We start from the raw sequence: 72089 nt of genomic DNA, 5'->3' as shown, positions 1-72089 counted from the left end.
AGGAGGAAATTCTGGACTTGAAGAAGACTAATCCTTTAGAAGCTCTCTTTCGACTTCAGAAGCTGCGACCAAGTTCTTTTGAGATTCCTGCTCAATCGACCAATCCTGATGCTGAGATTGATGCTTCTCTTGTCGAAGCTATATGCCAGCTAAAAACCCATCTGAACGAACCTGAGTTTCTCGCTGTTCTTGAGAGTTCTGAACATCTTGGTGGAGAAATTCGTAAGATCCTAGACTTACTAATCAAAGCTTCTCTTCCAGCAGTTGTTGTTCAATTCTTCTTTGATTTTGAGGCGTACTTCGACCAGCTCTGGAGGGACCTTATGACGAAGAAGAACATTACTCGTCAGGTTAAGAACAAAGAGCGTGAAATGGAGAGGGAATGGGATGCCAGTGCATCTTCGACCAAAAAGGTTGAAGAATTTCAGGAGAAAACTTTAAAGTTTTCTGATAAGAAGGGAGAGATCGACAACAAGATTGCTGACTACAAAGCTCAAATTGATGCTCTCAACAAGAAGATTCAAGGTCTTGAACAAGAGAAAATCAATTTAGCCCGAACTGAAGAAATCCCTTCGCCTGAAATTATTAACCAAGAAGTCTTGAAAGGACTTGGTCATGGTGAAAATGCCCTTAAGTTGGAAAGCAACATTCGACAACTTAAGCAAAACTTGTCTCGACTTGATTCTAAGATTGACTTTGAGTCAGCCAAGCTAGCTTATTTTAGGAACAACTTTCCAACTTTGTAATTTTGTTTTCGACTAACTGGCTATATTTTGTAATGTCTGCCAATGCTCTTTATAAGGAACTTTTTGTAATGATTGGCCAAATTTTTAGCCATTTTAATATAATCTTTTGGTTTTATTCTATTATGCAAATTTCTTGAAGTATAGGTTTATATTTCTTCAAATATTTACCGTTTATCCTCAAGATTCGACCATCTGAATTTAGTTCTTCAATTTCATATGCATTGTTTGAAAATACTTGCAAAATTTTGAACGGTCCTTCCCAACTTGGGGACCATTTGCCCAATAACTTATTCCTTTGATCCATGGGTAAAATAACTTTCCATACATAATCACCTATCATGAATGTTTTTTCTTTGACTTTCTTGTTGTAAGCTTTCGCCACTTTTTTCTTTTGTTTTATCAACCTATCCAACGCTATTAGTCGTTCTTCGTCTAATTCTACTAATTCGTCTAACATCATACTCCAGTATTCATCAGACAAAAGACTGTTTTGTCGTTGAATTCTAGCTGACTGTAAATGAATTTCTGCAGGCAACACAACATCATGCCCAAAAGTCAAACGAAATGGGGTAGTATTTATTGCTTCCTTTGGTGACGTTCGACAAGCCCAAAGGATTTGGTCGAGCGTTTGATGCCAATTTTTTGGCTTTCTCCCCACATGCTTTTTTATCAAATTTATAATAACTTTGTTAGCAGCTTCGACCTGACCATTAGCCTGAGCGTAATATGGAGTGGATGTTAGCAATTTAAATCCTGTCTCTGCTGCAAAAGCTTGCATCTTTCGACCAACAAACACTGATCCTTGATTAGTAGTAATAGTTTCTGGAATCCCATATCTGTAAATAATGTGTTTTTGTATGAAACTAATCACTGCTTCTTGATCAGCATTGACTAGTGGAATTGCTTCTATCCATTTAGTAAAATAATCTATTCCCACTAAAATGAATCTTTGTTGCTTAGAAGATGCAGGTTTGATTTCTCCTATTAAATCCAAAGCCCATCCTCTAAAAGGCCAAGGTTTGACAATGGCATGCAATTCACTGGCTGGAACATGTTGAATGCCTGAAAATTTCTGGCACTCTTGGCATCCTCTTGCATATTCAATACAGTCTTTTAGCATTGTCGGCCAATATAAACCTTGTCTAAACAACAACCATTTCATCTTATGGCCTGACTGATGAGCTCCACAAACACCACTATGAACCTCTGACACAGCCAAATATGCTTCAGCTTCACTTAAGCATTTCAACAATATACCTTCAGCTGTTTTCTTGTATAAATCATTTCCTAATATCACATAGTTTAGAGCTCTGTATTTAATCTTTCGATCAGTTCCTCTAACTGGATTATTTAGGTATTGGACCAATGGGTTTCTCCAGTCAGAATCTGTCATATTGTCGATGGCAAAAATTTCTAAGGAATATAAATCTTTACTTTCAACTTTGTCATCTACCCCCCCAAATTTTGACGTCGACAATTGACCCAACTTGTCTAACACTTCATGAGTCTCTTTCTCTTTGATATCGACCATATCTTCTAACTTGTTTTTAGAAACTCTATAGCCAGAAGCAATCTGTGCCAATTCATTGGCAATGTAATTATTAGATCTTGGTACATGTAAGACCTCGACATGTTCGAATTTCTCTAACAAGCGTACCACTATTGCATAATACACTATTAGATTTTCTTTGATGCATTTATACTCTTTCTTGATTTGTCGAATTACCAGCTCAGAATCACCTCGAATTTCAACTCGCTTTGCCCCCAAGTCTATTAGGGCTTTCAAACCGGTTATCAAAGCTTCGTATTCGACTTCGTTATTAGAACATACATCCTTCATTCTATAGTGGAACTTGGTTGGAAGTCCTTCAGGAGAAATAATCAGGACTCCAATTCCTGATCCATTTTTATGACTAGAACCGTAAAAAAACAACTTCCAGTTAGTTTGATCGACTAGATTTACAGATAGCTCGACTAACCCATGGTCAACTATAAAATCAGCCACAACCTGTCCTTTCATAGCTTTTAAAGGAACATATGTTAAAGAGAACTCAGTTAACGCTAAAGCCCATTTACCAATTCGACTATGCAAAATTGGTTTAGACAACATATGTTTAATAACATCAAAATGAGAGGACACATGCACATCAACAGGCTTTATATATTGCTTAAGTTTGTTACATGAGAAATACAAGCATAAACATAACTTTTCAATATCATTATACCTAGTTTCAGCATCCACTAAGGTTCAACTTAGATAATATATAGCTCTTTCGACGCCATTATCATCCTCTTGGGCTAACATACTCCCAATTGTCGAACCTGATGCAGCTATGTACAATTTCATACTCTTTGTCCTATTGGGGGGTAACAAAATAGGAGGCTTAGTTAAATAAGCTTTTATTTGGTCGAACGCCTGTTGATGTTCTGGCTCCCATTTGAATTGATCTTGATTCTTGAGCTTCACAAGTGGTGAAAAAATCTTCGTTTTGCCACTTAGATTTGAAATAAATCTCCTCAAGAAATTAATTTTCCCCAACAATGACTGGAGTTGTTTCTTTGTTTCTGGCGCCTTTAGCTCCAAGATTGCTTTCGTCTTGTTCTGGTTTATCTCAATACCTTTCTTGTGAACCACGAAGCCCAAGAAATCCCCTGCATGGACACCAAAAGCACATTTTAAAGGATTCATTTTGAGTCCATATTTTCTCATTCGTTCAAAAGATTGTCGAAGATGGTCTAAGTGACCATTTTCAGAGTTAGATTTTATTACAATATCATCGATATAGACCTTCATAAACTTCTCAATAAAATCATGAAACATGGAATTCATAGCTCGTTGGTACGTAGCCCCAGCGTTTTTTAAACCAAAGGGCATTACAACCCATTCATAAGTTCCTAAAGCACCTCGGCATCGAAACTCCGTCTTAGGTACATCTTCGTCAGCTATAAAAATTTGGTTGTAACCTGAATATCTATCTAATAAACTGAGATATTCAAATCCGGCTGCGGAATCAACTAACATTTCAGCAACAGGCATGGGATATTCATCTTTAGGGGTAGCCTTATTTAAATCTCTGAAATCTATGCATATACGAAGGCTACCATTTTTCTTTATTACAGGCACTATATTAGCTAACCATTCGACATACCTCGCAGTTCGAATAAACTTGCTTTTCAGTAATCTTTCAATTTCTATTTTGATTTTTTCCATAACCTCTGGCGCAAATCTTCTAGGAAGCTGCTTGATAGGTTTCTTTCCTGAGTGTAAAGGTAATTGATGTTCGACCATACTTCGACTTAAACCAGGCATTTCATTGTAATCCCATGCAAAACAATCCTTATATTCTTCCAACAGTCGAACCAACTTAACCTTTAGATCACTTGTAAGTTTTGTACTTACATAAGTAGGTCTTTTAGTGACTCCGTCACCTAAGTCAACTTCCTCAAGAGGATCTTGAGCTTGCATTCTTTTTACCGATCCTAATGGATCTATTTCGAAGCCTAAAGGTTCGTCATCGTATATCCCATCAAACCTTTCGACCTGGTGATCGACTTCCTGATTGTTTGCATTTTTTACCATCATGGCCTCAATGGCCATATTTTTCTCTAGTTCGGCTTCTAAAGCCGTTTTTTCCTTGTTCTCGGCCAAATAAGCCGTTATTCTAGCCAGGTATTCTGACTCAGTGGTCATCATCTTTGACTGTTGTCCCCTGCTCAGGAGGACTTTCATGATTTAATGGTTCATTGGGATCTTCCTTATTCCAAATGAAACCATAATTTGGGTCTAAGTTCAAATACTTAGACACACTTTCATCAGAAGAATACACCTCTCCTGCTTTGTAGCAAGGGGCTACATTTGCCAGATGCTGGTCGAAATGCTTGCGACCACTCTCAGTTTTGTAATAGCTTTGGTCAGCTTCAACATTTTCCACTATACCATCTGGCCTCCAAATGGCCACACGCTGATGCAAAGTAGAGGGAACTGCCCCTATACCATGGATCCATTCTCGACCTAGAAGTAACTTGAAATTGGCTTGAGATGCAGTCACCATAAAGATGGTTGACCTGACAGTCGAACCAACAGCTAATTTCACCTGAATTACTCCAAGTATTCCACTTGTCTTACCCTCATAATTAGACAGCACCATATTATGGGGTCTTAAATCTTTGTCAGATTTTCCCACTTTCTGAAGTGAGGAATAAGGCATTAAGTTCACAGCAGCCCCACCATCGACAAACACTTTGTTTATTGGAACCCCATCCACTTTTGCCCTTATAAATAAAGGCTTCAAATGATACATCATTCCTCGATCTGGCTTCTTAAACACAGCCTTTTGTTCTTCCACTACTCCTTTTCCCATTACATAATAACAAACAGGCGTCTTTTCTACATTCTCGTCAGGGAGAAAATCATCTTCATTCTCAGACACCTCAGATAGTCTGTCGAACTCTGCTGGAAGCACAGATACAATTCCACAGTCAATTAACAACTCATCTGACTCTATGTCAAAGTTGTCGTCGACCTCTTCATCCGACAGTGGAGAATACTCAGGCTCTTTTTCTGTATTGAGAATCGGAGCATCATCATCAACTAATTCTTTGATGAGTTTCTTTCCCAGGATCATTCCTGTAGCCAACCTCTCATTTGCCACTTTGGCCTGCTCTTCAGTCAATCTCCTCTGAAAAGGTTTCGGCTGGTAGTGAGAAAAACCTGCCTGCATCATCTTTGAGTTTTCCTGGCCATTCTTATGGCTTCTTTGGTAACGCCTCCACTGCGTTCGAGTCATAGGATTCTTTCCTTTGTAATTTGGAGATATATAGTCTTTCCTCTTAGATCCACTATCAGTCCAAGAGCCTTTAGCATTTGCTCTAGTACCTTGGATCTGCCATTCTGGACGTTTACCTCCTCTGAAGTTAATGGGTTTCACCCACTTGTCTTCAGGGACATCCGTCTTGGGTCGAAAAGTCTTTGGCTTTTCAAACCTCTTCCTGTACTCTCCAGCCCTTCGACCACTGTTTTCTCCTGTATACATGAACTGACGATTCTTGCCTCGACGAGGGTCGAACCTCACTTTGTTTGCAGCATCAACATTGAAAACAGCATCACACCTTGGACATAATCCAACTTGAGAGTTGTTGTTGTGACACCTCTCAAGGAATTTCAAAAGGCTCTCGTTTGGTTCAGGATAGACCATGTTCAAGACTTTGCCATCAGTAGCACCATCTTGCTTTCCGCCGAAACCATCAGTAGTTTCGACCATCATCACATCAGCAAGCTCAGCATAGTGAGCCTCTTCGACTTGCAAGGGATCAGTATCCACTTGCATTGATGACTTTGGCTTTTCTCCAAACTGTAACCTTCCTTCTTTCAAAGCTTTCTGCACCAAATCCCTGAAAAGAACACATTGAGAAGTCTTATGACCCAGGAAATTATGAAATTTACAAAATCCTCTTTTATTCTTTTGTTCAAGAGGAGGATTCTTAAGTCTTGGGGGTACTATGATTTGCCCATCAGTTACTAACAAATCAAATATCTCATCACATTTTGTTATATCAAATGAATACGTTTTACTAGAAAATTTATCATTTTTATTTTCGATCGGATTTTTATCTTTTGAGGGCTTGAGTAATTTACAAATATATGGTGGTCCTGGCTTCAATTCAGCCACATTGACCTCTCCCTCTTCGTATTCACTATCACTATCAGAGTCGAACTCATTTGTAGTAACATAAGCTATCTTTTCTTTCTTATGATATTTACTAACTCTGGCTTTTTCAGCTTTTAGCCTTTCGACCTGGCGTACTCTGTTTGCCAGTTGTGCCATATCCCTTAAATGTTGGGTATCTAATTTCTTCCTTATGGAATAATCTAACCCACCCGCAGCCATTTCGACTAACTCATGTTCAGGAATTTGTGTAAAACATCTAGCTTTCAATAACCTGAAACGGTTGAGGTAGTCATCGACCGTTTCTGTACCCTTTCGCCTAACTCCAGCTAATTCTTTTAAACTAATCTTCGACTGTCCCATATAAAACTGTTCATGGAACAATCGTTCTAACTGACTCCATGAAAATACAGATTGTGGAGGTAAGGTCGTGAACCAAGTAAAGGCATTTTTTGTTAAAGAACTTGGGAAATATTTCACTTTTAAATTCTCATTGTTTGCTAATTCTCCAGCCTCTGTCTGGAACCTAGCAATATGTTCGACTGTCGATTCGCCAGTCTCACCAGCAAATTTGGTAAATTTTGGAATTTTCCAACCCCTAGGCAATTCTGTCTGCCTTACGTACTCTGACAATGGGGAAACAAAATTTGGTCTGTGCAAACCTACATTTATTCCATTCTGAACTAAGATTTGTTCGACTACATTAGAGATATTATTGTGTCCAACATTGACATCTTGCTGGATATTTCTAAGAACCTGATCAGCATCTTGATGCCTTTGTACTACTCTAGGGATTTCTTGTTCAATTTGTTCCCCATTTCTAGGAGTTTCAACTACTCTAACATTTGACCCTTGTGGAGTCGAAAGGTTTTGTTGTGGGGGTGCTCCAAAGAAATCTGCTATTCTGGCCACTTGTCTAGCCAATATTTCATAACTTTGGTTCGTGTTGTTTATCATGGGAGTAAAAATAGTTCCCATTTGTTGAGTAAGGGCATTCACCATTTCATGATTACTTTCGTCTATTTGTTGTCGAATTGACAACATTGACGTAGTACTTAACGATGGCAAAGCCTGGTTATTGTAACCTATGCCCATAGGTCGACCCCCTGGATTTGATGTGCTTGTTGCCATCATGCTGTCCGAATATAATGAAGGATTTGTGTGCAATTCTTGCATCATAGACGTAGGCATTCCAAACTGAGGATTAAAACCTGGTGGAGGTAGCATTCCATGAAACGGCGGTCGTAATGGGTTAAACGGTGACCGTACATTCATTGGTGATGATACCAATGTTGCTGCCGTCGATCCACCAATATTTGTTGTTCTAACTAGCGACGAATTTGCAGCATTTTGTGATGTTGTTCCGGTTAGAACAACTCCTTGGTTTCTAGAAAGGTCAGAATCATTTGCATTAACTTCAGACATGCTAGTTAATTTTCGACCACTTCTTAGTATCATGCATAACTATTACACTAACAAATATAAAACAAACAGCAATTGACGGGTCCCACTGGACGTGCCAATTTGTTTACCTAGAAAAATGGTAAACAAGCGCTAGTTTCCTTTTTAAAGGTTACTTTTACGGAATCAACTAGAATATTCCAGGACTAATTGCTTTAATTTGTTTATTACGTGTATCTGGTTTGTATTAAATGCAGCAATAACTTTAAAGTAAAAGTAAACACTGAAATTAAAGGCTTTAAAGTAAATAAAAGCAATAAAAGAGCAGTAAATGTGCACTGAAAATGAGATTTAACGTAAAATGATTGCATAAATCAAACTGGTACGCATACGTACATTCCAAAGTTGCACTCGTCACTCATTATTGCACAGAGATTTGAGTTTACTTGTGTTTTGTAGATAATGCGGACCCTAAACTGTTCCTATGGAACTTGCTTAAATAGTAAAAATAAAATAACTACTACTAACGGTCGATTGATTATCAGTCAACATGTGTCTTTGACATGCAATATCTTCAACTGTGAGCCCTCCACGCGTCCTGTGAAAACTGCCAGAAAACTGCTTGAAACTGCCTCTTAACTTCTGATGCCTTCCGACTTCAGGGCTATACTTAAACAAAACGTCTAACTTTTTTCTGTTTGTTCTAGTCGAACATGCATATTGACTAATTCTAGTCGAACCTTGGCCATGATGATTTATAGATAGTCGAACGTCAGCTTTGACTAAACAAGACCTTTTAGTCAGACTTTTCTCTTTAGATTCTTTAATAATCTCACCTGTTTCAGGGATTATTTACCATTATTTAATAAGTCGAAATCCTAGGGTAACACAAGGTTACAACAAGTATATTTGATTTTGTATAAGAGTTTGAAATGATATAGACAATGTATCAATCACTTGATTGATCTTCTCTTTCAAGCATACGACTTTCTCAATGGTATACAAGTGTTCAATGAATGAATGATATGAAACTTTGACAATTTTCAATGAAAATTAAGTGCAGAAAGTTTCAATAGGAAATTCTAATATGAAACACTTTGAATTTTGAAAGATGAAAAGATTTGAGATTGTTTTAAATTGTAGATGAAAAAGGTGGTCTTTTAAATCTGAAAAACTAGGTTTATATAGCCTTTATACAACCTTACAAAGGAGTATAATAAATGAAAAGATGCCATGTTTCAAAAGCAAGACCATAAAATTTTTTTGTTCAAAAAATAAAATATTTTCAAATACTGCTTCAGTGGTAATCGATTACCATAAGTGGATAACCGGATTCCACTCTTGCAACATTCAAAAAATTCAAAAAATACGTTGGATAACCGATTACGATAACCGGGTAACCGGGTTGTTCCCCTGTTGAGGACAGAATCCCAGGCGCAGAAAAACAATAGGGAAACCGGTTACCATAACAAGGTAACCGATTCCCAGTAGCCCAGAATGAGAAAATACATTTGAAAATGATGTAAACCTTAAAGTTTTGTGATCCAAAACATTTTAAAGATTATGGCGTGAATGAAACATTATCATGAACACTTGTATGCACATAGAGAGGTTGAATACTATATACCTTGACATTTGATTTAATCACATAAAGATTTCTTCAAGACTTGATATTTCTTTGAATTTGACTTTGCTTAGATGACTTGACTTGAAAGTTTGTCTGCATCAAAACACTTTAGAAAGCTTGACTTCACAATTTAGTGTCCATAAAACCCAAATAAACACATTACAACTATACAAATATGTTCTAGGATCAATCTAGTCGATCCGGAGAGTAACCAAAAATATTCATTTTGGAAGACTAGCGCTTGTTCAAGGGTAAACAAATTGGCATGCCCAGTGGACCCTTGTGTCTAGGGTAAAAATTTTAAATATTTTATTTTATCTTTGTTAGTTCTACAAATAACTTTATCTCAAACTTCGTTGTATGAGATTAAGAAGTGGTAGGGTATCCAGAAATCACGAACCTATACTAAAAAGGAAGTACGTTAGAAGTATGGTTAATCCACCAAATAATAATGTAAAACAACCTCCCCATTAGACAGGGGAATATAAGGTTGCAACAACTGTGTCCGAATCAACACCGTCCATATCGAGTACGACAGCGATACAGTCGAATACTCAAAGTGGACCAATTTTATCCCTCGTTGGAACAAAGGGTCAACCAGTGACGCCAAGACCGGTGGGAACTAATGTCTCTAGGCCGTTTGTTCATGCATTTACAATGCCAATGAATGGTCGCGAACAACCATATGGTATACCAACTTCCATGATGGCGAGTTTGCACAATAATGTGTCGACATTTATTGAATTAGTGACGACTACTTTTTCGCCATTACCTCGGGGGCAGGTTTTTCTGCCCAAATGCCTATTTTTATAAATAACTCTTCGACAGTGTTAAAACAACAAATGGATGGAAGTAATCATGAAATGGTTAACATGCTCACCCAACACACGGGTGCCATATTCAACCCTTTAATATAGAATACTATCCAAACAAATCAGCAATTGGCAGCACAGATGACGCGAATTATGAATTTCTTTGGCGCCCCACAAGTGCCAATTCGACAGCCTCGTCGAGAATGGATGGTAGAAAACTAAGAGGTCATTTTAGAAAAGGATCCAACTATTAATCAGACTCTACAATTCGTACCCGACGGGGGAGAAGTCAATCAAGGCCAACAGGGGGACCTTAGAGGGTCAAACAACAAATAAGCAGGGAGAGAGAGACACCCCAAGGGTAGTTATGGTCAATCGAAACCAAGAGGCTAACGAAGTCATTCATCGTGTTAGACATGATGGCGTTGCAGGAGAAAATAACCTAGAAGCCATGGTCGAAAGGATTATGGCACGAAATGGGGTAAATATAGGCCTTCACTGGCCAAATTATACGCCCCTTTGTCTGAAATAAGTGGGCTTCCCTAGAATTTAGGGCTCAGTGTTGTAGCACTTGCTGCATTGAGAAAGGGCCAGGTTTATTTGTTTCCCGTTTATCTACTATTTATGTATAATCTTGATTATTTGAAATTCATGATTTACTGGAATTTTACCAAAAAAAAAATCTTTCTAACTTTTATTTGTTTTGAGAGCTTCTGTTAACTCTCGCTTCTTTGAAACATCTTATAATGCTTTTAGATCCATACTTGATACTTTTAAACTACCGAATACTAAGAAACCTATTGACGCATCTTTGAATTTATCTTGGTTAGTTTGAGTGGAATAAAAGAAAGCGGATTTTCCAAAGCACAAGGATATTCATGATATCATTATTCTAATTAAAAGTAATTTTGTTTATAATTTTTCACAAATTTTCAATGCGCTTTATTTTGGGATATTTCTAACAGAACTTTCCACACCTCTTATGATATGTTAACGAACACTTTGATTCACATAACTTCTATATCTGACATTAAACCCACTGACAAAGTTGTAAATTTAAATGTAATTCTAGAGTTAAACCCTAAGCCTAATCACACATCTTTTAGTTTTTTTCAATATATTTAAAATTGTAGATCTATGTGTTTGCAGACATGAAGTATGTAGCAACTTATTGATTTAATTTTGATATTAACAATGCTTTAAAAAAGTCTTCATTTGTCTTGTTGTTCAAGGTTTGTTGGTTCAGATGATATCATTTGATATGTTGATCAAGTGATGATACTTGATATGTGAATCAAGTGACGGTGCTTGACATGTTGAACAAGTGATGGTGCTTGAAGATCAATATGTGTTGATCAAGATGAAGTCTGAAGATCATCTTATGCAGTGATTAAGTGGATGTGCTTGAACATCAAAGTCGTGATTGAGTTGTTGTGATCAAGATTGTTGTGCTTTAAGATAAAGTTATTTGTGCCTATATGTGGAGACAACACCTTATGTCAAGCGGCGTTCGGTGAACTCAGCAAAGATCTCTAATCAAGTGGTTTGTGTGATGATGGAGGTTATCATGAAGAGTTATATGAAGCCTCATCAGAACAAGATTCAAGGTTCTAGTTAAGTGCTAAAGTTAAAGATGACGTGGCAAGGAACCAAAGCTTCATAATTGTAAAAGAGAAGAAGTGTGAAAGCTCGTCATTCTGTGTCGAATGACCAGTGTTTGTAAATATATAAGACTAAATCTTGATTCTATTAAGGCAACAACTTGGAAACAAAACCTTACATTTTGGAGCGCCATATTATTTCCATCGTGAAACTCCGATCTAGTACTTTTCTTTTTCTTATTCATTTTGCTTCCACTTGCACATTCCATGTGAAAATTAATTGATATGCGGCTTTGTAAAGCCTGATTGTTATTTCATTAGAGTTTAATTTAAGAAATCTTGAAATAACAAAGAAGAAGATAGGTGGGCTTAAATCTTATAATAATAAAGAAGAAGAGAGGTAGGAAGAAGAGTGAGAAATAGGATGGATAAGAGAGGAGGGAGGAATAAACATCTGATTTTTTATTTTTTATTTTAATGTGATCTTTATTTTTTATTTTTTTGTCTTTTTAAAATAATTGTCCATGTTTTTGTCCTTTTGCCCATGTTTTCTTCTTATTGGCTGGAAGTTGAGTAATGGAAGGGATCCTACATAGAATCTCCATCATAACTACCATATGCATGAGTTTGATCATCCTTTGATATTAATCGAATGGCCACGATTGCACCTGACTTTTCCCCTTACGTTTTTTGTTTGTTAGGCCTCCTGTTTGGGCCCAGTGGGATTTCTGATTCAAACCCTTCTTCACTCTTTGTACCCCTTTTATTTTTATTGAGTTTATTTGTACTTGTTTTGTTTACTTATTTATTTTATCGTATTATAAATAAATACAATAAAATCAATGACTCTTGTTATTTGACCTTAAAAACCATAATCAACTTTCTTTTCTCTGATTTAATTTAATTGAATTTAAGTATTTTTCTCATATTAAACATGGATTAAAAAGAAACGAGTAAATCTAGATTCACTTGTTTGTTTCTTGAATAGTTGAAAGCTTAGGGTATGCTTTGCCTGAATTGATTGTTTGTACTCCATTTAAATCACAGTTTAATTAACTTGGACTAAAAAGGAAAGGGGTGAACGCACATTCACCCGTTTCTCGAGTAATCGAGGGCTCAGTGTATGCTTTGTTTGAACGATCATTCATCTTCCACACAAACGATTTTCAACAATAATCTTAAGATTACAAAAGAAATAGATGAATGTACATTCATTTGTTTCTAAAATAGTCGAAAGCTTAGCACACGCTTTGCTCGAGTCGGTTATTCGTTTTCCGCATCTAAAAATAACTTCAACTCATCAAATTAACTTTTTGCCATTGTGCAATCAAAACAAACTTTTTATAAAGGAATTGTGTTTTATTCATTCCGACGCGAAATACAAACAAATGCTTTAGCCTATATAGTGTGAATATACAAGCAAATGTTTAACCGCTTGAATGCAACCTAAACACTATTCTTAAAAAAATCCAACACAAATATTTTATACAAGAAACTATAAAGCTTTGAATTTTCCATTGCAATGATCATGTATGTAACTTGAGGATTGCACATACCACACACCAGTATCATATAAGATAACTATGTACTCTTATGTGATACTTAAAGTACTTAAAATGAATACCAAAAATGTTAATAACCATGCACATGATTTGGTTAAATGTTTTCAAAATAACAAGCTTGTATTTAGATAATCCAAATGAATAGTAAACAAGCTTCTATTTAGATAATCCAAAATTTTAAATATCCCTACTCATCTTTTTACACTGACTAGTGAAGGAACATTTGCGATACACGTATCATCCACATCTAAAACCCACACATCTTTATTAGTAGGAACAGATTAATCTTTATTAGTAGGAACATGAATATGAGATGTTGCATACAAAAATTTCATCTATGTTCATGTCAAGTTCGTATTGTCCACTAATCATGTAATTCTTAACATGTTTGTAGCAACGAAGTGGCTCCATATTCCACGGACACACACTATTATCTGATCACCATCATCTTTAGCTTTTGAGAAGGATGAGGATTTTGGTTCTGCCTCTGTAGCTTCAATAGTAGGTTGTCTTTCATTTTAGTTGATTCTGGATCCAAATCACAGGCATATGACATGAAGAGCAAAAAGCAGTATCTTTAGCAGATACTCTCCCTCTTCCATTTCATCACCATCTCAATTCCCATGTTGCATAATATTCAAAGAAAAGTTAGTTTGTATAAGCCAAAATTTTGTAGAATTGCAATGAGAAAATAGGACCTAAACCATCCCAATGGCAACAAATTAATTAAAAAACTAGTTAATTTGACCAGCAACCAAAGATATTCCTAAAACCATAATAGCAGCACAACCACCTTCACAAACACCTAAAATTAACATTGACATGATGCACAATTAGATGCACTAAAAACTCGAAAAGTCGATCGTATACATTTCCCAGTTCCAAATCTGACGCCGGTTCCGACACAGGTGAACTAACAGGCACAAGTAGCAGTAGTAGCAAAATCATCACCTTATGAAAGGAGGAGAATGTAATTGTGGCGTGAGCTGTGATACCCGAATTTTTCCCAAGAGTCACTCATTCATCGCATTTGTATTATTAGTCGGTCATTCATGCATTAGGTTGACCAAAAGTCAACCTTAGGTCAACATTTGCATCATTTAAAAGTCAAAAATACCTGAAAACGTACTTCATGCATTTTTAATTACTTACACCTCCTCATGCATTGTGTGAAAGTGATCAAAATTTAATCAGAATCAAATTTCGATTCTATCGGCCGATCGGTAAAAACGATTCGATACGGCGCGCAAAATTAGCGTGAAAAATATTTTGAGTTTTGACCTGTATCATAGTATTTTATGAAACTATGTTGCACGTAGGTTGTTTCGGCAGATACATTTTATTTTTCGACTTCGTTTTCAATCGATTCTTGAACAGTAAGAGTCTGTTTAACCGCATATTTTTATTTATGATTTTTATCATTTCCGTTCTGTTTTACTAAACTTTATTGCATGTAGACCATTTTAATGTGTTCGTTTTATATTAATGTTTTTGGTTTCTTAGCATTTTTGGGGATATTAGATTGAGAGGAATTTAACTTTGTTTTGTTTTTAGCAGTGGACTGAAATTTAAGGAACTTCATGCGGCATATAATGGAGGCTTGAATAGCCTGACACAAATTAGTGTTATGTTCTCTTTAAAGAAGTACTTGAATATGTTTGAATATTTTGGTGAGGTACATTCTATATGGAGAAAACTGATTTACGAGAATTACATTTATCATGAAATGGAAGATGACATAACCAAGGTTAAGAAGTCTTTTCGTAGTGACGTGAAATAGGTTTAATGTGTCACTGTGAGATACTTTTTCAAAACTACCACAACGAGGAAGTAATGAGTGTACAAAGGTTGTGGAACATATAGGCCATAGGTTTTAAGTTTGAAGCAACACGACCTTTGTTAGAGACGATGACAAGTTCATCTGAGATATTTTCCTCAAACACGAGACACAACAAATACCTGTCCTCAAAGCTATGGCACCACGATTGAAGGGAATTTATGGATCTAGTACACAAAACAACTATAGAAAATAGAAAGGCTATTCCAAATATCAAAGTTATCACGAACCAAATCCCTTTGAATGTATTGGTTTTCTCCTTCTGTGTGGATGAATCAACAATCAAAATTGGAAACACAGAGTAAGATAGGATTCCATTGATTCCATGAACTGAGTGGATTGAGGTAGAGTAAAGGTTTGGTATTATAATGGAAATAATGTTTAAAGTAAACCCAGACAAAGAAATGTTGGTTACTTTAATTAAACAATTAGGTAATAAAGTTCGTAAATAATTTTTGGATGGAAAAAGTAAGAGAGCTTGAAACGTTAGTCTCATCGATACAATGTGGAATAGAATTTAAAGAGGATATGTGGTCGTTACCTTAAGGTTAGCTTCCACAGGCAAAAACAATGTGATTGGTGTTTTAGTTTCAAAGACTGCTTCAATCAAGTCACTGGTTGTATTAATTTGTTTTTCCACTAAAAACTCGATCGAATACATTTCTCGGTTCCATAGTAGGCGTCGGTTCCGGTGTAGGTGAACTGAGAAGCACAAGTAGCATTAGCAGCAAAATCGTCACCTCTATAATTTTTTTCCATTTTTACGAAATTGGGTGAAACCGGTGAAAGAGACGGTGAGGGGAGGAGAATGTAATTGTGGGGTGAGCGGTGATACCTAAATTTTTCCCCAGCGTCACTCATTCATCGCATTTGTATCCTTAGTCGGTCATTCATGCATTAGGTTGACCAAAAGTCAACCCTAGGTTACCATTTGCATCATTTAAAAGTCAAAAATACTTGAAAACATACTTCATGCATTTTTTATTACTTACACCTCCTCATGCATTATGCGAAAATGATTAAAATTTATTTCGAATAAAATTTTGATTCTACAGGCAGATCGGTAAAAGTGATGCTATACTACGCTTAAAATTAGCGGGTAATATATTTTGATTTTTGACTTGTATTAGACTGTTTTATGAAACTACATTGCACGTAGGTTGTTTCGGCATGTAAATTTTATTTTTCGTCTTTGTTTTCAATCGCTTCTTTTAACGTCAGAGTCTGTTTAACCGCATATTTTTATTTGTGATTTATATCATTTCCGTTCTATTTTACTAAACTTTATTGCACTTGGACCATTTTAATGTGTTCATTTTATATTAATGTTTTTGGTTTCTTTACAGTTTTGGGGATATCCGATTGAGAGGAATTTAACTTTCTTTTGTTTTTAGGAGAGGACCAAAAATTAAGGAACTTCATGCGGCCTATGGTGGAGGCTTGAATAGCTTAAAACAAATAAGTGTTATGTTCTCTTTCAAGAAGTACTTGAAAATGTTTGAAGATTTTGGTAAAGTACATTCTATATGGAGTAAATTGATTTACGAGAATTGCATTTATGATGAAATGAAAGATGACATAACCAAGGTTAAGAAGTCTTTTCGTAGTAACTTGAAATAGGTTTAATGTGTCAATGTGAGATACTTTTTCCAAACTACCACAATGAGGTAGTAAGGAGTGTATACAAAGGTTGTGGAATAGATGTGCCATATGTTTTAAGTTTGAAGCAACACGACCTTTGTTAGAGACGATGAAACGTTCATCCGAGATATTTTTCTCAAACAGGAGACACAACAAATAACTGTCCTCACAGTTATGGCCCCATGATTGAAGGGAATTTATGGATCTGAAACAAAAAATAACTATAGAGAATTGAAAGGCTATTCCAAATATCAAAGTTATTACGAACCAAATCCCTTTGAATGTATTAATTTTATCCTTCAGTGTGGATGAATAAGCAATCAAAATTGGAAACATAGAGTAAGATAGGATTCCATCGATTCCATGAAATGAGTGGGTTGAGGTAGAGTAAAGTTTTGGTACTATAAGGAAAATAATGTTTAAAGTAAACCCTGACGAAGAAATGTGGGTTGCTCTAATGAAACAGTTAGGTAATAAAGTTGGTAAATAATTTTTGGCTAGAAAAAGTAAGAGAGCTTGAATCATTAGCTTCATTGACACAATCAGGTATAGAATTAAAAGAGGATTCATGATCTTTACCTTAGAGTTAGCTTCCACAAGCAAAATCAATGTCATTTATGTTTTTGTTTCAAAGACCACATCAATCCAGTCACTGGTTGCATTAATTTGTTTTTTTCACTAAAACTTGAAAATTCGGTCGAACACATTTCCTGATTCCATATCAGGCGTCAGTTCCGGTGTAGATGAACTAACAAACACAAGAAACAGTAGCAGCAAAATTGTCACCAATATGCTTTTTTTTCATTTTTACGAAATTGGGTGAAATCGGTGAAAGAGATGGTGAGAGGAGGAGAATGTAATTGTGGGGTGAGCTGCCATACCCGAATTTCTCCCAAAGTCACTCATTCATCGCATTTGTATTATTAGTCGGTCATTCATGCATTAGGTTGACCAAAACTCTACCTTAGGTCAGCATTTGGATCATTTAAAAGTAAAAAATACCTGAAAATGTACTTCATACTTTTTTTAATTACTTACACCTCCTCATGCATTATGCAAAAATGATCAAAATTGAATTAGAATAAAATTTTGATTGTATAGGCAGATTGGTAAAAGCGATTCGATACTGCAAGTAAAATTAACGGGAAAAATATTTTGAGTTTTGACCTGTATTAGACTGTTTTATGAAACTACGTTGCACGTAGGTTGTTTCGGCATGTACATTTTATTTTTCAACTTCGTTTTCAATCGTTTCTTGTATAGTCAAAGTCTGTTTAACCGCGTATTTCTATTTGTGATTTTTATCATTTCCGTTCTGTTTTACTAAACTATTTTACATGTAGACCATTTTAATGTTTTATTTTTATATTAATGTTTTTGGTTTCTTTGTAGTTTTGGTTTCTTTGTAGTCAATGTCACCGATTTTACATGTAGACCTTTTCTTTTGTTTTTAGGAAAGGACAAAAAATTAAGGAATTTCATGCGGCCTATGGTGCAGGCTTGAATAACTTGACACAAATCAGTGTTATGTTCTCTTTCAAGAAGTACTTGAAAATGTTTGAATATTTTGGTGAGGTACATTCTATATGGAGCAAACGGATTTTCGAGAATTGCATTTATGATGAAATGAAAGATGACATAACCAAGGTTAACAAGTCTTTTCGTAGTAACATGAAAAAGGTTCAATGTGTCACTGTGAGACACTTTTTCCAAACTACCACAACGAGGTAGTAAGGAGTGTATACAAAGGTTATGGAACAGATGTGCCATAGGTTTTAAGTTTGAAGCAACACGACCTTTGTTAGAGACGATGAAAAGTTCATCCAAGATCTTTTTCTCTAACACTAGACATAACAAATAACTGTCCTCACAGTTATGGGACAACAATTGAAGGAAATTTAGGGATCTGAAACAAAAAACAACTATAGTGAATAGAAAAGCTATTCCAAATATCAAAGTTATTACGAATCGAATCCCTTTGAATGTATTGGTTTTCTCCTTCGGTGTGGATAAATCAACAGTCAAAACTGGTAAAACAAAGTAAGATAGGATTCCATTGATTCCATGAACTGAGTGGGTTGAGGTAGAGTAAAGGTTTGATATTATAATGGAAATAATGTTTAAAATAAGCCCTGACAAAGAAATGTTGGCTGCTCTAATGAAACTGTTAGATAATAAAGTTGGTAAATAGTTTTTGGCTGAAAAAAGTAAGAGAGCTTGAAACTTTAGCTTCATCGACACAATGTGGTATAAAATTTATAGAGGATCCGTGATCGTTACCTTAGAGATAGCTTCCACAGGCAAAAACAATGTCATTGGTGTTTTTGTTTCAAAGACCGCTTCAATCAAGTCATTGGTCGTAGTAATTTGTTTTTCCTCAAAAAACTCGAAAACTCAATCATATACATTTCCTGGTTCCATATCAGGCGTCGGTTTCGGTTTCGGTGTACTGACAAGCACAAGTGGCAGTAGCAGCAAAATAGTAACCAATATGAAAACTTTTCCCGTTTTTACGAAACTGGGTGAAATCGGTGAAAGAGATGGTGAAAGGAGGAGAATGTAATTGTTGTGTGAGCTGTCATACCTGAATTTCTTCCTAGAGTCACTCCTTACTTGCATTTTTATCCTTAGTCGGTCATTCATGCATTAGGTTGACCAAAAGTCAATCTTAGGTCAACATTTGCATCATTTAAAAGTCAAAAATATGTGTAAACGTACTTCATGCATTTTTAATTACTTACACATCCTCATGCATTATGCGTAATTGATCAAAATTTAAACAAAATAAAATTTCGATTCTACAGGAAGTTCGGTAAAAGCGATTCGATACTGCACGTAAAATTAGCGGGAAAAATATTTTGAGTTTTTGACATGTATCCGACTGTTTTATGAAATTACGTTACACGTAGGTTGTTTCGGCATGTACATTTTATTTTTCGACTTCGTTTTTAATCGCTTCTTGTACATTCAGAGTCTGTTTAACCGCATATTTTTATTTGAGATTTTGATCATTTACGTTCTGTTTTACTAAACTTTATTGCATGTAGACCATTTTAATGTGTTCATTTTATATTAATGTTTTTGGTTTCTTTGCAGTTTTTGGGTTATCTGATTGAGAAGAGTTTATCTTTCTTTTGTTTTTAGGAGAGGACCAAAAATTAATGAATTTCATGCGGCCTATGGTTGAGGCTTGAAAAGCATGACACAAATCAGCGTTATGTTCTCTTTCAAGAAGTACTTGAAAATGTTTGAATATTTTGGTGAGGTACATTTTATATGGAGCAAAATGATTTACGAGAATTGCATTTATCATGATATGAAAGATGACATAACCAAGGTTAAAAAGTCTTTTCGTAGTGACGTGAAATAGGTTCAATGTGTCACTGTGAGATACTTTTTTTTTCCAAACTACCACTACGAGGTAGTAAGGAGTGTATACAAAGGTTGTGGATCAGATGTGCCATAGGTTTGAAGTTTGAAGCAACACGACATTTGTTAGAGACAATGAAATGTTCATCCGAGATCTTTAACTCAAACATCAGACAGAACAAATACTTGTCCTCATAGTTATGGCACCACGATTGAAGGGATTTATGGATCTGAAACAAAAAAACAACTATAGCGAATAAAAAGGATATTCCAAATATCAAAGTTATTACGAACCAAATCCCTTTGAATGTATTGGTTTTCTCCTTCTGTGTGGATGAATCAGCAATCAAAATTGGAAACGCAGAGTAAGATAAGGTCCATCGATTCCAGGAATCAGCAATCAAAATAATAAGTAATTGTTTTCTCTCTCCACTTTTAATTACTTATTATTTTTAACTATTGGATTGAAAAGAATTAATGGTGAGGATGTTAAGTAAATTTGTAATAAGTTATTCAGATTTAAAAGGAAAAGTTGAGATTAAATTGTGATTTTCACTTAATCATGTACCAAAAATCGGACGCTTTTAAGAGCAAAGAGAAACTATTAATCAAATTTTAAAAATATTTTTTATCTCAACCATTAATTTAAATCCAATAGTAATTATTAAATTTTTACGTTCTCATATAACTTACTCATTCTCATATATATATATATATATATATATATATATATATATATATATATATATATATATATATATATATATATATATATATATATATATATATATATATATATATATATATATACAAAATACCCTTTTTGGTCCCTTATGTTAACCTCGGGGTTCATTTTGGTCCCTTAACTTCAAAAAGTGTTATATTAGTCCCTTAACTCTTCAAAAGGTGTCATTTGAGTCCTTTTTGTCATATTAGCGACTGATTTAACTACCAATTTTTGAGTATTTCCGTCGCTAATGTGACAAAAAGGACTAAAATGACACCTTTTGAAGAGTTAAGGGACCAATATGACATTTTTTGGAATTAAAGGACCAAAACGAACCCCGAGATTAACATAAGGGACCAAAAAGAGTATTTTGCATATATATATATATATATATATATATATATATATATATATATATATATATATATATATATATATATATATATATATATATATATATATAAAGAGGGATATTCTTACTCCAATAAGTATAGAAGAGTTACTCTAAATCTTAACCTTTGATTTTTATTAATCTAACAGCTTTAATTAATTTTTTATAGAAAAATATTTTCAAAAATAATTAGATTAAATGATCAATCAAAAGTGTTAGATTAACAAAAAGATTAGCATATATATATATATATATATATATATATATATATATATATATATATATATATATATATATATATATATATATATATATATATACACGCGCGCTAATCTTTTTGTTCTAATTATAAATTTTTATGTGATTGAATTTTAGAGAATGTTTGATAAATTATCTCTAATTTTAATGAGTATGATTGAAAATAAATGCTAAGCAAGCTGCTTATGTGTAAGGTGGCAAAATCGATCAGGCCCGCCGGATCGGCCCGTTTGACCCACCATTTTAGATGAACTGGACTGAGGTTTTTGGCTTGGTATCTTATGTTCTCCCGTCCCGCCTAACCCGTTTAATAAATCGGGCCGAGGCGGGGTTGGTTTTGCTCGCGGGCTTTTTGTTTAATTTTTTTTATTATTTATAATTAAAACAACTTTAACTATAAAAACAACACTCTTCTCTTAGGATTATGTTGATTGAATTGTATTCTAAATTATTATACAAGCAAATTGAATTATAATTGTAATGTTCTTTCTATAACTTTCTAATACATGTGTTAATTGGAAAAATTTGAAATAAAAGAACAATTGTATGACATACATAATTATTAAGTTCTCAATACATTAGTTTATATGTTTTCTTTAGAAACAAATGTTGATTTTAAGAAAATGAAGATTTTGATTAGTGTATACGTGTGACAAATTTAGAATTTAACTATTAGGAAATCAGTCAATATAAGAGTCTATATGATATAAATAGTGAAAAATTTAGGTGTTGATATTTTATGCACTACTATTTTATGTATTGTGATCATGTGATGTATTATGCAATATTGCTATCACTGTTTGTCTTGTGTAAATTATTAATTGGGTTCATTTAGTAATTGGTTTTTAAATAGGATTACGATGATATGTATTGTTTGTTTATTTATTTATTTTGATACCTTTTTTATCGTGCCTAAGTTTATTTCATTTTTTTTTGCTGTAATTGATCTTTAAGACATGTTGCAGTTCTATTGTGCGTTGTTAAAATTTTTTTTTTATCGACCTAGTAATTAAAAATTTTATAAATTATATAGTAAATCAAATTGTAAAATAAAAATAAAAATTGACTGGCCGACCCGCCAACTCATTCTTAAACAGGACGGACTTAACTTTTGAACTCGGACAGTTAAGTTAATCCGCTCCACCCCGTCCTATTTTTGAACGGACTTAAATGGAGTGGGCCTAAACGAGATGGGCCGCCGTTTTGCCACCCCTTCCCATATGCAGAAGTAGTATCTTCCAATAATGGTTTCGGGCATGCAATTCATGTTTTTATCGTGCATCCATATCATATACTACTTCTTATTAATTATTTATTATAATTGTAGGAAGTAGATGTGCATTGTTGTGAAATCCAAATTGTTTAACTTAAGTGATCAGCCATTGAAATTGCTATAAGTGTATTAAACTATAAAGCAAGACATGTTCTCCACTAATTAGGTATGGGCCCAGTCGTATATTGTGGTGCTTAAGCATATCTTGAAAGGAAACACTATGCAAATTATGAAATACGATGCAAACACGTTCTATAGACCCAAAAAATTGTGAGTTATAAGCCACAACGTGCAACCAATTATCTTGATCATCCAATTATTCAAATACTTCATAATTCATTAGGTATTTTTGTTAGACAAACATTATTCTCTATAAATAGCTATGGTATTAGGTTTAGTACTACATCGTCACTACTTTGAAGCATTTGTGATGGCTTATCATAAACTGATTTTCACCACCTCTATCTTTGTTTTTACGTTGCTGGCTATTGCCTCCGCAACAGATTATGAGTATGGTTCAACCCAAAACACTGAGAAGTCCAAACCCGAAACTGAAGTTGATAATAAACCATACTCTACATATACCAAACCAAACTATGAAGCTTATAAATCCAAAATAGATTTTGAGTATAGTTTAACTTCAGAAATTGGGAAACCCAAACCTGATACAGATTACGAACCACATTTCACAAAACCAAACTATAGAGTTCCCAAACCCAAAGTAAACTATAGGTATAGTCCGGTTCCAAATATAGAGAAACCGAAACCTGAATCATATTACAAACACTCCACAAAACCGGACTATGAAACTCCCAAACCTGAAACAAATTATGGATATGGTCCAACCCCAAAGGTTGAGAATCACAAATCTGAAGAAGCTTACACACCAAATCCTACAAAACCATACAATGAAGTTTCCAAATCCAACACTGATTATGGATATGGTCCAACCCCAAAGGTAGAGAATCACAAATCTGAAGAAGCTTACAAGCCAAATCCTACAAAACCATACAATGAAGTTTCCAAATCCAACACTGATTATGGATATGGTCCAACTCCTAAGGTTGAGAAACCTAAATCTACAACACCTTACACACAAAATCCAACAAAACCAGACTACAAAGTTTCTAAACCCAAAACAGACTATGGATATAGTCCAATCCCAAAGGTTGCAAAACCAAAGTCTGAAGAAACTTACAAACCAAACCCTACCAAACTACCAGAATATGAAACTCCCAAACCCAAAACAAATTATGAGTATGTTCCGACACCAAAAGCCGAGAAACCCAAACTCGATACAGATTATATACCACTCCCAACAAAGCCATATTATGAAGCTCCAAAACCAAAAGAAAGCTACCAAGTGCAATTGCCTACGGTCGTTGGCGTCCAAGGAACAGTTTTATGCAAATCGGGGTCCAACTATTACCCAATTCAAGGTAACTCTATTTTGCTATATTTCTTACCATATTTATTTTGGTCTCCATGTAAGAAATTGAACTAATCATTTATATATATTTAACATTTTTGAGTGATGCAGGGGCTGTTGCACGAGTTAAATGTGAATGTGTGAATGAGCTTGGATACGAGACAGGTCCTATAACAGTGTTCAGTCATGTAACAGATAGTAAAGGTTATTTCTATGTTACGCTGTCATTACCTGGGCTAGGATCAAAGTTGAAGATTAATGAATGCAAAGCATACCTAGAGAGTTCTCCATTAGAGACATGTAAAGTTCCCACAGACGTGAATCATGGAATCAGTGGTGCTCCTCTTTCATCTTATCGCCTTCTTGACAACAAATTCAAGTTGTACTCTGTGGCACCTTTCTTCTGCACCTCACAAGCTAAATCAGTCCCTGGTTATTAAGGCATATAGTTTGTTTGCCAAAGAAAGTGAGATAAACATGGCTGCAAAGTTCTAAGATGATGATTTCTTGTCTTTTATTTATTATTTGTTAATTTGTGGGGTTTTCTATTCTAATGTTTTGTTAATTGTTCAATTTTCACAATTTGTTGGTTATTGATTTTGATATATATAAAGAAAACATGGTTCATTTATGAGCCAAACTTCATTTATATCTTCATATTTGTGTACTGTATATACTATTTCCTCTATTTTTTTTACAAGACTTTTCTCTATTTTTGGTTCAGCTAACAACTGTTTCTATGAATTAGTTGTTTAACTTAGTTTAAAAAAAATTAGTAATTTTATTCGATAATTTTGAAATTACAACCTCTTAGTGTGTGAAGGTTACTGAGTAAGAGTCTTGTGTTGTATAAAAACTAAAAAACGGAGCAACATATAAATGAATAACCTGTATCTATGATAAGAGTTTTAAAAAAAAAACCTCAAACTCCTAAAATCTACTTACAAATCCCTCTACTAAACCATTTAATTACAACATTATATTGAAAGACAGATTTTTTTGACAGTCCATTTTATCTTTTTAATATGGGCTCCGATAAGAGGCTTCGTGACTCCATTTTTATTTTAAAATCTGTAATGTTTTGAAGTTAATGGATAGAAAATTAATTGTAAAATAAATGGATCGAGTCTAAAAATCGTGAACGAATCATTTTCTTTATAGGATTTTAAACACTTTCAAGTTGTCTTAGAGTTGACGAGCAGAAATATTCACGATAATTTAGCCTAATTCGAATTTGCATTAGACCTGGAAAAACTCGAATATAGGAAAGATGAAATATATAATTTTTGTGAAGAAAATGTACTTTTGCTATTATTTTTTTCTAAATTCTGAATTATGAATTTATAGTAGTGTCGTTTCATAAAATTGCGATCATCAATGAAATACACCATTTCAGCAACACTTTTTATTAAGTGTTGTAATTTTTTGTTTACCGCTAAACTTCAAAAACATTGTCTATTTATGACCGTATTTGCAGCACTTCATGGACTATTGCCTATTTTTGAATTCAAAAACAAACTCTCCAATGTAACATTTCCCGAAGCATTGTTTATTTCAAATTCAAAAAACAACATTCACTTGCATATTTTTTTTGTCATTTTAGAACACATCCATAGTTATTAATTATTATTAATTACAACAATCCCCACCTATTCTAATAACCACTAGATCAACTCTAAAAAAAGAGAAACAAATAATGTTAATACAAATGAGTATTTTTAGGTTTGAACTTAACCTTAGTAAGGACAACACAAAGCTTGATCAGAATTTTAGGTAGCAATGCATTAAGACATTATCCCTTGTGATTAGACCGACGTTACCTTCCACACACTCTTTTATGGTTATTCGCCTACATCTCTTCCCTAACACTATTTAAGATCACGTGCTTTTCTTATTTCGTGAATTTTTCGAGAGAGAAATTCCAATTCTCACTTTGAGACAACACCATCTTGAAATCCACATAGGCGAAGTTCATATTGTATCTATATTTCTTGAGATGTGCATTCTCGATATTGAAATTCATTAAGAGTTTGAAAAACTGAACCCTCAATATGCAATAGTCAACATTATAATGTCGCACAAACATCCAAATCAATGGCTTGTTGCCTATTGAAAATCTTAAGGCTGATGTTTTATTAATGTTAGGTTAGGTTGTCACCACTGTTGGAACTCTTCTTCAAGAAGTTGCAGTCTCATAGCTCACTTTGAGACGACACCATCTTGAAATTCACATAGGTGAAATTCATATTGTATGAAAAAAGAATGAAACAATACTTAAATAACAAATGAAGATAAATAAACAACATTCTACTATTCGTGTACATTAATCCTTTAATATTTTGTTGAATGACAATGTTATTCTTATACCTCCATTGTATTCGCTGTTTATAAATACGGTGAATATTGAACATTGATATGAACAGAACCGTGAATAGTGATATGAATGTGAACAGTAACCATGAATAGTGACATCAATAGTGCATGAACAAAGTTGGTTAATGATATGTAAAATATTGGTTAATATTGTTCATTATTTGGTTAATAATTGCTCAGAATTAGAAATAATTCACTACAACACGGAACAGCTACAAGAGCGCTTTTTTTGGGCTTTAACAGCGCTTTAAAGCGCTGCTAAAGCCAGCGCTGGCATAGGCTACGAAAGCGCTTTTAAAAGCGTTCTGGTAGGCCCCCCTATAAGAGCGCTTTTCTGGAAAAAGCGCTCTTGTAGGCCCCCCTTTAAGAGCGCTTTTCAGGAAAAAGCGCTCTGGTAGGCCCCCCTTTAAGTGCGCTTTTTCCAGAAAAGCGCTGTGATAGGCCCACCTGTGAGAGTAAAAAATAAAAAAAAACGCAACATACTAAAGCGCTTTTGTAAAAGCGCTCTTATAGGGTGGGCTTTAAGAGCGCTTTTTCCAGAAAAAGCGCTCTGATAGCCCCCCCTATAAGAGCGCTTTTACAAAAGCGCTTTAGTATGTTGTTTTTTTTTTTGCTTTTTTAGTAATCTTTGGCAGCGCTTTTAAAAAGAAGCGCTTTAGTATGTGGGCCTTTAAGAGCGCTTTTTTAAAAAGCGCTTTAGTAGCTAAATGAGGTATTTTAATGTGCAGCCTGTAATTTAATCCTCCCAGTCGACCTGTAATATTTTCGACCTGTAATATGTTTTCAGCCTGTAATATTTTCGACCTGTAATTTATTTTCGACGATATTATTTCAGCCATCAGTAAGACAATATATATATACACTAATATAATACCATTATAATATCCAAAATTATATATATACATCATTACAACATCAATAATATTATAGTACTTCAATTCGACACAAATCCTACATGAAAAAGCGCTTAATATAAAAATGACACAAATCCTCTTTTATTTCTTCCAACTTAAGTCTCGGGTATCCAGCGGCACGGAATTCGTCAAGGTACTACAAAACAAAAACAAAATATGAATGATACATTTAGTTAAATGTAATAAATTATATGAAATTATCTTAAGTTATAAATTCATACCGTGAGCGGAATCTCTAATTGATTTGCCTGAAGGATTTCTTTCATAAACCTCAATACAAAGTATCCGCAATCGTAACTGTTTTTCTGTTGCGGACACTACATAGAAAAACAAATAAGATTCTATAGTTGTGCATTGTTTTATCAAGTAGCATAAATATATTATAAGCAACATTGTGAAAAATAATGTACCTGCACTTGGATCCAAGTAATGTTGCTAGATTTAGTTCGGGATACCTGTGCGTCCCGTTGACTTCGGAACACTTGTATTGATCTAATTAACAAATATATAAAAGCATATGTTTAGATCAATCCCACAAATAAGTAAATATATATATAAATATACACGAATATATATTTAGAACGATCCCACTTACAAATCAACGATGTCCTTCATGGCCGGATAATTGGTCCATTCACCATTTACCGAATTCAGATAATACACGACTTCCCTTATAGGGTTGATAGCAAGCAGCAACCAGTGTGCTCTATAAATAAAAACAATAGGTTATATGAAAATTTTGCTATACACAAAAGAAAAAGAGATTAGATGAACAAAGAATGAGAAACTAACCCTACTGGTCGGGTATTATACGCCCAAAGATGCAGACATTCTGTATTGCCGGTGGACATGAATCTATCTACTAAGCGCTGTCTAACTGATTCCGGTTCCGAATCAATTGCCATTCCGCTGCAGTGGGCGGAAGACACGAAACGGAATCTGTTAGACAACGGAGTCCCGCGCAACACTCTGTCATACAACAACCTTAAATAAAAACATAATAAACATTAGATTATTTTCATTGAAATGTGTAAATAAATTATATTGTGGGACTAATTAAATAATATATCGGATGAGGGAATATTACCGAATGTATGAGTGCATGTTATTGACGCCTAGTTGATCATGCTTAAAAATCTCCTCCAAGTCATCAAGTGTAATAAGTGACTTGAATTCAATACCGAAGACACTCTCATCCATAACGATTTCACGTAAAGCACCATCCTTCAAATCGGACATATCAACCATTGTTGCGAGCGTCGACCGGTACCGAGGCACAAAAGCACCGCCTTTTTTTCCCGCTGGCTTCGGAGGACCAGTGGGTGGTACGGTACGAACTTGCTGCGTCACTTGTTGTGACTCTCGAGCGGATGCCTAAAAATCATATAAGTTATGTAAAATATAAAATCATGCAGATTTAGATTCAGATTAATTATTAACACTTTAAATGTACCTCTTTTAGTGATGCAACGGACTCCTCCTCCTGTAAAATCCCTTTACCCTTAACTGTGGGTTTTATAGGAGCAGTCTAAAATTAAAATGTAAAAAATAATTAATAAACGGTTTAGAATTGACATTCGAAAACTAAATGATTCATAATCATTTTCAATATACCTCATCACTAATGGTAATGAGCTCCGAGGGCCATGCAACAAATGATCCTATTGCATCTCGCAGCAATGTCGTCTCTGAGACCATGTCAGGTACCGGTAGCATCGCATCATGATCTACTACAACATCCACCGATACTTTCAGGTGTCCATCCGGGAGCGGTCTATGGTGAAGTAAATCTCCCAAAGTGTTGTGCACTTTTCCCTTGCCAACTAGTCGATAACTCGGTTCCGATAAGTATAGTTGGCAAGATGAAATGCCCTAAACCAATAGTAAATATAAAGTCATTATCATTAATAAAATAGAACAATTTAAAAGGAAAAAAAATTATAATTACCTCGGGAAATTTCCTTTGATAGTTGATACTAGCCTTATCACTAGTTTCTTTCACCGATGAAGTGTTGCACTTTTCTCTCATATACGCCTCTTTATCTCTTTGCAATTCAGAGACTTGTGCTTGCAATTCCGCCAACTTTTGCAACACTTCTTCATTTGAAGGATTTCTTCTCCTAGGACTCTTGTAAATAGAGGTTGGAGTCACACCATGACCCTTACCCCTCACCCGACCGGGATACTCAGGAGCATCTAGTGCTCTACTAAGTACGCTCCCCTCACCGGTGGATGCCGATTGCGACAAGGTCTCCTGTAATTCATTTACATTAAAAAATCATTTATATATTAAAAAACATTTGATTTAATTAAAGACACAGTATTATACTTACACATTCAGTAAAAACTCTCTGAACTTCGGGATCGACAGCATGATCCTTGCCCACACGAGCTTCCCTCCACAACACATGTTCAGGAAGTGAGGTTTCCTCACTTTTAGTCTCCTCTAACTATGCATTGACACAAAAGATAAAATCGTCAAATAAAACACATTTAGACAATTAATTAAAACGCATTTCTATTTACTTACAATTTTATCCTCCAAGCGTGCATATCCCAAACGCCCTTTTTTGTATGGATATGCGGGTTTGGATGCTCTCGCACTATTCTTGGCACTCCTTTTCCGAAAATCTTCATCTCTTTGCTCAACAAACTTAGCCCAATCTTCTTCACCAATGAAGATCTCATACTTTTTTGGCCGTCCCGGTGCCTCTTCAAGAAAGTTTCCATCTTTATCCTTAAGATAAGTGTTTGTCAAAAAAGCTTTCCACCCTCTATATCTTTTGCCGGCCAAACCAAGTATGTAGCGTCTACGATCATCTGGTATCTCAAAAGTCCTCTGCAAAAAAACATACTCATAGTGTGTTAGTATAAGTAATTTAAACAATTTATCATCAAGATAATAACAACAATTAACCATATATGATATATACCTGAAGCTCGTCCCAAATCGCTTTTTTTTCGCATCCAAGTCTTCGCTTTTCATATTCCATCTAGTTACGGAGACCGGAATATGCATACGAACAAGTGTACCAATATAACTTGTCAACTTTGCAGAATTAGGACCAATTGCTTGTTTATCAGAATTCCATTCCAATCGGTATACTAATCCTTGGTCTCTATGTCGAACGATTCCCTTCATGATAGTGATGCCTCGTGCAACTTCTTTTGCTTCAGTATCAGGTGGAGCATTTGTATCCGTGGCATCTCTTTCTTGAGCATCTCTTTCTTGTGAGTTTTCAGGTGGAGCATCTCTATCCGGAGCCATTTAACCTGTATCAAACAAACTAAAGCACATTAGTACACTATTAATAAGCTAACAATCTATACAAGTAAAATGGAAGTCAAACCATGCATGTACAAGTAAATCGGAAACGAAATCGGTACAAATCAAAATAAGCGTCAAAAAATAAAGTTGTCGGAATTGAACGAAATTTACATGGCTATGGTAAAACATCCCCACGGACTCAAAAATAAAGTCGGTTTTCCGAAATTCAGACCCTAAGCCCGACTTTTGATTACGGGCAGAAGCAAAACCGATAAAAAAACAGTCCCGAAATGAACATATAAGTGCATGAGCAGCTCCGGAATCGTCAAAATAGTATAGTTACATGTAAAGAAGTCGACAAACGGATACATGGTTCAAAAGTTATGTACAAAACGAGAATATGCACCAAAATTGAATAAGTACTATACTATTGATTAAAACAATCGGTACAAATTGAATAAAACAAATTAGTCGGAATATGTATACTATTACCTTTATCACTAACGTCTCTTTCTTTTCTTTGTAGGATTGTGTTCTACGCGTCTCTTAACAACGCGGACGGTTGGATTGATCCAAATACCCTCATTATGATCATTTCTAGTACAAGATTCATTCTCATTATGATCGTTTCTTGTACAAGATTCAATGCCAACACCAATATCACCTTGATCTTCAATGTTTTCATATACTATTTTGTTAGATAAAAGCACTATAGACCATTTCGTACTTGTCGGATCATTGACATAGAACACTTGTTTAGCTTGAGAGGCTAAAATGAAAGGCTCATCTTTGTACCCTACCCTATTGAGATCCACTTGCAAAAATCCTGACTTATCCATTCGTATGCCACTATTATTTTCAACCCACTTGCAACCAAATACAGGAATCTGAAACTTCGCGTAATCAAACACCAAAATGCGCTCGATAACCCCAAAATATGACAAATTTGCAAATTTCGGATTTAAGTCATTCGCACTTGATATGTGCATTGCTTCAGCTACCAAGGTAACACCACTATTTTGCATAGTACTTTTATCATCCTGTTCTTTGGTATAAAATGTGTATCCATTAATTGCGTATGCGCTATAAGAAAGCACAATTACACTTGGACCATAGGCTAAACATCTCAACCTTTCTGTTACTGAAGCAGGATCTGAACGATACTTTGAATAAATATGATCCCTAAACCATGGTATGAAACTTCGATTGTGCTCTCGTACTATCCAGTTCTCATTTCTATTTGGATTTAAATCTCGGAGAACAACCTTGTGCATTTCAACATACGGCTCAACCTCAATCTCATTGTGCAGAACATACAAGTGCGCTTGATCCCGTTCGACCATTGATACTGTCACAACTTTATTTCCAATTAGCCTTTTTCCTTCTTTTTTTCGACAATATGAGATTTGGGGAGTCCAATTGATTGAACATTTGACAGATATTCAGTACAAAATTCAACCGCTTCTTCAACAACGTATCGTTCGGCAATACAACCCTCCGGTCGACTTCTGTTTTTCACGTACCCTTTTAATATTTTCATATAACGTTCAGCAGGGTACATCCATCTCATATAAGCTGGTCCGCACAATTGTGTCTCTTTCACAAGATGAACGACTAGATGAACCATTATGTCAAAAAACGAGGGAGGAAAATACATTTCAAGATCACATAAAGTAACAACTATCTCTTTTTGCAATGTTGGTAAGATCGCGGGATCGACCACCTTACTGCAAATTGACCTGAAGAAGAAACACAGCTTAGTTATTGCGCTTCTTACTTTTTCTGGCAGAATAGAACGTATACCTATTGGTAAAAAATGTTCCATTATAACATGACAATCATGCGTCTTCAAACTCTTTAACTTGAGGTCTTTCATGGACACAAGTCTTCCAATATCTGAAGAGTAGCCTTCTGGAACTTTAACTTCACTGAGGAACTTACACAATGTTTTCTTCTCCTTTCTAGATAGAGTGTAAACAGCAGGTGGCAGATATGTTCGTCTTCCTTTCGTCACGGGTCTCAATTCAGTTCTCATCCCCATGTTTACCATGTCATTCCTTATGTTAACGCCATCCTTAGACTTTCCTGGTATATTGAGTAACGTACCTATAACGCTGTCAAATACATTTTTTTCAATATGCATAACATCCAGGAAATGTCTTACGTACAACGACTTCCAATATGGAAGTTCAAAAAAAATGGACTTCTTCTTCCACCCACCCTTGACAAGTGAATGTGCAAAAGGCTTGCCAAACTGAGTGCTCACATCTTTCACCTTTTCAAAAATTTGATCACCTGACAAAAAAGGCGGGGCTGTACCATGTTCGGCCTTTCCGTTGAATGCTTTTCTCCACCCACGGTAGTGATGATTAGAATTTAAGAATCTACGATGATCGAGAAAGACATTCTTCTGACAAAGATCCAATCGTGTCGTATCGGTTTCATCTTCACAAACGGGACACGCCTTTTGACCTTTATTGCTGTACCCGGATAAATTTCCGTATGCTGGAAAATCATTAATTGTTCCAAACAACATCGCCCTCAAGTTGAAACTTTCCTTCCTATACCCATCGTAAACCTCCACACCGTTGTCCCACAAAAACTTTAAATCTTCGATTAACGGTGCCAAGTATACATCTATGTCATTCCCTGGTTGTTTAGGCCCAGAAATTAGCATTGATAACATCATGTACTTACGCTTCATACATAGCCACGGAGGTAGGTTATAGATCATAAGAATCACAGGCCATGTGCTATGCGAGATACTTTGAATACCATGCGGGTTCATTCCATCAGTAGACAATGACAACCGAAGGTTTCTTGCTTCTTTTCCAAATTCAGGATAATCAGTATCAACTTTCATCCATTGTGGTGAGTCTGCCGGATGTCGCAACTTTCCATCAATAATTCTTTCATCTGCATGCCAAGTCAAGTGTCTTGAATCGGTCTCACTACGATACATGCGTCTAAATCTCGAAATTATAGGAAAATACCATAAGACTTTAGCAGGAGACAACTTTTTCTTATATCGAGGGGCACCACATTTAGGACACTCATTCAACGCTGCATACTCGTTTCGAAACAAAACGCAATCGTTTGGACATGCATGTATCTTATCATAGCTCATGCCAATAGAGGACAACATCTTTTTGGCTTCATACGTTCGATTGGGAAGAACATTATCCTCTGGTAGCATATCTTTCATAAGGGCTAATAACTCTGTGAAACTTTTATCCGACCATCCATTGTCCGCCTTTAAGTTGTACAACTTTAACACCGCAGACAATCTTGTGAATTTTGAACAACCATCATACAACGGTTTCTCTGCATCGCTTACCAACCTCTCAAACATTTTGGGACAATCCGCAAGATCTTCTTCAAGCGCTTCTGCAATCTCTTCGACTCGATCGCAATCGTATGTGTCTGTGCAATCGTCGTTTGAAGCATACTTCCTATTACAACTCGACCCAGCATTCCCGTTACTTTTCTCACCATGCATTGTCCAACATGTATAACTTCTATCAATTCCAAACCGTAGCAAATGGGATCCCAACTGTTTCCCGTCAACCTTATCCCCATAACAGCAACCCAAGCAAGGACACGGCATTCGAAGCGGGTCTTCGGAGTGCTTAACCGCAAACTCAACGAATTCCCATACCCCTTTCTCGTACTCTTTCGACAATCGGTTTGATCTCATCCATGTCTTATCCATGACTTAATTAAGCTAAACAAATGCTACTTGGTTTCTCTATCAGGTACTAAGGAATTCTGTCAAGATAATAAATAGCTATCATCATAATAGAATACCTAATCAGAATACCCGATTTCTTAAAGAAGACATTACCTTATTTCAAGGTAATATAAGTCCACAAACCAAAAAACTGGTTGAAAATGAAATCACTAGTAAAAATTTGAAAGAGAATAATGTAAAATTTGAAAGAGAATAATGTGAATGTTTCCCATCTCACTTCATTTCAGAAATAAATATAGATATTTCCTTCTTATCTCTTAAAGTCAATTTAATATATGAGCATGTTTTAATATAGTTCAATCCATTTCAAAACTTGTAGAATTCCATAAACCAAGTTACAAAATAGCAAGAGGAAGAGTTGAAATGTTTGTATTACATTCAAACATGCTCATAGTGCACAACGATCATGGTTTAGAATAAAGATAGCATTTTCATTCTCAATCCCACAAATAAGTAAATATATAAATATACCTCACGAAATAGTATGCCAAAGTTTTCATGTAATCAAAATAACAGTAGAACTTCAAAACTTATACTTTTATATAAAACCTCACGAAACATTGTTCCAATAAGTCAACAAAACCTGAAGCATAACAACCTAACTTAAGTATACTTAAGTATAGTTAAGAGCACAAACCTGAACTAAGGAGAAAGAAGAGTGGTGATATATTGGGAACAAGGTTAAGCAATTTTCTTTTAGAGATTCAGATTCTGCAGATACAAAGAGGCAATCATAAGTCATCGTATAATAGAATACATTACTACTACCTTAGATACTTAATACAATTGAATAATATATGAATCTTGCTAATATGACCAATTCAAAGATTCAAAGATTCATGAATCAACAAGTCCTTAATTCAGAAGCAAACACAAGAAAAATAATTAGCACATATACATAGCATAGCATAGCATCAATGGAAGACATGAACATGAGTACTAAAAAAAATAACACTAACTTTTGTGTTCCTCTTCTCAAACACAAGAAAAATAATTAGCACCATATACATAGCATAACATCATTTAGTGAGAACATTAACTATTATCCAGTATCTTACCTTAGCAAGTCTTATTCTAGCTCTAGACCAACGTGAAATGACACTATCGTGTTTCTAACTGTCAAAGAAAGACGCAAAGCCTGCACCTAAAAAAAACAAATTAGAAATCAAATTAGCTGCACCTTAAAGAATAGGAGATAAAGAGCAGTTTCACAACTGGAGATAAAAAGCACCATTTTTAATTCATAGGTTAATTTTTCTTCCTTCCATGTTTATTCATAAAGTCACCTCACCTCTACAAACTACATACTACTAAGTGAGTTATTGTCTCTACCTTTTCAAATAAGTATCTTTAAGAGATTATATTGGATGAAAATGATTAATTAATGAAATGGCTACTAAACTAGTCATTTGCAAAAACAAAATTTTATCAAAGAAATTTGGGTAAAGGATGGTGGTGTTTCTTATTAATAATATCTATTTCTCTATATTTTATCAAACACAAACAATATTCATTTCTCTATATTTTTGTTAAAGGATTAAAAACCAGACTAAAAAAATTCATTATGAGTTGATTCAGTTCATGCAACAGAAATTTCTAAAATCATCCATATGTGTACCTTAGCAAAGTATCCGTAGCAAAGTATCATACAAATTTCTAAAATATCAAACCCAAATCAGTTGATTCATATAATCAATTGCAAATAAAATCATTCATATATGTACCTTAATAATGGGTTGGATGAAGCAAGAAGTGTTGATTTTGACCAAGAAAACCCTAAAATCCCACAGACCGGCGGCGGCAGCGGCGGCGGCGGTGGCGTGAGAGTGAGACGACGACGGAGGGACGGGGAGTGGTTGAGAACGGCGGAGGGAGTGAGAGGAGGAGTACTGGTTGAGAACTTGCGAGGAAGAAGAAGACTGTTTCTGAAAAAATAGCGTGTTTCTGGAAAAAATTAGCGTGTCTGTGTTTTATGAAAAATTTAATCAGGGCTACAAGAGCGCTTTTCAGAAGCGCTTTCATACCCAGCCCTACAAGAGCGCTTTTCAAAAGCGCTGTCATACCCCATCCTATAAGAGCGCCTTTAGAAAGCGCTTTCATACCTACCCCCTATAAGAGCGCTTTTAAAAAGCGCTTTCATTCCCCCCCTATAAGAGCGCTTTTGAAAAGCGCTTTCATTACCCCCCCCTATAAGAGCGCTTTTCTAGCGTGATTTTTTATTTTGTTTTTAGACAAACCTACCAAAGCGCTTTTGGGCATAAGCGCTGTCGTAGGTGTGCTGTTAAAAGCCAATTTTGGCGTAGTGATTTTTTGTAGATTAAAAAAATTGATTAATGAAATATAAAATGTTGGTTAATGAAATATAAAATATTGGTTAATGAAGTGATAAAGTTGGATAATCATAGCCTAGATATTAAAAATAATTTTTAATAATAAAACAAAATTGATTAATGAAATGTAAAATATTAGTTAATAAAATGATGATGTTAGTTAATCACACAATTTTATATGGGTCTTCCTTAATTCCAAATAAAAATTAAAAAAAAAATTGTATATTTTTTAAATAATAGAAATATGAATATGGTGTAGTGTATCTTTTGGTGGAAGAACGCCATTATTGTTTGTCTAATGATTGAAAATATATGTTAACCTAGCTGCCATGTAGTTGAAGATACAAATCAATAATTGTTTTGTTTACGACATGCAATAGTCGTGCACCCATGTCATATCCTACTTCCTATAATATTATTTATTATTATCGTTCTACGTACATATGCATTGTTCAAGAAAATTCCCCGCATTAGCTCATGTGTATAAATTAGTCATCTCTAATTCATTCTCTTTAATATTTTGTGAACTCAACTTGTTTTCAACGTTTCTTGAAATATAATAATGGCTTTTACAAATATCTATTTTCTGGCTTTCATGCTTCTGATCATATCCATGTTAATCCCATGTAGTTCTGGTTATGTTAGTGGCAATGACTATGGCACCAAAAAACAAGTTGTGACCAAGAAACCAAATTTCACAGAAAAACTTTTCTCCAACAATATTGGCATTCAAGGTCTTGTTTATTGCAAATCTGACTCTAAACTCATTCCACTGGAAGGTAATTTACATTCTTTTTATCTTATCATAAAAAATTTAACATTTAAAATAGTTTTCACTCTGAATTACTAGATTGGACGTCATCATCAAAATTCAAACTCTGATACTTTTAATTGTGTGTATGACTTTCTAGTGATTATTACTGATTCGCTTATGGACCCAAAAAAAATTAACAATGATTAAACTATTTGATTCCTTGTTTCTGTAGGAGCCGTTGTAAGGATAACATGTGAAGCTGTTGATGAATATGGATTTGAAACAACACCGTTCACTTTCTTAAGTGATGCAACCGATGTAAAAGGCTTTTTCCTTGCAACATTGTTTCAACTAGAGCTCGTTGCAGAAAAACGGGTACTGAAAGAGTGCAGAGCTTTCCTTGACGCATCTCCTTCGAACAACTGCAATTATCCCACTGACGTTAACAAAGGGATTAGTGGTGCCGAGCTTCATTCTTATCCTTTCCTTCTTGTAGTGATCTCATATCCATGTGCGCGTAGTATTTCCATTTGAAAGCGATCGAGTACCTCTCGCTAAAATCAACCAACAAACCTTTCATGGTTCTTACTCCGAACTACGATTGCTCTGACTTTCCCATTGCACTAGGGAATACGTAGGCACAAGATACAAACGTCTTGGCGAGCATAATAATAAAAAATATTTTCTTTTTTCCTCTTAATAATAAAAAACCTAAAAACTCTTTCTTTTATCTTTTTCTCGATTAATAAGCTAAAGAACACAAACATTACGCTAACACTCAAACACAAAACTAACTAAATGGGTCCCATCGAGTACGATGGAGGTGAGGGGTGCTAATACCTTCCCCTTGCTTAACCGACTCCCGAACCCTAATTTGGTTGCGATGACCATCTTATCCTTTTATTTTCTCTTTGTGGGTTTTATCTAAGTATTTTCCAGATTTAAAATACTACAAACTACATAAAACTAATAAAATTAATTTGTATTTATACATTTGATTATTTATTCTTATCAGTATTTTGAACAAATTAAAATTTTTATTTTTTTAAATTTAAACTAGTTTTAAGTCGACTGAGGTTCAATAAAAAAATCTATATATAATATGAAATACTCAACTAAACTATCATGCATAAAGGACACAAAATAAAGAAGAGACATGATTCAAACTTACACTCATATATTATTTATAATTTTTTTATTAGATTGGACGTTGAGGTGCTAATTTTGCAAGCCAATTCCCTTTCCATCGTACTTGAAACTCAAGTCCATTGTAATAAAACATTACATCATCGTCTCTCTAATTAATCATCTCTCATTCTGATCAAGAACAATAACACCGTCCATGAGAATCAACTCATGATTTCTACAATTTTAACAATCAGATCTACTGGTTCAAGTCACAATTGTTGAAACATTCACACTAAGATGAAGAAACAACTCTCAATCTTGCTTTCTAGAGTATTTTTTGTCCTTCTAATGTTGACACATCTCCAATCCTTTTCGTTGATTCAGTTGGCCAGAGGCTACCTGTAATACCCCAATTCTACCCCGGTAATTATTAAGAAAATCAGAGTTATAAAGTTCTATTTCGACAAACAATTGGAGTATTACGATACAACTTAACAACAATATCATGCTATCATAGATACATAACACAAATGCTCGGATGAACTAAAACCACATGAATTCACTTTATTAACATTAAGCAGCGAAACTACATTAATCAACTTTGATGACATAATATGTTTTTAACTTAAAACCATATTAACATCAACAATTATTCTTCATGTATCAACATAGTTATTCAACAATAAAACCAAACAACTAAACAACTAGCTCATTTCCCATGGTAGGGGAAATATCAGCAGAATGGTGAGAATTCAAATCATAATAAGTAAACATAATATAGAAAATGTAATACACAACAATGATACATTCCAAGAATTCATCACTCTTCATATAAATACGCATCATGTATAATATATCAAGATTCACATGTTTAACTCATTCGAAAAAGCTCCACAATTCCAAGAAATCAAACATAATTACCAAACAATGTACATAATCATATTTCACCAACATATAGATTCTAAGTACGTAACCCTTCTAACACATTCACAAAGTAATAATTGTATATAAGTATAATCATATTTCAAGTATACAAGTAATCACATCTCTTACCACATGTATTCATCATCAACCAACGTGGTTCACATATTCCACATATACACATATATCATTAATACATATATATTCACATTCTCATCATTTATGTTTTCAATCACATATATCATAAATACTTATATATTCACATTCTCATCATTTACGTTTTCAATCACATATATCATTAATACTTATATATTCACATTCTCATCATTTATGTTTTCAATCACATATATCACATCCACAACGCATCAACAATTCATATCAAATGAATTCAACTTCGCAATATGCATTCACACATCATAGCAACCACTTCATCATCACAATGACTCGAATGCAACTCAATATGCGACTCAATACTATGCATATGCATGTGGTACTATTTGGAGTAAAACTCCCATCTCAAACATTTGCCACTTGGGCCGTCTCAAACATTTTCCACTTGGGCCGTCTCAAACATTTGCCATTAAGGCTGTCTCAAACATTTGCCACTTGGGGCGTCTCAAACATTTGCCATTTGGGCCGTCTCAAACAATGCAATGGATGCGACTCAAATGATGCACACCCACAAATACAACATAAACAACACATCACAACATCATCTAAACAACATCAACATAATGCCAAGGTTCCATGGCAACAACCATATCATTACTATTATAGTAACTTATCACATCTCAATCACATCTTTATGTCGTATCAACATACAAAAATATTCACTTCATAATTAACACAATACAACTTATCAACATTGACCATAGGGTCAACAACAACAACAACAACAAATTCATCATATTAACAACAAACATCATAGTTCACAATCAAGTAACGACAGGACACAGTTAATTCAACTTCTTAATGAAAGCATACATGTCACGAATATCATATCCATAACATATCCACTAATGCTATCCACAATTTATCAATCATAATGCACACAAACTTAATTACTTGTTATCCATAATTCATCACATAACTTGTATTGCACCGTCATTCACCAAATCACAAAACGCATAAGAATAATCATAAGTTATTCACACAACAACATCATAATTAATTCATCAAATGCTAGCATACTCTATCCTATCATATAGATAATTACATTAGCTTCCTAACGCTTCGAACGACACATAAAAAGAGTTACAGATCAAAAGTTATGACATTTTGAAGTTTCATAAAATAGGGCATTTTCGCCCGACAAAAGAAATCCTTCGCCCGACGCTCCAAGTCAGTAGCGTGACCACAAAAAAAGCTCACTTGCCCAACGCTCGCCCGACGGATGACACCAGATAGCAAACATCATCAAACATGATTAACATACAAACATCATCAAACATGATTAATAGCATAAATCCCTTGAATTCAACATAAACTCTAACATGTGAAAATCTATGAAATCGAGAGAATAGGAGATCATACACATAGCATATCTTTACACACAATCATTACCCAATTACATAAGCCTACAATAATTTGGATTCTAACCCTTACCTTGAATCTCTAGTCCACCCTCTTCAAGAATCTACTTCCCTCTGCTCTTTCTCTTCTTTCTTCTATTCTTCTCTCTATCTCCTCTTTTTCCAAATGAAAGTTATGAAACAATTCTCTAAAACTCCAACTCTCTTACTATCCCTCTTTTCTTAATTGGGCTTAACCCATAATCTTTCTAGTATCATAATTATAACACTTAGGCCCAATTAGTTATATCTCTCTAATAACTCAATTAACATAAATAGCACAATTAAACACATAATCAAATAATTATTATATCACATAGTAACTAAATAATTAATTATTAAAAACACCAAATAATATAATTACTAATATAATTAATAAAAAATACTAATAAAATCGGGATGTTACACTACCCGATGAGAAAAAGCCTAGGGATGACAATAGGTCGGGTCGGGTGCGAGTTTCACGCTACCCAAACTCGCATTCGAAATCGGCACCCAAACCCGTACTCGAACCCAATAATACTACAAACTAAATAAAACTAATAAAACTAATTTGTATTTATACATTTTATTATTTATTCTTATCAGTATTTTGAACAAATTAAAATTTTTATTTTTTTTTCAATTTAAATTTGTTTTAAGTCGACAGAGGTTCAATAAAAAAAATCTATACATAATTTGAAATACTCAACTAAACTATCATGCATAAAGGACACAACATAAAGAAGAGACATGATTCGAACTTACACTCGTATATTATTTTTTATTTTTTATTAGATTGGACGTTGAGGTGCTAATTTTGCAAGCCAATTCCTTCATGCTGTTTATATCCTGAGCTTCTTCAATAACAGTGACCTTCATGTCAAAGCTTTTAGGAAGAGATTTGAGAATTTTTCAGACCATCTTGGCATCTGACATCTTTTCCCTAAGTGCATCAGAGGCATTGGCTATTTCAATAATATTCATGTGAAAGTCATGAATACTCTCATCTTCTTTCATTCTTAAGTTCTCAAACTTAGTGGTAAGAAGTTGAAGTATTGACATCTTTACCTTAGAGGTTCCTTCATGAGCAATCTTCAAAATTTTCCAAGCATCTTTGGCAACAGTACAACCACTTATTAGCTTGAAGATGTTCTTGTCCATTCCAGTCTTCCTCTGGTAGGTCAGTAAACTTACCATCCTTGTCTTTAGCGAGTGGGGGACTCCATCCTTTGACCATAACTCTCCATGCCTTTTTGTCCATGGACTTAATAAAAGCCATCGTACGAGCTTTTCAATAGTCATAATTCGTTCCATTAAGAATAGGTGGTCTATTCACAAATCCTCCTCCTTCCCTGTCCATTGTACCAGAAAATATCTTCTCTGAATCTCACCCAAAGTTAGAGCAGGATGCCTGCTCTAATACCAATTGAAATTCTGGTATTTAGATCTCAGATGTCCTAAGAGATGTTAAGACACTGATCTTTGAACAACACATAATGACAAGGTAGTTAATTGGTTAACCCTATTCCTCTGAACATCGGTTAAGGAGGATCTCAATGAAGAAGAAGGTCGTCAATTGGATGAGCTATACTATATATGGTTAAGCCTGAATCGAGTTAGAAGATTGTTTTGTTTTGTGAAAAATAGTCATGGCTTTTCTACCAAGAGCAGTTATGACGCATTGTCTGAGATATGTGCAACTCGGATAGTTATGTTGATTAAGAGAATTTAAGAGGGCTAAAAATTTTATCGAACAAAGGTGCTAAGAAAAGTATATTTATTTGGTTGGATATTGTTTCATGATAGACTACTAACTAAAATCGAGCTGGCAAGGAGAGGGGTCCTCAATAGAAGTCATAACTTGGTGTGTCCTTTGTGTCTTGAAGCAGAGGAAGATGATATTCATCTTTTAATAGACTTTTCAGTAACTAAACAGGAATGGACGAAGATGATTTGTTGGATAGGCATAGTAGAGCTGGTAGAGCAAGAGTTAATAACCTCACACTTAAAACAATTCTATTATTTGATTAAAAGGAAATTCAAAGAGAAACTCTTATGTTTTTTCTAGGCTACAGTATGCTGGGCCATATGGTTTAGTAGAAACAATATATTTTTCAAAGGTGAATTTTTGGGAGAGATGTTTATCTTGATAGGTTCAAAGTTTTGTCATAGGACTGGTACCAAGCTAAGTTCAAGGGACAAGTTGCTCACCGATGGTTGAATTAGTATACTCATTTTGGGAGGTGTTTATCTAGTTAATGTATTGGGCCTGGCAATTGTAAGAGTGACATTCTTGTACTGTGGATTGAGTAACCCTTGTAATATATATATATATATGGACGGAGCAACATAGGTAGCTATGGGGTCACTTGCCCCCACTATAATTTCAACAATATATCTTTTATTCTATAGATTTTAGAAGTATATATAGTAGTTTTTTTGTAAATAAGAAGTATAATAGTCTAAACTATATTTAAAAAAACAGTTTCTTTAATAAAATGTCCACCAAAATTTTATACTTCAAATTTTGTTAGCAGGTAGTGTGATATTAATTTATTTAAACTCTATTTTATTAATTTTAAGATTTTAGCCAATTAATTTTAGATCTTGGATAATAAAGAATAATTTTTTATTAATCACTATTATTTTAACTAAAAATAAAAAATATTTAAGATGCTTATCTTAAAATATCTTCTAAAATCATATATAAAAATAATAAGTTTATTTAAGATATATTCTTATAAATAATGCCCCCACTACACAAAAGTTCTGGTTCCGTATTATATAAATATATATATAAAAGGAGGAATAATATTACTCAAATAATAAGTTATTACAACTTACTCCATATTCTCACCATTAATTCATCTCATTAAAAATAATAAATAATAGTTTTTTCTCTTCACATTTAATTACTTATATGAGAATGTGAAAATGAATAAGAACTATCAAATTTAAAAGGAAAAATTGAGATTAAATTGTGGTTTTTACTTAATCATGTATCAAAAATTTAAAAAATTGGATGCTTTTAAGAGGAAAGAGAAATCTTTAATCAAATTTTAAATATATCTTTTAATCTCAACCATTAATTTAAATCCAATAATTATATTAAATTTTCACGTTCTCATATAACTGATTTATTTTTCGTTATATATATATATATATATATATATATATATATATATATATATATATATATATATATATATATATATATATATATATATATATATATATATATATATATATATATATATATATATATATGAGGAGGGTTATATTGACTCCAAGAGTAAGTGTTCAACACTTACTCCAAATCATAACTATTGATTATCATTAATCCAACGGTTTTAATTAAAGTTTTATTTAAAAAAATATTTCCAAAAATAATTAAATTAAATGATCAATTAAAACCGTTAGATTAATGAAAATCAATGGTTAAGATTTGGAGTATATATAACCCTCCTCATATATATATATATATATATATATATATATATATATATATATATATATATATATATATATATATATATATATATATATATATATATATATATATATATATATATATATATATATATATATATATATATATATATATAATGTTTGATAAATTATTTATAGATCCATATTCTGCTCTATAATTTTTATAGATCCACTTTTTGTTATAATTATAAATTTTTATATGATTGAATTTTATAGAATGTTTGATAAATTATCTATAATCTTAATGATTATGATTGAAAATAATGCCAAGCAAGCTGCCCATATGTAGTAGTAATGTCTTCCAATAATGGTTTCGGGCATGCAATTCATGTTTTTATCGTGCATCCATGTCATACACTACTTCTTATTAATTATTTATTATAATATGCATTGTTGTGAAATCCAAATTGTTTAACTTAAGTGATCAGCCATTGAAATTGCTATAAGTGTATTAAACTATAAAGCAAGACATGTTCTCTACTAATTAGGTATGGGCCTAGTCGTACATTGTGGTGCTTAAGCATATCTTGAAAGGAAACACCATGCAAATTATGAAATGCGATGCAAACACGTTCTATAGACCCAAAAAAATTGTGAGTTATAAGCCAAATCGTGCAACCAATTATCTTGATCGTTAAATTATTCAAAGACTTCATAATTCATTAGGTATTTTTGTTAGACAAACATTATTCTCTATAAATAGCTATGGTATTAGGTTTAGTACTACATCATCACTACTTTGAAGCATTTGTTCACTAACCCTTTACTAAAACATTACAAAGAGGTTAATTTATGATGGCTTATCATAAACTGATTTTCACCACCTCTATCTTTGTTCTTACGTTTCTGGCTGTTGCCTCCGCAACAGATTATGAATATGGTTCAACCCAAAACACTGAGAAGTCCAAACCCGAAACTGAAGTTGATAATAAACCATACTCTACCAAACCAAACTATGATGCTTATAAATCCAAAATAGATTTTGAGTATAGTTTAACTTCAGAAATTGGGAAACCCAAACCTGATACAGATTACGAACCACATTTCACAAAACCAAACTATAGAGTTCCCAAACCCAAAGTAAACTATAGATATAGTCCGGTTCCAAATATAGAGAAACCTGAACATGAATTATATTACAAACACTCCACAAAACCGGACTATGAAGCTCCCAAACCTGAAACAAATTATGGATATGGTCCAACTCCAAAGAATGAGAATCACAAATCTGAAGAAGCTTACACACCAAATCCTCCAAAACCATACAATGAAATTTCCAAATCCAACACTGATTATGGATATGGTCCAACTCCAAAGGTTGAGAAACCTAAATCTACAACACCTTACACACAAAATCCAACAAAACCAGACTACAAAGTTTCTAAACCCAAAACAGACTATGGATATAGTCCAACCCCAAAGATTGAAAAACCAAAGTCTGAAGAAACTTACAAACCAAACCCTACCAAACCAGAATACGAAACTCCCAAACCCAAAACAAGTTATGAGTATGTTCCAACACCAAAAACTGAGAAACCCAAACTCGATACAGATTATATACCACTCCCAACAAAGCCATATTATGAAGCTCCAAAACCAAAAGAAAGCTACCAAGTGCAATTGCCTACAGTCATTGGTGTCCAAGGAACAGTTTTATGCAAATCCGGGTCCAACTATTACCCAATTCAAGGTAATTTTTTTCACTTACAACTCTATTTGGCTATATTTCTTTTATATAAGAAATCGAACAATCATTTATATAAACTTACTATTTTTGAGTCATGCAGGAGCTGTTGCACGAGTTAAATGTGAATGTGTGAATGAGCTTGGATACGAGACAGGTCCTATAACAGTGTTCAGTCATGTAACAGATAGTAAAGGTTATTTCTATGTTACACTGTCATTACCTGGGCTAGGATCAAAATTGAAGATTAATGAATGCAAAGCATACCTAGAGAGTTCTCCATTAGAGACATGTAAAGTTCCCACAGACGTGAATCATGGAATAAGTGGTGCTCCTCTTTCATCTTATCGTCTTCTTGACAACAAGTTCAAATTGTACTCTGTGGCACCTTTCTTCTGTACCTCACAAGCTAAATCAGTCCCTGGTTATTAAGACATATCAGCTTGTTTGCCAAAGAAAGTGAGATAAACATGGCTGCAAAATGACTGCAAAGTTCTACGATGATTTCTTGTCTTTTATTTATTATTTATTAATTTGGGTTTTCTATTATAATGTTTTGTTAATTGTTCAATTTTCACAATTGGTTGGTTATTGATTTTGATATATATAAAGAAAACATGGTTCATTTATGAGCCAAACTTCATTTATTTCTTCATATTTGTGTACTGTATATACTATTTCCTCTATTTTTTTTTTTTTTACAAGACTTTCCTCTTTTTTTGGTTCAGCTAACAACTGTTTCTATGAATTAGTGGTTTAACTTAGTTTAAAAAAAAAGAGTAGTTTTATTAGATAATTATTGAAATTACAACCTCTTAGTGTGTGAAGGTTACTGAGTAAGAGTCTTGTGTTGTATAAAAACTCAAAAACGGAGCAAGATATGAATCAATAACCCGTATCTATGATAAGAGTTTTTTAAAAAAAAACCTCAAACTCCTAAAATCTACTTACAAATCCCTCTACCATTTAATTACAACATTATATTGAAAGACAGATATTTTTTGACAGTCCATTTTATCTTTTTATGGGCTCCGATAGGAGGCATCGTGACTCCATTTTTATTTTAAAATCTGTAATGTTTTGAAGTTATGGATAGAAAATTAATTGTAAAATAAATTGATCGAGTTTAAAATCGTGAACGAATTATTTTTTTATAGGATTTAAAACACTCTCAAGTTGTCTTAGATTCGAGAGCAGGAATATTCACGATAATTTAGCCTATTTCGAATTTGCATAAGACCTGGAAAAACTCGAATATAGGAAAAATGAAATATAAAATTTTTGTGAAGAAAATGTACTTTTGGTATTATTTTTTCTAAATTCCGAATTATGAATTTATAGTAGTGTTGTTTCATAAAATTGCGATCATCGATGAAATACACAATTTCAGCAACACTTTTTATTGAGTGTTGTAATTTTTTGTTTACCGCTAAACTTCAAAAACATTGTCTATTTATAACCGCATTTACAACACTTCATGGACTATTGCCTATTTTTGAATTAAAAAACAAACTCTCTATTGCAACACTTCACGAAGCATTGTCTATTTCAAATTCAAAAAACAACATTCACTTGCATATTTTTTTGTCATTTTAGAACACATCCATAGTTATTAATTATTATTAATTACAACAATCCCCACCTATTTTAATAACCACTAGATCAACTCTAAAAAAAGAGAAACAAATAATGTTAATACAAATAAGTATTTTTAGGTTTGAACTTAACCTTAGTAAAGACAACATATCAGAATTTTAGGTAGCAATGCATTAAGACGTTATCCTTTGTGATTAGACCGACGTTACCTTCCACACACTCTTTTATGGTTATTCGCCTACATCTCTTCCCTAACACTATTTAAGATCACGTGCTTTTCTTATTTCGTGAATTTTTCGAGAGAGAAATTCCAATTCTCACTTTGAGACAACACCATCTTGAAATCTACATAGGTGAAGTTCATATTGTATCTATATTTCTTGAGATGTGCATTCTCGATATTGAAATTCATTAAGAGTTTGAAAAACTCAACCCTCAATATGCAATAGTCAACATTATAATGTCGCACAAACATCCAAATCAATAGCTTGCTGTTACCTATTGAAAATCTTAAGGCTAATGTTTTATTAACGTTAGATTAGGTTGTCACCACTGTTGGAACTCTTCTTCAAGAAATTACAGTCTCATAGCTCACTTTGAGACGACACCATCTTGAAATTCACATAGGTGAAATTCATATTGTATGAAAAAAGAATGAAACAATACTTAAAATAACAAATGAAGATAAATAAACAACATTCTACTATTCGTGTACATTAATATTTTAATATTTTGTTGAACCACAATGTTATTCTTATACCTCCATTGTATTCACTGTTTATAAATACGGTGAATATTAAACATTGACATGAAAAGTACCATAAATAGTGATATGAATGTGAACAATAACCGTGAATAGCGACATCAAAAGTGCATGAATAAAAAGTTGGTTAATGATATGTAAAATGTTGGTTAATATTGTTCATTATTTGTTTAATAATTGCTCAGAATTAAAAATAATTTTTTGTACATTAAAAAAGTTGATTAATGAGATATTAAATATTGGTTAATGAAATATAAAATATTGATTAATGAAGTGATAAAGTTGGATAATCATAGCCCAGATATTAAAAATAATTGTTAGTAATAAAACAAAATTGATTAATGAAATGTAAAATGTTAGTTAATAAAATGATGATGTTAGTTAATCACACAATTTTATATTAGTCTTCCTTAATTCCAAATAAAAATTTTAAAAAATTGTATATTTTTTAAATAATAGAAATATGAATATGGTGTAGTGTATCTTTTGGTGGAAGAACACCATTATTGTTTGTCTAATGATTGAAAATATATGTTAACCTAGCTGTCATGTAGTTCAAGATACAAATCAATAATTGTTTTGTTTACGACATGCAATAGTCGTGCACCCATGTCATATCCTACTTCCTATAATATTCTTTATTATTATCGTTCTATGTACATATGCATTGTTCTTTATTATTTTCTTTTTTTTTTAAGCCAAAAAAAAAAGAAAATTCCCTGCATTAATTCATGTGTATAAATTAGTCATCTCTAATTCATTCTCTTTAATATTTTGTGAACTCAACTTGTTTTCAACGTTACTTGAGATATAATAATGGCTTTTATAAATATCTATTTTCTGGCTTTCATGCTTGTGATCATATCCATGTTAATCCCATGTAGTTCTGGTTATGTTAGTGGCAATGACTATGGCACCAAAAAACAAGTAGTGACCAAGAAACCAAATTTCACAGAAAAACTTTTCTCCAACAATATTGGCATTCAAGGTCTTGTTTATTGCAAATCTAACTTTAAACTCATTCCACTGGAAGGTAATTTACATTCTTTTAATTCTATCTTATCATCAAAAACTTCACATTTAAAATAGTTTTCACTCTGAATTACTAGATTGGACGTCAATACCAAAATTCAAACTCTGATACTCACAATTGTGTGTATGACCTTCTAGTGATTAATACTGATTCGTCTACAGACCCAAAAAAAAAATGACAATAATTAAACTATTTGATTCCTTGTTTCCGTAGGAGCCGTTGTAAGGATAACATGTGAAGCTGTTGATGAATATGGATTTGAAACAACACCGTTCACTTTCTTAAGTGATGCAACCGATGTAAAAGGCTTTTTCCTTGCAACACTGTTTCAACTAGAGCTTGTTGCAGAAAAACGGGTGCTGAAGAAGTGCAGAGCTTTCCTTGACGCATCTCCTTGGAACAATTGCAATTATCCCACTGACGTTAACAAAGGGATTAGTGGTGCCGAGCTTCATTCTTATCGCTTCCTCAATGATAAGAAGATGAATTTGTATACCGTGGGACCTTTTGTATTCACCTCAACGCCCAAATCAATCTCCAATGGATATTAGATGATTGGAAGTTTTCTAGATAGGTTTCATTTTGTTTTCTTTCTAAATGTGTTTCTTTCTAAATGTGTTTGATCAGTGTTTTTCGTTCTGTATTTTCTTCTATTTGCTGATATATAGGAAAAAGTTATGTAACTTCTGTCACAAAAGGGTGAAAAAAAGTTCTTTAGAAAGAAAATCAGAACTGAACATGAACAACTTCAAACTTGAAGTGTGTGGAATTACAAATAAAGTTAAGAAACCACAAAGTGAAATTGGTGTGAGTCGGGGTATTGTCATAATCAAGTTTGAACAACTTCAAAGGGTTTAACTTCATGACAAACATAAAGCACATAAATAATATAGTGTTGTAAGACTAAAATTAAGGTTCGTCATGCAATACCATCCAGGCCCCAGTTACTGCGTTCAGTGGGAGTTGAAGCCAAGTATCTCGATAAGCATCACGATTTCTGTTTTTCTTTTTTCGGAAATTCGTCTCACCAGATAGCTGCAACTGCAAATACATCTTATTGCAACATCACAAACTTGAATTAGCGACTTCCCATTTATCCATAGATGCAATTTTGATTATTAAGCTATTAAAAAAGTGTTGTGTGCTATAATAGCAATGCAGAGCGAAAGTTGGCAGCACTTGAAACAGTTCGAAGGTCTGATAGTAAGAGACAAAACAACATTTGCAAAGTTTAGAGTAATTTGGTTTGCTTGCATATGGTTTATATAGAAAGTTAGAAATGAAAAGATGTTCCAAAATGAAGAAACAAATATCTAAAAATTGACGAAGAGGCGAAATTGGTATCCTGGAAATGGTTGCACGTCAATACAAGATGGATCGAAGATAACATAGGGGCATAGGGCAGTGGTTCTCGCATCGGAGGGGGTGCTTAGGGTGTACAGAGGGGTGATTTCTGGGCACATATGTACATCATAATTTCTTGTTAGCGATTCTCAATATCATCAGGTTGTGTTTTGAGTTTTGACATATGAGGCAGCGAAGTAGTTTATTAGGTGTGTTGCAGGGATCGGAAATGAAATCAATATCAGAGGCGCATAATCCAGAAGTCCGGTTCGTGGGTCCCCTAGAGCATTGGGGATCAGATAGGTGCGGGGTGGAATGAGCAGAATTGAAAGGCGCTGTTTTCATATTAGATATGGAGGCGAAACAGTGGTTCGTATCCGTTCGGAAGTGAATGCTTTCAGAGCGACTCTAGATCTGTTTTGGATTTTGGCCCGGTTGGAATATTGAGACAAAGTGTAAGGGGTTGATTGTAGGGGTTGCTTGTGAATTAGCAGTGTAGTGAGTATTGCTCAATTTCTAGCAATTGGATAGAGTTCTTTTGTAAATCGAACTGCAGTGTATGTGATAGGAATCAATTTTAGCATGGGTGGTAGTTATTGTTGTATGGCTGCAACGGGTTAATAGTTTGTGTTAATCGGTTACAGTCTCAAATTTTTGTTTTTTCTTGCCTTTTAATTGTGTTTTGTGTCTCAATCACTTTGTAACACTTATGTAAATTTCTTGGAGGCATCCTCATCATCAATAATGAAAAATATTATTCTCACACTCAATTATCTTATTCTCTCTAATTCTCTCCTCTTTCACTATATCATTCTCCATATATATACGCCATTGTTTATCAATCTTGTGATTGAATGTTTCGAAATTTGACATCAAGAGTTTAGTTCTGATCCACAAACACCTAGTGTGCAACATGAATTTTGTCTTCAATGATAGAACTCTACAAACCTATCAACCCTTGATGGGAATAATTACGACAAATAATATTGCAAGCAAAATAAGGTGTTGTTTGGCTACCAAGATGTTCTTGAAGTGATCAAGAATAGGGCGAATCCCCTTGTCGAAGGTGCAACAGATTCACAACCAGCAATGCATACGAAAGAGAAGAAGAAAGACTTCAAAGCGATGTTCTTGATCCATCAATGTGTGGATAGTGACAACTTCGAAAAGGTTGGTGATTGCGAATCGTTAAAGCAAGCGTGGAAAATCTTGGAAAAGGCATATGTTGAAGCTGATAAAGCAAAGATGGTGACATTACAAACTCACAAACGTCAGCTTGAATTGATTCAAATGGAGAAAAAGGAGACAATCAATGATTACATGACGCGAATTACTTGATTGGTGAACCAAATCAAGTCGTATGGAGAAATTGTTTTTTAGCAGAATGTTGTGTCGAAGATCTTGCGTTCTTTGACGGCAAGATTTGACAATATTGTGGTGGGAATAGAGGAATCGAAGGATCTTGCGATATTGAGCAAAGAGGAGCTTCAAAGATCTCATAAGAAAAGGATGGAGGAAAAAATATCGATAAGGCTAATGAAGAGATCACTTTGCAAGCTCGGTTTAATGAGAAGAACAAGAAGTTGAAAGGAAAATAACCCATGAAGAGTAAACAAAATTTTTCAGAATTTTGGTGGAAAATAGTCTTTAAATTCGAAAAATTTGACTTGTGAAAAGGGTGAGAGCAGTTGCAACAAAAATGATGGTCAAGGCAACTTTAGAGGTGAAAGAAGAAAGTATGACAAAAGCAAGGCACAGTGTTACAATTGTCAAAAGTCCGGTCATTTTGCAAGAGATTGCAACGCGAACAAGAGGAAATCTCAAGGAGATGAAGCCAAGGTTGCAAGACAAGAGGTTGATGAAGAGAATACAATCTTGGTCACGATCACGGAAGGCAAATGCAGCAGCACCGGTTCCGGGAACGCTGGAGAAACATTTGCAAAAGAAAATATTATGGTGACTATGAGACAAGGAGTCTAGTGCAGGGACGAATAGTACATGGATTCTGATTGTTCTACACACATGATGGGGAGGAAGGATAGGTTTGTCAAAATCAGTCAAGCCACGAAGAATAAGTGAAATTCATGGATGACATCACTTTAGTTGTCGATGGGATCAATGATGTTTTGATCATGAAAAGGGATGGTGGACATTCCTTGATCAAATATGTATTATACATTTCAGGAATCAAATGTAACCTTCTAAGTATTGGCCAATTGCTTGAGAAGGGTTACAATATTCACACGGAAGACAAAACGTTGTGCATTATGGATGCAAACAGGATTTTGGTCCTTAAAGCTCATATGGCTGCCAACAGAAACTTCAAGATTTAGTTGATGGCTATGGAGCATAGGTGTCTTGCTAAATCGGCAAGTCGAGAAGAATGGTTGTGACACTACCATCTTGAGCATATTAATATATTAGATTTCAATGTATTGCAAAAGAACTGGATGGTAACCGGGTTGCCATCCATCAACATACCGGCTGAAATTTGTGAAGAGTGTGTGCAAGAGAAGCAACACAAGGGTAATTGACAAGGATGTAAGTTGTAGATTCAAACATCAACTTGAGGTGGTGTATTCTGATGTGTGTGGGCCGATGCAAGTTAATTTATGTGGCAGCAATATGTACTTTGTTACTTTTATCGACGATTATAGTAGGAAACTATAGGCATACCTAATCAAGAGAAAAAAAAAGAGGTATTTGAAGTGTTTATGAAGTTCAAGTCTATGGTTGAGAGGAAAAGCGGTCCCAAGCTCACACTTGTCAAAAAGGATGGTAGAGGAGAGTATGTCTCAAATGACTTTGTGAAGTTTTGTGATGAAGAATAGATAGTGCATGAGATGGTACCACCCTATACACTGCAACGAAACGGTGTTGTCGAAAGAAAGATTCAATCAATTGTGAACATGGTGAGAAGCATGTTAAATGGGAAGAACTTGCCGAAAGAGTTATGGGAAGAAGCGGTATCCATATCTGCCTATTTGTTGAATTGGTGTCCTACAAAGAAGCTTGAGAAGATAACACCGGACGAGGCATTGTCTGGATTTAAACCGAATCTGAACCATTCAAGAGTTTTTGGTTTCGTGGTGTATTGACATGTTCCGGGCCAACTTAGAAAGAAGTTGGATGACAAATGGGATATGATGATACTTTTAGGGTATCACTCCACTGGAGGTTACAAGTTGTTTGATGTTGAAAACATGAGGATTGTGATTAGTCGGGACGTTATAATTGATGAATTAAAGAAAGTGGAACTCAAACACTCTAACCCTGGAACTTTAAAAAGAATTATACGTTGATTAAAGTGTTACCAACTTCAAAATATCTCAACTTTATTCAAATTGCAGCGGAAAATCAAATTAAAATACTAGACAAAAGCATGTTTATTCTCCATTCAAAGTAACCGTCATAAAAACTCCTCAAAACATTAATTTGAATCCAACAATTAAAACAAGCGTCCTAGCCTCGATGTTACATGATTAGAGCATAGCCACTAGTAAACAACAAAACTAAATGGAAATAACTTCAAAAGTTATTTTTCACTCACAACAGTAACTTCTAATCCTGATTATCTGCAAGATGACCATGGTGGACAACATCAAAGCAAAGAGGTGAGAATTCACTTCAATAATGAAATGATAAGATATAGGGTAGAATACAAACATCTACACATATATCACAAAATTCACACAACATCACTCTCACACCCAATCCATTAACATATTCGATGCAATCACATATTCATCATTTAAATTATGCAATGAGACTCACAATATCAACTAGACTTATATGCATCAAGTACCATATCATTAATAATTGGTTCACTCAGAAACCAGGTTCACCCTACTCGAACCCCGAATCCACCTTGCTCGGATTCGGAACAAGCCACCAATCCACCCTGCTCGGATTGCAACTCGCCTCTTTCATTAACAATAATGACATAATGATATATGTCAATACACGTCAATGCAACAACAACATAATATTTAAAGTCCCCTCCCGACAATAAAAAAAACATGCATTGACTTAATGATAATAGTTCCCCTCCCAAACTATTATCCCACTACAACATCACATAATTCATTAACAAAATTCATACTAATACGACATCATATCAACATCACCACTTACACATTCAACAAATCATCACCATTCATATCATGCATGTAATCCATATACAAACATATAATACCAATTAATCACATAATAATTGATAATTCATAAATTAACATCCAACAATGCCCAACAATGTTAATTAACACCTAATAGTACCAACACTCGCAGAAATAGATCTTTGTCACGAAACATAATTGAAAAATGAAAATTTTGCACAGTCATCTGCGTTATGCCCAATTTTCTAGGGCTAAGCAAGGGCTCGCTACACGCAGGTTTCTAGGGCTATGCACAGGCTCACTATGCACATATTTCCGGGGCTATGCCAAGACGCCCATGATAGCAAAAATCAGAAGCGCAATTTTTTCCATTGGAGTTCATTCCAAGCTCCGATTTTGATTCTCAACCAACCAAATTATACAACAAACAAATCATACATGTTATAATATATCCATAACAAATTAATTTATCAGTTTTAACAACTTTAATTATTTAATCCCATGAATTAATATATGCTCCAAAACATTCAAAACCTATCAATGGTAGAATTTCATCAACAACTCAAAGCAAAAATTATCACACAACACAGTACACGAATTCTGCCATTCATCATCGTGTATTGATGGAAACACATGAACTTGGATGAGTAAACGACGACTGGAACTCGTATTTCTTTTTTTAGGTTTCAAGGGGGAGAATGGAACACTTAGAGTATTTTTTCTTTTGATTACCTCATTTTCCTTAATTTTTCATCATGATTTAATTTCATCTTTTATTTTTTTTAAAAATGAAATATAAATTAATATGTGTCATGTCTGATGAATAAATATTTAATTGAAAAATAAAATAAACACCACTGTGTCTATACCACGTTACAAATTCTACTGACCAAATCTACTAAGGTAGAAAAATAAGAGAATCTGGAAAGGACAAGGAGGAAATATGTTTTTTTGGGGGCGTTTTTCCAATGAGCCTCATATGGCAGGGGGAAATGGGTATTAACCCTAGATTAAATGGACTTTTAATTGATTCGGACATTGATTTCAATCGATTCTGATTGATTGATTGATGGTGGCATCAACTCTAGGTTGTTTAATCTACTAGTCCATTAGGGTTAACCGATTAGGTGGCGCTAAATTTGAATTTCAAACACACCTAATTGATTATCCTATTATGTTTAATCGGTTAGATGTTGTTTTTCAGCATTCTTGGCCCATTTGGGCAAGGGAGGAATTTATGTTTTGCTTTTCTTTCTTCATCCATTTCCTTTGGCTTTGCACCAGTTTACTCAACATATTCTATTTCTAAAAAAAAAAAGATTAGCAAAATATAAATCAAATGGACTAGGCAAATAAATAAAAGCACTTGCTAGAGAATTAACTTGAGTTTTTTGAGTTTATTATCTATCAAGTGTGTTACCTTAAACCTTTAAGGAATTTCTGAGTTATCCCCTATCAAAGAGAACATATAAACTTGAAGAAGAATAATCACTTTGATTCATTTGAGACAAAAACATCATTCCTTCTTAAGGCAAAAAATTCTTAACAACTATTTAACAAAAAGAAAACTTTCCAAGAACCTCTTCAACAATCAAAGCCATCAAATCCATCTTTCTTTGGTGGAGCTTTCAGAATCATGCTTTGCAGTTTGCACAACTTTTCTTTAATTGATTTTTAAATCTTTAAAGCTGCAAAACAATTATGCAAAACACATCAAATTTTTAATGGGTACCCAACTGTGGGGAAATGTGGCATGCAATCTATTTATTATCCACGGTTTGCTCGGGAATTAATCAAACTCATAACCTAAAACATTTCACCACTATTGATAATCTAAACTGTGGTGAAATGTGGCGTCCCACCTAGTTTTTCATCACGACCACTAGCCCGTGTTAGAAAGTAATACACTTTCTATTAAATCCTTCGTTACCACATATCACCAACCCTGATAAAATCTATTTTCTAATTATAGTGAAAGATACTTTTTATAGTATTACAATATCTTTCATATTATCATGTTTTTAACGTGATGGACAGATCGTCCTATATTCTTTATATTTTCTTATAAAGATATTGTGTTAGATGCTAACAATCAAAATATTAATTGCTTTAATTGTTTTATATACTTTGTATACTAAAAAAACACTTATAGTTAATTTAATAATTTTTTACAATTTAGATTAGAATTATTATATTAAAAAAATATTAATTAATGATAAAAAATATTTAGTTAACCAAATTTGATCTTAATTAATTTATGTATAAAAAAATATTATGTATTAGGTTTTGATTAAAAATATATCACTAAATAGTTATTTATAAGATTTGGTAAGAAAATTGATCTTAACTAATAGATATTCATAAATAATTCTTATATAATAGTTATACAGTTTGAATGTAAAAAAATATTATTAAATAATGATTATGAAAGATTTAGTTTTGAAATATTGATATTAAGTAATAGATATGCATAAGAAATCTATATTATAGTTAGAGAGTTTAGATTTAAATAGATGTTATCAATTGATGATTAAAAAAATTTAGATATAAAATATAGTCTTAATAATAGATATGCACCGTAAAAAAAAAAAAAAAAAAAAACTCTAATAGATATGCACCCGTAAAAAAAACTCTAATAGTTATGCATCCGTAAAAAAAAAAAAAAAACTCTAATAGATATGCATTAAAAAAATCTTATATTATAGTTATAAGATTTGAATTTAAAAAGATATTATTATTTATAAATGATGATTTAAAAATATTTAGTAAAAATTGGATTTATTTTTTTATCTATCAAAAGACAACCACACTCCCATAAACTTTAAAGTAATCAAACACCATATTCAAAATTTCATTGTGTTGTGAATTCAATGTCAATCACGAAGTATAAAACAAAGAAAAAATAAAGAATAAGAAAGAAGAACACAAAATTTGATTATAACTGCTATTCTTTTATTTTCTCTTAGAAAACAAGATTACAAGTTTACAAGAATAGCAAATAACCTCTCTCACCCTAAAATTAGGATTTGCAGTGTATAATGATGAGAGAGTAGTATGCTATTTATAATAAAACCTAACATACTAACTAATTGGTTTTTTTCACAAGGCCCATTACACAAGCTAACTTAACAAATTAGGGATTAAACACTAAAACCTAATTTAACATGCTAACAACCCTAGCATCTTCGACACCTGCATACTAGATCCATCTTCGACTACAACATGCACATTTCGACACTAGCATGTGAACAACCTTCAACTTCATGCTTAACCCTGTCGAACCAAGAAGTTACCCTTCAACCATACTAGAGTTCGATCAAATATCTCACAAATATTCACCTTGGACCTAACTCTACAACATCAAGGAACAAACTAGCTTTCTTCATGCAGCTTTGTGTTGAATGCAGTACAGGGCAAGCAACAAAAAAGATTTGGAAATATTAATCCAGGAATTATCGTCCACAGAGATGGAGAGATGCCATTCAACAGTTTCTACGGTTTCGAGCTTGGGTTTGAATGAGCAAAAAGTAAACAAAGATATAGACATGTAAGAATAAACACATTCTTAGAAGAGAAATAACTTATCAGGAATGTAAATATATTCACTCTTCACAAACATACACTTACCAACCCGTTATACTCAACCTACGATACTCATCTATGTCATCACGTATCTCTCACATAAGCGTCCATCTCTGGAGCACAAACGAGATCATCTCACAACTAAGGTTATCTCTAACGCGAAGTCACGAGAACATCCGTATTCTCGCGTCGGCGATCTCTCGCGCGCCGCTCAAACACGAAAGCATTAAGTACAGATACAATCGGTGAATGCTAGCTCTAAATCTATCTCTAGAGTTCAGAACCAACAGATTATCATCCTAGATAAGGATTCAAGAAGTTTATCTCTAAAGCACCCCAAATCCCCAGCATAGAGCAAAAATCCAGGATAACATCAACACAGATTCGTAAAGCAAGTTAAATATAACATTATAATCGGTAAATATACATAAGATTCAAGTAAATATACAAACAAAACCCAACCAAAGAGAAATACACAAAGAAGAAGAGAAATGAACCGAAAATCTCCCGGTTTGTCAGCTCCGTTCGACGCTCAATCCACCCCCGATCATCCTTATGCAACCTCCGAAGTTGTTTTCTAAGCTAATTTTGATCTAAGAATGAAGTTGATGGTGTTGGGACTCAAAAATACCCAACCCATGACCTAAAAATGTGGTTTTGGCCCCTTTTAACGAGCTGCTGTCTTAGCAGGTCCGCTTAGCGGACCCCCTCCGCTCAGCGGACTCAAAATTGCATCCAGACGCTGATTTGCTCCGCTGGAGCTCCGCTCAGCGGACCCCCTCCGCTTAGCGGAGTTTGCTAAAAATCAGATTTTGTTTTCGCCATAACTCGAGAACCGTAACTCCGAATTACGCCCGGTTCGAAGCGTTGGAAAGCTTATTCAATTCTCTATCCAATAATGAATGAATGGAAACCAAAATGATGATTTTGGTCATCCTTATTTTGAGTCTTTGGAAGTCCGCTTGACGATGGCTAAGCGGGCTTGCACCAAAACTGCGAAATCGAAGCCGTGCCTTTGACACTTTATTCCTCAAGGCTCCAATAAGCATGAATACCTATAAAAACAAAGGAAAAACTATCAAATGGTATAAAAGTATATGAAAATACAACTATTTACAAAGTATACGTATTTATACATAAAACAGGGAATTATTCAAACGGTATTAACAAAAGTATCGATAAGTGCCACTATTTACATACTCAAAACATCGACATTTTGGCACTTATCAAACTCTCCCCAACTTGAAACTTTGTTTGTCCTCAAACAATGTCAAATAAATCAAATAATCAAAAGTAATAAACCAAAGAATTGTGAATCAACAAGTTTTGAAAAACAAAAACAAATGTATGGTTCAACACAAAAACGTATAAACAAAGTAAGTACTTACCACTATCCTACAACGACAACATGTAAACGAAACAAATCCTAAGTACAAAAAGCATACAAAACATTCTAAAACAATACAAGCTCACATCATGAATCACACCTAGCAAAAATTCATCAATGGATGAAGAACACACAAAGGTGAAGGACTTTTAACACTCATCCAACAATCTTGCAAACAAAAGATTAAATTATGCATTCATCCAAAAATCACATTGAAGATATAAAAGCAAGAATCACAAGGGCTTTTCAAGGTTGTAATGTGGCTTGGTTAACAAACAAGGGATATATCCTAAGGCTAATCGAAACAAAAACTTGCCTGAACCTAAGGGAGTGATCAATCCACCAAAGATTCAAACAACAAAATCTCGATTAAACTTCTTCCTTAACCACAAGTTTCTCGAACCAATCACAATACTTATTAGCACAATTATTCACTTCTCTTTTCTTTTTCTTTTTCAAAACTTTTTCTCCTTTTTTTTCTTTTCTTTTCTTTTCACATTTTTTTTCTTTCTTTTTCTTTTCTTTTTCAACCTCATAGCAACAACCAAATAAGTGCACAATCATTTTTCTCCCCAACTTGAATTCAACCACACCATCATATGAATACTCCCTACTTTCTAAGCAAGGTAAAAATTCATACCAAAAATCATGGTTGAGGGTTCAAGAAAAAAAAAATCAATCATCCATGCAAAAATGAGAACTAAACACTCAAAGATAAGCATTTAGCAAAAACAACATGGACATTGACAAAAAGGCTCAAAAGGGTTAACAAATGATCACACACTCACAAGGTGAATTGAATATTTAGTTATGGTGGTTGTGCTCAAAACGAAAAAAAATGCCTTGATCCTTTTCATGCTTTCATAAAATCAACATAAACAAAAGATTAAGCATAATAAAATCCAGTTAAAACAAAGATTTTGGCCTCCAGCATATGTAAATAATGGAAAGCTTCCTCACATTTATGGTTTGGGAACTAAAGTGATTCAATCAACAAGCAAGTAATGTAAAAGAATGAATGGTATGGTAATTGTACAAATGAAAAGTTTCCTAAACATGCTATGCTATAGAAAGCGATAAATGAGTACCTTGAATGATACGACTTTAAAAACAATATCCTACCATACATCCGCAAGTTGAAACACTCAAGCTTTGGAAAATCACCTCAAAAATCTTCGAATTACCGAACAAAATTTGAATACAAACAACCAACAAAAGAATTAGAAAAACAAAACTAATATATACTATTAATTAGCCTTGGTGAAAGTGGGAAAAAGAGTGAACCAAGTGGAATGGAAGCCCCACTGGTACAAAGCATGAAAACAAAATTTTGCTGTCATCGCTTAGCGGAGCTAGGCTCGCTTAGCGGATGACAGAAAAACCAGAAAAACCAGAAAAACCAGAACTGAAACAGCTGTTCCAATTTTCCTCCACTTCACCTAAATACTTCTTAATCCTAAATATAAACAACATTTACAACCGTTGGGGTGCCTCCCAACAAGCGCTTGTTTTACGTCGTTAGCTCGACGCCTTTATTGTTTCGGTGTTTGGAAAGTAGCTTCCTCCAATCATGCCATGGTGACGTCTCACCGCACAAACCTAAAGAAAGTGTCCTAACCAACCACTCAACAAACGTTACGGGTACAAATATATACAACAATTATACAAACATAAAAGAAAACGCAAGTATACAATTATGTACACAAACCAACACATATGCACAAGTATGGAACACGAACAACTATTATCATATAAAAAGAGAAAAGTTAGTGAATGTTGGATTCACAAGTTGAAAAGTGAAGATTTGTTATTAAAGAGCTCATCCGAGATCAACATGTTTCACCAACATTCACCAATAAAAGTATACTTATATGTAACATATACAAGTAAACTTATATGGTGAACATAAACAAGTAAACATGTACAAGTAAATATATATACAAGTGAAACTATACAATATATACGATATATACAAAGCTCAAAACCATGAAAACTATTGCGATGCAATCCACAACCATCCCCGGCAACGGCGCCATTTTGTTGAATGCAGTACAGGGCAAGCAACAAAAAAGATTTGGAAATATTAATCCGGGAATTATCGTCCACAGAGATGGAGAGATGCCATTCAACAGTTTCTACGGTTTCGAGCTTGGGTTTGAATGAGCAAAAAGTAAACAAAGATATAGACATGTAAGAATAAACACATTCTTAGAAGAGAAATAACTTATCAGGAATGTAAATATATTCACTCTTCACAAACATACACTTACCAACCCGTTATACTCAACCTACGATACTCATCTATGTCATCACGTATCTCTCACATAAGCGTCCATCTCTGGAGCACAAACGAGATCATCTCACAACTAAGGTTATCTCTAACGCGAAGTCACGAGAACATCCGTATTCTCGCGTCGGCGATCTCTCGCGCGCCGCTCAAACACGAAAGCATTAAGTACAGATACAATCGGTGAATGCTAGCTCTAAATCTATCTCTAGAGTTCAGAACCAACAGATTATCATCCTAGATAAGGATTCAAGAAGTTTATCTCTAAAGCACCCCAAATCCCCAGCATAGAGCAAAAATCCAGGATAACATCAACACAGATTCGTAAAGCAAGTTAAATATAACATTATAATCGGTAAATATACATAAGATTCAAGTAAATATACAAACAAAACCCAACCAAAGAGAAATACACAAAGAAGAAGAGAAATGAACCGAAAATCTCCCGGTTTGTCAGCTCCGTTCGACGCTCAATCCACCCCCGATCATCCTTATGCAACCTCCGAAGTTGTTTTCTAAGCTAATTTTGATCTAAGAATGAAGTTGATGGTGTTGGGACTCAAAAATACCCAACCCATGACCTAAAAATGTGGTTTTGGCCCCTTTTAACGAGCTGCTGTCTTAGCAGGTCCGCTTAGCGGACCCCCTCCGCTCAGCGGACTCAAAATTGCATCCAGACGCTGATTTGCTCCGCTGGAGCTCCGCTCAGCGGACCCCCTCCGCTTAGCGGAGTTTGCTAAAAATCAGATTTTGTTTTCGCCATAACTCGAGAACCGTAACTCCGAATTACGCCCGGTTCGAAGCGTTGGAAAGCTTATTCAATTCTCTATCCAATAATGAATGAATGGAAACCAAAATGATGATTTTGGTCATCCTTATTTTGAGTCTTTGGAAGTCCGCTTGACGATGGCTAAGCGGGCTTGCACCAAAACTGCGAAATCGAAGCCGTGCCTTTGACACTTTATTCCTCAAGGCTCCAATAAGCATGAATACCTATAAAAACAAAGGAAAAACTATCAAATGGTATAAAAGTATATGAAAATACAACTATTCACAAAGTATACGTATTTATACATAAAACAGGGAATTATTCAAACGGTATTAACAAAAGTATCGATAAGTGCCACTATTTACATACTCAAAACATCGACATTTTGGCACTTATCAAACTCTCCCCAACTTGAAACTTTGTTTGTCCTCAAACAATGTCAAATAAATCAAATAATCAAAAGTAATAAACCAAAGAATTGTGAATCAACAAGTTTTGAAAAACAAAAACAAATGTATGGTTCAACACAAAAACGTATAAACAAAGTAAGTACTTACCACTATCCTACAACGACAACATGTAAACGAAACAAATCCTAAGTACAAAAAGCATACAAAACATTCTAAAACAATACAAGCTCACATCATGAATCACACCTAGCAAAAATTCATCAATGGATGAAGAACACACAAAGGTGAAGGACTTTTAACACTCATCCAACAATCTTGCAAACAAAAGATTAAATTATGCATTCATCCAAAAATCACATTGAAGATATAAAAGCAAGAATCACAAGGGCTTTTCAAGGTTGTAATGTGGCTTGGTTAACAAACAAGGGATATATCCTAAGGCTAATCGAAACAAAAACTTGCCTGAACCTAAGGGAGTGATCAATCCACCAAAGATTCAAACAACAAAATCTCGATTAAACTTCTTCCTTAACCACAAGTTTCTCGAACCAATCACAATACTTATTAGCACAATTATTCACTTCTCTTTTCTTTTTCTTTTTCAAAACTTTTTCTCCTTTTTTTTTCTTTTCTTTTCTTTTCACATTTTTTTTCTTTCTTTTTCTTTTCTTTTTCAACCTCATAGCAACAACCAAATAAGTGCACAATCATTTTTCTCCCCAACTTGAATTCAACCACACCATCATATGAATACTCCCTACTTTCTAAGCAAGGTAAAAATTCATACCAAAAATCATGGTTGAGGGTTCAAGAAAAAAAAATCAATCATCCATGCAAAAATGAGAACTAAACACTCAAAGATAAGCATTTAGCAAAAACAACATGGACATTGACAAAAAGGCTCAAAAGGGTTAACAAATGATCACACACTCACAAGGTGAATTGAATATTTAGTTATGGTGGTTGTGCTCAAAACGAAAAAAAATGCCTTGATCCTTTTCATGCTTTCATAAAATCAACATAAACAAAAGATTAAGCATAATAAAATCCAGTTAAAACAAAGATTTTGGCCTCCAGCATATGTAAATAATGGAAAGCTTCCTCACATTTATGGTTTGGGAACTAAAGTGATTCAATCAACAAGCAAGTAATGTAAAAGAATGAATGGTATGGTAATTGTACAAATGAAAAGTTTCCTAAACATGCTATGCTATAGAAAGCGATAAATGAGTACCTTGAATGATACGACTTTAAAAACAATATCCTACCATACATCCGCAAGTTGAAACACTCAAGCTTTGGAAAATCACCTCAAAAATCTTCGAATTACCGAACAAAATTTGAATACAAACAACCAACAAAAGAATTAGAAAAACAAAACTAATATATACTATTAATTAGCCTTGGTGAAAGTGGGAAAAAGAGTGAACCAAGTGGAATGGAAGCCCCACTGGTACAAAGCATGAAAACAAAATTTTGCTGTCATCGCTTAGCGGAGCTAGGCTCGCTTAGCGGATGACAGAAAAACCAGAAAAACCAGAAAAACCAGAACTGAAACAGCTGTTCCAATTTTCCTCCACTTCACCTAAATACTTCTTAATCCTAAATATAAACAACATTTACAACCGTTGGGGTGCCTCCCAACAAGCGCTTGTTTTACGTCGTTAGCTCGACGCCTTTATTGTTTCGGTGTTTGGAAAGTAGCTTCCTCCAATCATGCCATGGTGACGTCTCACCGCACAAACCTAAAGAAAGTGTCCTAACCAACCACTCAACAAACTTTACGGGTACAAATATATACAACAATTATACAAACATAAAAGAAAACGCAAGTATACAATTATGTACACAAACCAACACATATGCACAAGTATGGAACACGAACAACTATTATCATATAAAAAGAGAAAAGTTAGTGAATGTTGGATTCACAAGTTGAAAAGTGAAGATTTGTTATTAAAGAGCTCATCCGAGATCAACATGTTTCACCAACATTCACCAATAAAAGTATACTTATATGTAACATATACAAGTAAACTTATATGGTGAACATAAACAAGTAAACATGTACAAGTAAATATATATACAAGTGAAACTATACAATATATACGATATATACAAAGCTCAAAACCATGAAAACTATTGCGATGCAATCCACAACCATCCCCGGCAATGGCGCCATTTTGTTGAATGCAGTACAGGGCAAGCAACAAAAAAGATTTGGAAATATTAATCCGGGAATTATCGTCCACAGAGATGGAGAGATGCCATTCAACAGTTTCTACGGTTTCGAGCTTGGGTTTGAATGAGCAAAAAGTAAACAAAGATATAGACATGTAAGAATAAACACATTCTTAGAAGAGAAATAACTTATCAGGAATGTAAATATATTCACTCTTCACAAACATACACTTACCAACCCGTTATACTCAACCTACGATACTCATCTATGTCATCACGTATCTCTCACATAAGCGTCCATCTCTGGAGCACAAACGAGATCATCTCACAACTAAGGTTATCTCTAACGCGAAGTCACGAGAACATCCGTATTCTCGCGTCGGCGATCTCTCGCGCGCCGCTCAAACACGAAAGCATTAAGTACAGATACAATCGGTGAATGCTAGCTCTAAATCTATCTCTAGAGTTCAGAACCAACAGATTATCATCCTAGATAAGGATTCAAGAAGTTTATCTCTAAAGCACCCCAAATCCCCAGCATAGAGCAAAAATCCAGGATAACATCAACACAGATTCGTAAAGCAAGTTAAATATAACATTATAATCGGTAAATATACATAAGATTCAAGTAAATATACAAACAAAACCCAACCAAAGAGAAATACACAAAGAAGAAGAGAAATGAACCGAAAATCTCCCGGTTTGTCAGCTCCGTTCGACGCTCAATCCACCCCCGATCATCCTTATGCAACCTCCGAAGTTGTTTTCTAAGCTAATTTTGATCTAAGAATGAAGTTGATGGTGTTGGGACTCAAAAATACCCAACCCATGACCTAAAAATGTGGTTTTGGCCCCTTTTAACGAGCTGCTGTCTTAGCAGGTCCGCTTAGCGGACCCCCTCCGCTCAGCGGACTCAAAATTGCATCCAGACGCTGATTTGCTCCGCTGGAGCTCCGCTCAGCGGACCCCCTCCGCTTAGCGGAGTTTGCTAAAAATCAGATTTTGTTTTCGCCATAACTCGAGAACCGTAACTCCGAATTGCGCCCGGTTCGAAGCGTTGGAAAGCTTATTCAATTCTCTATCCAATAATGAATGAATGGAAACCAAAATGATGATTTTGGTCATCCTTATTTTGAGTCTTTGGAAGTCCGCTTGACGATGGCTAAGCGGGCTTGCACCAAAACTGCGAAATCGAAGCCGTGCCTTTGACACTTTATTCCTCAAGGCTCCAATAAGCATGAATACCTATAAAAACAAAGGAAAAACTATCAAATGGTATAAAAGTATATGAAAATACAACTATTCACAAAGTATACGTATTTATACATAAAACAGGGAATTATTCAAACGGTATTAACAAAAGTATCGATAAGTGCCACTATTTACATACTCAAAACATCGACATTTTGGCACTTATCACTTTGCCAACTGCATATAGTGGAAAAACTTGCAACTCGGCAATGTCTTGATGATCATATCAGCAACATTGTCCTCAGTCAAAACCTTCATCACTTGGACTTCTCCGCGCTCGATTACTTCTCTGACGAAATGCAGCCTCACATCAATGTGCTTAGTTCGCTCATGATATGTTGAGTTCTTCGACAGGTGTATTGCACTTTGACTATCACATTTAACAGTGATACCTCAACCTTGAAGTTTCAGCTCATTCGCAAAACCTTCAAACCACAATGCTTCTTTCACAGCTTCAGTTAGGGCAATATACTCCGCTTCAGTGGTTGATAGAGCAATAACCTTCTGAAGTGTTGCTTTTCAGCTAATTGCAGTGTCAAACATAGTGAAAAGATATCCAAAAGTAGGTTTTCTAGAAACCATACAACCTGCATAATCAGAGTTGACATATCCTTCGATTGCTGCTTTACTATCTTCACCCAAGTCTCTACCATAAATTAGGACCCTGTTCAGATACCCATTTATGTACCTTAAAATCCACTTCAATGCTTGCCACTGAGCCTTTATAGGATGCACCCTGTACTTGTGATCCGTGCATCTTGATGCACATTCTCCTATACTTTTACTTAGACATTTATTTACTTTATTTTGGTTATTCTTATGTTTTATTATGTTTTTATATTTTACTTTATTTTTGCCTTTGATTGATTTTCGTACTTAATCTTTTGATCTTTGGTGTTGTGGAAAAGATCACGTGCCCATTCAACACTTTTATTTATCAGAGATTCTTCTTTGATCCTGGAATAAAAGGCGAAGACATTTTAAGTTCAATGGACATTACCCAAAGCTACTCCATGAGATCCCCACTTTGGAAGAAGAAAATGTAAAATATATCTCTTTGGGAAAGGCTGCTTATGTGATCGCATATCCTCCTTGGCTACTCGAGTGTGTTATTTCCTTTTTGTCACTCTTATTTTATATTTACGTTCTTTCATTGAGGACAATGTATGTCTTAAGTGTGGGGGAGGGAATCATTTACTTGTTTTGTTTTCTTTCAATTTTTTTTTTGTTTTTGTTGTGTTTTCAGTTCTTAAAAAAAGCATCTTTGTGAAAGTTTAAGGCTATAGATTAATTTGTGGTTAGTTGTGGAGACTTGGGAAAAGTTCACAAGATAGGTATCGTCTTAACACCGTAAGTCTCCTGCATATGGAAGTTAATTTGAATACTTATTATGACATAACCTTGAATTCTCATTCTTCTCTTGAATAGTTTATCTTTGCAGTCGGCACCATCTCACACATGATCTACGTAAGGAAGCCGATGAAAATAAGTGAGTGATCCAAGTTTTATTTGAAAAAAAAAGGAATGCACCTTCTAAGTTTGGTGACCCTCACCCGGTCATTTAACCCAACGTTTGTAGAACCTACAAAAAAGAAAGATTTCAAGTCCCGTTGTTAGTTGGTTCAGAGGTTTCTGATGCTGAACTTGGTAGGGAGGATTACGGTCCGATTCGCCGCAGCTACAATTGGGGAATAAAAGGGGTATACCACTTAGGTACCAGTACCCCATGTAAAAAAGGATCAGAGTCACTAACCGGTAGCATTACTATGAGTGTGTGGAGATAACAGGCTTAATGTGATTGCGCCAGAATGAAAAAGAGTAAAAAGGAGGATGATTAAGTTAGGTTTTGGCATAATAACATGACTCAAAGTGGTTTGTGTGTTCAGGAGGCTTATGATCGCACAATTTCGAATTTGTGTATCTACGATATCCTTAGTGTGGAAGATTAGTACCTATTGATGCAACCTTAACCGCGGAAGAGTTTGTAGCCTAGAATGAGTAAATGTTGCTGTGTGTTTCTTTTGAGTTTTGATTTTACTTTGCTCGGAGTGCAAAAGTTCAAGTGTGGGGGAATTTGATAAGTGCATCTTGATGCACATTCTCCTATACTTTTACTTAGGTATTTGGTCAGATTCAGAACCTATATTTTCCAGATTTGCGTTTGAAGCTGATGCATTATTTTTATTTTAGTTTTGGGTCGTTAGTAGTGGGCCTGAATTTTGTAATTTGACCCAGTTGGATCATAAACCATTTTGGTTGTTCTCTCTATTACCTAGTAGTCGTGGTACTGTTCATCTTAGACAATTTTCACGAGAAAAATTATAGGCTTTGTAGAACTCATGGAGAATTAAACCTTCCGGACAGATTTGCTGTATTCAGGTTCAATACTTTGATATTGTTATAAATACAATTGGAATTCTATCCCTTGCAATAATATTATATGATCATTGTTTGCTTAATTCAATTTCTTTATAATATTGTTGATTAAATTTGAATTGATATATGTTCTTGACTTTTGATCGCAATCCGACTCTGGTTAAACGTTAATTTTTGATATCTTTAACTGTATGCTTAATCCGGCAATAGGAATATATATCTTACGATGTCGATCACACTTGTTGAATGATATTGTGTTCAATTAGGATAGAGACCGTAGTTGTATCAATCGATGATAAGTAGAACCTGGGGCAGTGAATTCGTTTGCGCTATAATCACTTATTTCATAACAACTTATTTTATAATCACTTTTGTTAATCAATTTTTATTATAAACCGATTCAGAATCAAACCCCCAAAATTTGATTTTGATTAGTTAATATAGTACAAGAATCCTTGTGAGACGATATTCGAGTTATCGTTACCGTTACTACAGTTTTCAAAATTACTTGTTTTTTATCCGTGCGCGACAGCGGATCAACCTGCTTATAAGACTTAATGCATATGCTATGTCGGGTCTAGTACATACCATAACATACATCAAAGAACCAACTATATTAGCATATGGGATGTTATTCATATAGGCTCTTTCGACATTAATATTGGGACACTGATCAATACTCAGCTTAAATTGAGGGTTTGTTGGAGTCATAACAGGCTTTGAGTTAGACATACCAGACTTGTCAATAATCTTCCGTAGGTATGCCTCTTGAGATAAGCATAATTTCAAATGCTTTCTATCTCTTCGAATGTCAATCCCAAGAATTCTGGAAGCAGCTCCCAGATCCTTCATAACAAACTCCTTATTAAGTTCAATCTTTACCCTCATCACAATTTCAACTTTGTTGTTTCCTATGAGGATATCATCCACATAAAGCAACAAAATAACAAATGAATTACCAGGTCGAAATCGAAAGTAAACACAGTGGTCAAACTGACTTCTAATGAAACTTATGCGTGCCATGAACTTGTCGAATCTCCTATTCCATTGTCGAGGAGATTGTTTCAGCCCATATAAAGATCTCTTCAGTTTGCACACATATTCTTCCTTCCTCTTTTCGACATACCCTTCAGGTTGCCTCATCAGGATTGTTTCATCTAGATCACCATACAAGAATGCAGTCTTCACATCCATCTGTTCCAATTCAAGGTCGAACTGTGCCACCATGGCAAGCAACATTCGAATGGACCTATGCTTCACAACAGGAGAAAACACATCATTGAAGTCTACACCTTCTTTCTGAGTGAAACCCCTTGCAACTAACCTTGCCTTGTATCTTTTCGACGTCACTCCTTCGATTCCTTCCTTAACTTTGAAAATCCATTTACAACTGACTTACCTTGCCCCAGCAGGTTTCTTGATCAGTTCCCAGGTATGATTATTATGAAGAGATTTCATCTCATCATCCATGGCCTTCAGCCATTCAGTCTTATTTCGACTCCTCATGACTTCCTTGTAGTCTCTAGGTTCTTCGTCTAGAACCTCACTTGCAGAGATTAAGGCATAAGCTATAAGATCTGCATATCCAAGTCTCTGAGGTGGCTTGATGGCTCTTCTCGACCTATCTCTTGACAATAGGTAGTCATCGACAGTTTCCTCAATTTCCTCAGCATCTTCTGCTTCTTCAACTTCATCAGGGATATGCAATTCAGCATCAACATGCTCCACCTCAACAGGAATCTCTACCTGTTCCAGCTCTTTTGCACTTCGACCATCATCATCAGTTTTCTTGAAAGCCATTTCAGCTTCATTGAAAACTACATCTTGACTGGTGATACACCTCCTGTGACCTGGCTCTAGGCACCATAGCCTATAAGCTTTAACTCCTTCGGGGTATCCCATGAACATGCATTTCAGAGCTCTAGGTTCGACCTTGTCTTGCCTAATGTGAGCATAGGCTACGCAGCCAAATACTCTCAGTTTGTCGAGATCTGGTGGATGTCTCGACCAAACTTCTTCAGGTGTCTTCATATCTAACGCTGTCGAAGGACATCTGTTTATCAGATATGTTGCTGTCGAAATAGCCTCAGCCCAGAACACCTTCTTTAACCCTGCACTAGTCAACATGCATCTGACTCTCTCCAAAATAGTTCGATTAAACCTTTCAGCCAAACCATTTTGTTGTGGAGTACCTGCAATAGTTCTGTGCCTTACAATACCAGAGTCAACACAAAAATTGTCGAACGCTTCATTGCAAAATTCAAGGCCATTATCGGTTCTCAACCTCTTAACCTTCCTGCCAGTCTGATTTTCGACCAGAGTCTTCCAACTTTTCAAATTCTCAAAAGTTTCATCCTTAGTCTTCTGGATGAATACCCATAATTTTATGGAATAATCATCTGCTATGGATAGGAAATACCTCGCCCCAGAATGTGATGCACACCTTGCAGGTCCCCAAAGATCAGCATGGATGTAGTCAAGGGATCCAAG

General features: G+C 34.4%; 5 protein-coding genes, 1 long non-coding RNA gene and 1 pseudogene across 6 annotated transcripts; 4 read left to right on the top strand and 3 right to left on the bottom strand.

Annotated features, from left to right (window-relative positions):
* Nucleotides 1-1202: 1202 nt before the first annotated feature.
* Nucleotides 1203-7429, bottom strand: LOC131652365 (uncharacterized; the record flags this gene model as incomplete). The annotated part of the gene is made up of 4 exons (XM_058922212.1): nt 1203-1271; nt 2473-2754; nt 6047-6591; nt 6670-7429. Coding segments are annotated over 4 exons (1656 nt in total), but the record flags the coding sequence as incomplete, so codon positions are not given.
* A 15898-nt stretch (nt 7430-23327) lies between these two features.
* Nucleotides 23328-24986, top strand: LOC131615078 (extensin-2-like; annotated as a pseudogene).
* A 2604-nt stretch (nt 24987-27590) lies between these two features.
* LOC131615087 (uncharacterized) lies at nt 27591-28990 on the bottom strand. The gene is made up of 6 exons (XM_058886595.1): nt 28715-28990; nt 28420-28611; nt 28223-28333; nt 28038-28119; nt 27849-27944; nt 27591-27763 (listed from the first exon to the last, which is right to left on the bottom strand). Exons 1-6 carry the CDS (start codon nt 28873-28875, stop codon nt 27665-27667), a joined length of 741 nt encoding a protein of 246 aa, XP_058742578.1. The 5' UTR covers nt 28876-28990; the 3' UTR covers nt 27591-27664.
* A 1804-nt stretch (nt 28991-30794) lies between these two features.
* Nucleotides 30795-35798, bottom strand: LOC131615097 (uncharacterized). The gene is made up of 3 exons (XR_009287678.1): nt 35705-35798; nt 35284-35357; nt 30795-30900 (listed from the first exon to the last, which is right to left on the bottom strand). It is a non-coding gene; the product is annotated as an uncharacterized LOC131615097 (long non-coding RNA).
* A 1722-nt stretch (nt 35799-37520) lies between these two features.
* LOC131615071 (protein SEED AND ROOT HAIR PROTECTIVE PROTEIN-like) lies at nt 37521-38294 on the top strand. Its single transcript, XM_058886586.1, has 2 exons — nt 37521-37755; nt 37963-38294. Exons 1-2 carry the CDS (start codon nt 37539-37541, stop codon nt 38262-38264), a joined length of 519 nt encoding a protein of 172 aa, XP_058742569.1. The 5' UTR covers nt 37521-37538; the 3' UTR covers nt 38265-38294.
* Nucleotides 38295-45561: 7267 nt separating this feature from the next.
* Nucleotides 45562-47135, top strand: LOC131615062 (proline-rich protein 3-like). The gene is made up of 2 exons (XM_058886579.1): nt 45562-46511; nt 46609-47135. The coding sequence occupies exons 1-2, from the start codon at nt 45614-45616 to the stop codon at nt 46935-46937; spliced, it is 1227 nt and encodes a 408-aa protein (XP_058742562.1). The 5' UTR covers nt 45562-45613; the 3' UTR covers nt 46938-47135.
* Nucleotides 47136-49625: 2490 nt separating this feature from the next.
* Nucleotides 49626-50635, top strand: LOC131615055 (protein SEED AND ROOT HAIR PROTECTIVE PROTEIN-like). Its single transcript, XM_058886570.1, has 2 exons — nt 49626-49897; nt 50111-50635. Exons 1-2 carry the CDS (start codon nt 49681-49683, stop codon nt 50446-50448), a joined length of 555 nt encoding a protein of 184 aa, XP_058742553.1. The 5' UTR covers nt 49626-49680; the 3' UTR covers nt 50449-50635.
* Nucleotides 50636-72089: the final 21454 nt, after the last annotated feature.

This window comes from Vicia villosa, linkage group LG1, assembly GCF_029867415.1.
Source record: "Vicia villosa cultivar HV-30 ecotype Madison, WI linkage group LG1, Vvil1.0, whole genome shotgun sequence".
NCBI classification, from domain to species: Eukaryota; Viridiplantae; Streptophyta; class Magnoliopsida; order Fabales; family Fabaceae; genus Vicia; species Vicia villosa.
Note: the sequence above shows the minus strand (reverse complement) of the source record. Positions and strands in the feature narration are given on the sequence as shown.

Excerpts from the sequence above, each read along its gene's own strand:
- LOC131615087 (XM_058886595.1), bottom strand. The coding sequence starts at position 28,875 with ATGGTTGATATGTCCGATTTGAAGGATGGTGCTTTACGTGAAATCGTT. Across the intron at positions 27,945-28,037 it reads TTACTTGGATCCAAGTGCAG|TGTCCGCAACAGAAAAACAG; the intron begins GTACATTATTTT and ends TTTTCTATGTAG. Across the intron at positions 27,764-27,848 it reads AATTAGAGATTCCGCTCACG|TACCTTGACGAATTCCGTGC; the intron begins GTATGAATTTAT and ends TTTGTTTTGTAG.
- LOC131615071 (XM_058886586.1), top strand. The coding sequence starts at position 37,539 with ATGGCTTTTACAAATATCTATTTTCTGGCTTTCATGCTTCTGATCATA. Across the intron at positions 37,756-37,962 it reads TAAACTCATTCCACTGGAAG|GAGCCGTTGTAAGGATAACA; the intron begins GTAATTTACATT and ends TTGTTTCTGTAG.
- LOC131615062 (XM_058886579.1), top strand. The coding sequence starts at position 45,614 with ATGATGGCTTATCATAAACTGATTTTCACCACCTCTATCTTTGTTCTT. Across the intron at positions 46,512-46,608 it reads CAACTATTACCCAATTCAAG|GAGCTGTTGCACGAGTTAAA; the intron begins GTAATTTTTTTC and ends TGAGTCATGCAG.
- LOC131615055 (XM_058886570.1), top strand. The coding sequence starts at position 49,681 with ATGGCTTTTATAAATATCTATTTTCTGGCTTTCATGCTTGTGATCATA. Across the intron at positions 49,898-50,110 it reads TAAACTCATTCCACTGGAAG|GAGCCGTTGTAAGGATAACA; the intron begins GTAATTTACATT and ends TTGTTTCCGTAG.